The sequence below is a fragment of the Rhinolophus sinicus genome, chromosome 15 (genome assembly GCF_057876585.1).
Source record: "Rhinolophus sinicus isolate RSI-liver-muscle chromosome 15, RSI-T2T, whole genome shotgun sequence".
Lineage (NCBI taxonomy): Eukaryota > Metazoa > Chordata > Mammalia > Chiroptera > Rhinolophidae > Rhinolophus > Rhinolophus sinicus.
The window spans coordinates 88,730,133-88,781,055 of record NC_142515.1 but is presented as its reverse complement, the minus strand read 5'-3'; the positions used below and the strand labels follow the sequence as shown (position 1 = coordinate 88,781,055).

Here is a 50,923-nt window from a genome sequence, read left to right as displayed (position 1 = left end):
CAATCCTGCCCTTGAACCTACCACTCCCAGGGCCCTGCATTTTACAAGGAAAGGAGCTGTGGTTCAGGGAGTATAGGCCCCCAGGGGTGGGCATAACACTGACACTAGGCTGCCTCTTCCTTCCACCCTTATTACAGCCCAGGAGCCACAGTCCCTGACAAGCCATAAAAGGTTGTGTTTGCTCTCCTCTCCCCCACCTGCCCACAGCAGGAGAGAGGCCCACCCTCCCCTCAATGCAGGCCCTTTCCTTCACAGAGTCCTGAAATTCCACCATTAGAAATGCATTCTTTGGGCTGAGCTTTCAGAAGTATGACTACCTGGGAGAGATGACCCCTAAATGAGTGAATGGGATTCTGAATGGGATTTCCCAAACTACTGAAAAATGGGGTCCCATGAGATTTCTGGGCTCCAGGCATGGACAAAGCAAGGGAGCAGCAGTGAGTAAATGCATGTCAGTTAGTCCAAAGTCACCTTGTTTTTCTCCTCCACTGTCCATCAGAGTGGCTCAAGTTCTCCAGGGCCACCTGTCCTCCAGCTGCTGAAAACGCCAGTCTGAGCAGCTCGGAGCTTGGCTTGCTCTGGCCCCAGCTTTGGTCACCATCAGACTGGACAGAGAGGACCGCCCACTCAGGCCTCAGGACCATCCATCCAAGCCCATCCTGTATAGATAGGGAGCCTAGGGAACCAGGCCCACCCAGGAAAGGAGAATCGTGGATGCGGCTCAGCACCTCTGACCGCCCTACAGCCCCACCAACCTCCTGGCCAGCTTTCCCGGCCAGGCCCCTGTGAAAGCAAATGCTTTCCAGGGAAATTCTGGCTCCAGCTCCCATTTGGCTGGGCCTCAAAGCCTATACTTAGAAAGCAGGAGGGGCTACGGCAATGCCCACTGGAGCTCCAAGCCAGAGCTGGCATCACAGAAAGGCACCGCTGTGGAAAAACCAAAGGTTTCCCAGCCCAGGCCCTGTTTTCCCAGGCAGTTGCCACCTCGCTCCTGCTTCCTGAGCCAGAGAAACACAACACATTCTCAGGCTCAATTTCACACCGCCATCTTTAAGAATCTTGGTTTAGTACAGTATTTTCCTATGGATTATGGATTCCCAAAGGGCACAACTACATCAGAAACGACAAAAGCCTATCAAGCTACTTTACTTTTCTTGTACACACACACACACACACACACACACACACACTGGGAAAACCAGCAAAAAAGACAGTGCTCCTTTTCTCTAATTTCCAGATGTTTTTAAGTTGATGTTGAAAATCAGGACTTGTGAGGTGTGTGGATGTGAGTGTGTGTGGTGGTATGGGTGAATGTATACATGGGTGTGGGTGGGAAGGGGCCGGAGGGTGCTTCCATGTGGGAAAGGGCAGTGCACCATTTCATCCCTACCCCTCACCAGGGAACAGGTCAACCTCCAGAAAGTGCCTCAGACACTACTGGTAAGTTTCCCCAGGAGGCTGGCTCTAGCACAGACGCATGCAGCCATACCCAGGAGAACCTGCCCTGGCATCACCTCAGGGACAGGAAGCCAGCGAGAAGCCATGGGGACTGCGTAGAGGGAGGACCTCACCATGAGGGCTCAGCTGATCGTCATGCAGAGCAGGTGAGAGGGCTGGGCCTTCATCTCCCCCTCACCTGTCCCCATATCCCAGCCACTGCCTCTGGCCCTCTGGGAAGAGGTGTGGCTGTGGGCTCCAGAGCTCTCAGAGCTGACGGCAAGTATCAGCAGAGTGAGAGTGAGAGGGGCAGCCACTACCCTCCCACCGCTGGGGAATGCGTCTCCTCCTGGAGGAGTGTCCAGGCCCCCACCAGGGCCTCCCTCTCATAGTTTTGCCCACCCCCACCTCTGAACCCTGCAAGGAAAACCAAAGCCATGTGGATGGGGGCCTGTCTCTGAGCTTGCGCCAACTCACCCTCCAAGCCATCATGAATGGTACCAAGACCAAACCAAGAGTCCTGGGCAAAGCTGAAGTACAGCTGACGCGCACAATAACCCTCTTCCTGCCCCCCAAAGACAACCATGCAGATGCTCAGCTATGCTCCCTACCAAGAGCCAGGCTAGTAGTTGTGAATGTGGGCACGTGACAGAGAAGGAACATTCGTTGAATATCTCCAATGTGCCTAGGTGACAGACACTTTTAAAGACTCCTTGGATGTCCCCAGCAAATCTCCAGTGGTGGGACTTAAGGCACGTGGAGGACAGCTGGTCCCATTGATACAGGAGAGCTAGCATGTCCCTAGGTGGACAGGGAGGTCCCTGGTGGAATAAACAAGACAGCCATATCCTAAAACTTCAGGTTTTGAAATCACTCCTTGGCTCCAGGACACAATGTAACAAGGCCTTGAGGTTTATCATAAAATTCCTTTTGGCCTGACAAACGGAGCTGATCTGATAGATAAGAGTGGGTTACTTTGCTAATTCCTTCAGGACAGGCAAGCAGAACAAACCTGGTAGACGAATTTCATCGTAAGGTGTCAGTTCCCTTCTTCAAACAGTTCCCTCCTTCAAAGAGCTCCCCTTCCCCAAGCAGGCAAGGGAAGGTATAAAAGTAAGAGCTTTTGCCTCAGTCACGGGGACACCCCCATTCAGACCCCCTTCCGCTTGGGAGCTCTGACTCTTTGCTTTCAATAATCTATCCTCTTTTTAAAATTATTTGCCTCTCCTGGGTCCGTGTTTCCATTCTTCGGTCTCATGAGACACGATCCCAGCCCACACCCGGAAACTGCCGGCAGGTCCAACATCATCTACATCATTTGGGGACTCACAGGAACATATTCCTCCATCACCATCAGAATTGGGGCTGCAAGGGAAGGAGGCTGGGGGCATGCTGTAGTGTTCAACCAGAGAATGAAATGTGTAGCTGTGTAGTTCTATGTAGGAATTGCCCAAGAGCCAGTCAGCCAGCTCAGCTACCGATAACCTCAGAGCAGTGGCCCCAGAAGCCAGCCCAGCACCTCGCTGGCCACAGTGGGTACTCAGTCCTTGGCAGGGGGCCCTGGATGGGGAGTCAGACTTCCCACAGGCTCCACTGCAGGTTTCCCCGCTTGACCTTGAGCAAAGCCCTTAACCTCTGAGGTCCAGCTTCCCATACCTGTATGTCCTGGTGATCCGGAGGGTCCTTGGTGAAGGCTTTTCCCCTGGGCTGCTGGTAAAGCCATCTCCGGCAGTAAATGACAGAGAAAGTGGCCATTTCCAGGCTATTGTGCTCTACACCAAGCGGGGAGAGGGAACAGGCTGGAGACAAATAGCTTTAAGGATGGGGAGGCTGAGGGCTCACCATTCCACAGCCTAGAGGCAACAGCCTCCAGAGCTGCTTCAGCCTCCAGAGCATGAGGCTGGGGCAAGAACGGGGGGGGGGGGGGGGGGTTTCCGCTTTGTGTCCTGGGAAGGGCAGGCACTGTAACTGGCCTTCCTTTTTCTCAGAGGCACCAAGAGGAAGAAGGCAGAAACTCTGGATCCTTGGAGAAAAACATCACATTGGTTACGTGGCTTCCAAATGATCAGGAACAACCGCCCATCAGCCAGGGCACCCCCCATGGCTGATGGCCATTGGAACAACCCTTTCTCTGATGCCCCCTTGGTAATCTATGCCCCTCACCGTGCTCTAATCTGTGTCTCCTGAGGCAGCAGGACAGGCAAGAAGAGAGGGTGACATCTCAAGATGGTCCCCCTTGCCCCATCCAAATGCCAGCAGCCTCCCCCTCCGCCGCTAGAGTGAGGGTGAGGTTTGCTGGATAAGCCACGAACGGGCTTCCACCCCCGGGAGTGCTGCCAGCCGGTGACTCTGGAACTGATGAGGCTGCTCCATTGAGACTGGTGGTCTGGCTTGTGCGGGGCACGCATACCAGTGGCCTTCATTCTGACCCATGAGGTCACCCATGGTCACCATGGGTGGGGTCTTACAGTGCCCGGCCATGCAGCAAAGAGCCTCACCAACAGGCCAGCTGTGGGGATAGAAGTGGCTCAGGGTCTGCGCTCTGGACCAGGCTAGGCCTTGATACCCACTGCTTCCAATAGTGCAGGGAGCGGCCCCTACTCACACCTCTTCCAACATGGTGTCCTCCAGGGAGGGTGCTCAAGTCCTTTGGAATCCCCACCCAGTACCCAGCACAGGAGGCACCCCCAATGCAATCGGCATGTCCTAAGCAGATTGGGAAGAGTGGGGAAGAGGGCTGAACCCAAGCTGCCCTCAGGACTGGCTTTCTGGTCATGGAGAGGCAAACATGAGTAATTACAAGGCAAACTGTGCAAACAGCATGGGGAGCCAGGAGGGATCTTGGTGGAGGAGGGGTGCTGTCTGCTTCTAGTCCAGTCTTCTTTCCGTTTCATTATGGGGTTTAGGTCTGTGGTCACACCTTAATTATCATGGGCTTAATTATGGGGAGGGGTGAGGAGGTGGTACAGTACTAGGGCTGGTCTGCCCTCCCCCAGCCACAACAGAATGCCTAGTGTCAGAGAACTGGCAGGGGCCCCCCACTGTTAGCTTTCTGCCCCTGGGGAAATCGTGGGGGTGGGGGGTGGCTCTCAGCCTGTCTCCTCTTTAGTTACATTGGGACAATGCCACCTACCTTTCAGAGGTCTGTTAGTGTCCTAACAAGTACCTAGGACGGGGCAGCTTTAAACTACAGAAATTAATTGTCTCACATTCTGGAGGCCAGAAGCCCGAAATCAAGGTGGGGGCGGGGCTGCGCTCCTTCTGGGGGCTCTAAGCGCTGGTCCTTCTGCTTCCCCCAGCTCCTCCTGGTGGCCCCAGAAGGTCCCTGGCTTGCAGCACCGTCATTCCAACCTCCACCTCGGCTTCCCCCGGCTGCCTGCGTGCCTCTATGTCTTCACATCGCATTGTTCCCTCTCTGTGTCCCTCTCCTCTTTTTGTAGGGACACCAGTCACATTGGATAGGGGCCACCTCATCTTAATGAATGACATCTGCAAGGATCCCATTTCCAAATAAGGTCCGGTTCTAAGATACTGGGGGTTAGGACGTCAACAGAGCTCTAGGGGGACACCGTTCAGCCCATCACAAGGGTGTTGGGAGGCCTGACACTAAAGGGCGACAATCGGGAGTCCCTGGGCTGAGCGCAGGCTGAAGCAGGCCCCTGGGAGGAGAGCTGCAGACAGCGGGGGCCGGGGCGGGTCTGGTGGGCGGGTTTTAACTCCTCTGGCTGTTTAAAGCCGCCCTCGTGTAAAGAAGGGGCTGGGCCCGGGAGAGTAACTCACTCAAAGGCAACTTGATTTTCCCCAGAATAGACCCAGGTCCCGAGGGTGGGGAACTGGGGCCCGACCCCTTTGAAGTGCAAATGTCAGCCCTGGTGCAGCCCTCACGGAATAATCCGGCCTCACATCTGCGGCTGCCACCGGAAGTGCGCCCACCAGCTGCTCCCGCTATCTCCCCAGCCGCCGGTGGCAGTCAGGTGGCTGGAGAATCGGGCCCCAGGCAGTCCCCGAAATCACCACTTAGCGGGAGGGGGATTAAGGAGAGTGAGTGTTCAACGTGCTGGCAGCAGCTGCGTCCTCCCTCCCCATTTGCTGGGATACCTGCTGTTCCAGCCAGGCGGTGTGATGACAGGGAAAAGGGCACATGTGGCCTTTTGTTTAACAGGCAGCCCTGGGGCTCGGTCACAAGTGGGGGACAGGACCTTCGGTGGTTATGATAAGAATCAGAGAATGAACTTGATGAGGAGGAGGTACAGAGGTCTCCTGTGGCAGAAGGGGTCCCAGCTGGCTGCTCCAGTGACACTGGCTGGCTCCACCTCAAACCCAAGGCCAAAGCCAGTACCCAGACAAGGGAGGTTCTGCTCCTAAAACTGGGGTTTGAGACTCAGATGGATCTGATGTGCTGTTGCTGGTACTCAGCCTCTGTGGGCTTTGGTCAAGTTAGCTAACTTGAGCCACAGCTTTCTCATCTGTAAAATAGGAACCATAATGCCTACTCATGGATTATTGGGGGCGGGCACGAGAAAGCGTAGGCAAAGCACCTGTCAGTAACATTTATCAGGTTTAAGTCCTGAGCGTGGGCTAAGTGAGGGGAGAAGAAAACACAGGCAGTGTAGCTCTCAGGAGGTCCTTGGTGCTGAGAACTTGCTCTAGAAATGGTTGTTCCTTCTTCCTCCATCCAACGTATCTCGTCCTTCTTGGCACTAGTCACGTTACCACCTTGCAGGCTCACTTACCTCTTTCAGGGCCCCATTTCCTATCTGTCTGGGCCGAGGTTAACAGGGCAGGGTCCTCGAACAGCCCCCAGCCTGAGGACAGACAGGCATCAGTTGAAATGCAGGGCCCACCCCACACGTGCGTCATCAGGAATCCTCACTGCTGCGTCCCTGCCTGTCTGCCACCTGGGGAGACATGGCAGGCCAGCCTCAGTTTGGGCTCTGTTAGGTGAATTGGGAAGTGCTGAGAGTTTGCCTGTGAGTGATTTAAGGACAGAGCCCCAGCCACTGGTGCGCTGCCTCTGAGGAAATCACCCAGGTAAAGTCCTGGCCCAGGTTTCTGACCCATGTAGCCGACACCAACATCGCTGCCCTTAACCTTTTTCTCTCGCCCCCACCACGTCCTCATCTGTCAAACAGGGAAACTAGTTGTGCCTGCATCACAGCATTGTTTTGATAATTGAATTGAATGGTTCAAATACATCTTTCTATCTTAGCCTGGCACATAGTAAATGTAAGTTCCGGCTCTTGCTACCCAATCCTAGGGGAGTGGATGTCCTGAAGAGAACAAAAGAAGGCATCTTTGGGTGTAGACAAGTTGGGACTACAGTGAGAACCAGGGGTGACAGGAGGGTCAGGAGCGGAAAGGAGGCACTTGGGTGATTCCCACTCGGGGCGTCTAACAGGACTGGAAAAGGAGGGCCCCTCTTCTGTCCAGCACACGGACAGGTGTCGTCACTCTGTTCCTAAGAACATCTTCTTTTCTTGTATGACACACTGACACCTTGTGGTGAATATTGGAAATGCAGTGAGAATCGGGCATTTTTTTAAGTCTGATTTAGAGGATTGAAAGCCACCTACAGACACATATGCCTTGCTAATAGCATATGGCTGGTCGCTGAATGACTGACAGGGACCTCAAACTGATGAGGGGCTCAAGCCATGGCTTATGGTGGTTTTGTACCTGGGGGCTAGGCTGGTTTTGATTGGCGGCCAGGCTTATCCCAGAGCAAGCCTCAGAAGAGTCAGTCCTCTCTGTGCCCTTAATAGTTCCCTGGTGTCGGAGCTTCCAGGCCTGCCTGACACGAGCCCTCCCCACCCACACCCTCCAGCTAGCAAAGGAATCCCAGGCATATGCTGGCTTCCAGGGCTGCAGCGTTGGCATTCCCTGGAGATGCCAGGATGTTGTCTGTCAGTCACATAGCTAGGAACTGAGATTCAGGCCCTCTTTATAAGAACATGGATGGACCCCGAGGGCATGATGCTAAGTGAAATAAGTCAGACAGAGAAAGACAAATGCTGTTTGATCTGACTTATATGTGCAATCTGAAAATACTGAGCTTATAGAAACAGATCAGATTGGTGGTTGCCAGAGGGAGGAGGCCAGGAATGGGAGAATTAGGTGGAGGGGGTTCAAAGGTACAAACTTCCACTTACAAGATAATTAAGTCCTGGGGATGTAATGTACAACATGGTGATTACTGGTAATGATACTCTATTACATATTTGAAAGTTGCCAAGAAGGTAAATATTAGATGTTCTCATCACAAGGAAAAAAGTTTTTGTAACCATGTGAGGTAATGGATGATAACTAATCTTATTGTGACAATCATTTTGCAACAAATAATATATCGAATCACTATGTTGTCTACCTTAAACTTACACATGTTATATGTCAATTATATCTAAATCAAACTGGTGGGGCAAAAAAAGATCCAAGCCTTCTCCCTCCTATTTTTGGGCACTGAGTTCAGAAGCACTTCTGGCTCTTGAAGGGCACATTCCCTACACATTAGCGATGACCAAGCCAAGGGCAGTAGTGGCTGGGCCTTGGGGTCTAAGGACCCTGTACTGGGCATGCTCAACCGCTGCCTGGGAGTAAGGCCAAGGCTGCCTTCCCTTTTCCCAGAGCTTCTCCTTGGGGAAGGGCACTTTTTCTTGGAAGGGACAGGGCTGTGCCCCCGAGACTCTGGAGCCAGCAGGGTAAAGGCTTCCTGGAGCCGATACCTGCCTGTGCCCTCCTGGGCCCCTCAGGAACCACAGGATCTTATCTAGCCTGGGGCTGTGAAGGCTCCCTGGTCACTACGTCCCCATCCTCTGAGCCCTGCTTCTCAGTGTGTCTCATGTAGCAGAAAGGAGAGGTGCTCTTGGTGGGTGGGATGGGTCGGATCCCCAGCTGCCCGGCTGACAGGCCTTGAGGCAGCCCTCTTGAGGTCTCTTCTGACCTGGTTGGGAGCAGTGGTCATGGGTGAGGAGAGACTGCTGTACGGGGTCACCAGTGTGTGCTATTTTGTTTTGCTCTTCTGAAAAAGATGCTAGTCTGGAGCCCTTCTTCTCTCACTCAGTTTTGCCTAAGGATAGAATCCTGGTAGCCCAAAGAGTCACCACTAAGAGATTCTGCATGGCCCACCTTTATGGCCATAGGTCTCCTTACTCTTACAAGGCTTAAGGTCCTGGTCATGACCTTCTTATCTAAAAAAAAAAAAAAAAAAGGTCTTTGAGAACAAGATGTGAGTTAGAGCTGAGTCAATCTTAGGCAATCTATGTGACCTTGGGGAAGTTACTGAATACCTAGCTAGCTTCAGGACTAACATTGGCAACATGGAACGTATCTCACCAGCCACATGAGAGACGCAATAAAACATAGCTTCATCTGGACACTTAAAACATCTTAAGATCACAAATTCTTCTAAGAAACGTGGAGTCAATAATATTTCTACCTTGTTTTGAGATCATGCCCTTATAAAATGGTTTTTATTTACTTTTGATTCCTATCACCACCTGGCAAGATAAGGATGACCCCTGTTCAGATTGTTTGCTTGAAGGTGAAGGGACTTAGTCACTGAGGGGGGAGGGGGAGCATCGAATTTCTCCACAGCTGTGAATCAGCTCATCATCAATAAAATAAGGAGGTTTTCTTATTTTAAAATAAAAGGTATACTATTTCAAACATAGAAATGGAGGCCCAGAGATTTCACAATTTTTCATACAGTCAGTAAGAAAGAGGCAGAGCCAGGATTCAAACCCCGATACTCTGCTAGGCATTTTGCAGGGTTTTCACTTAATCGTTAATAGTTTAGAGTACATATCATCCCCATTTATGTGATAAACAGGGTCAGAGATGGTAACTAACCTGCCTAAATTCTCACAATTTAGTGGTAGAGCATAGATTTCATCTCGGCCTGTTCTCCAGCGCCCACAACTTTCCGAGGTCTGAGGACTTCTATCCAAGCAGAGAAATAGAATGAGAGAAGGGCACTCAACTAGACTTCAGGATCGTGAGTTCCAATCCCAGTTCTATCTATCATCAAATCCAGGTCAATTCCTTGACCTCCCTGATTGTCGGGTGAAGCGTAATAACATTATCCTGCCCTGTCTTGGGATGGTTGTAAAGAACAAGGTAACATGGTGGGTTGCGGTGGGGTTGGGCATACAACTGAGAACAGCAATGCAGCTGGACTCTTCCAAGAGACTAAGGACAACCCTAGTCCATATTCCTTCTCTTCACGTGGCAGCAGCAGAGAAATAAGTGCTCCCCAGAGAGCTTTAGCTACATGACTTTGTGGTAACATCACTTCCTATATGTAAATTCTTGGGTTACAATGGAAGGGGGCTACCAGGGAACAGTGCCGACGAGGCGGCTGGAGAAAGATGCCAGGTATGATCTTCCAAGAAAAGTATCCTTTGTTGCCAGATCTGGGAAAACAAGAGTTCCTCCATTCCAGACTTCTGCCCAGGTCGGAGGGGAAAGAGCCATGGCTTCCTAAGGTACCTATTCTATCCTATTCCAGAAAGGGAACTCACCACCTATAGAAAAATTGATCAGGAGTAGAGCCATAAGGTTAGCAGTGGTCTTGCCTTGGGCAAAATCGTCTACTCATGTAAGTTCACATCTGTCATGCAGGGTGTCAGGCGGGGTCTCAGCTCCCGCTCCCCACATAAGAACGCAGGATATGGTAAGGCCAAAAAGGAACACCCACGGAGCCATAGATAGGGGAGTCATACCACTATATTCTCGCTGGCAGCTGGGTTGGAGACACAGGAAACAGGAGCCATACGATCCGCAACCTGCTGTCCACTTCTCTGCAATCTGCAACCCACAGTCCGCCGTGCTAACTGCAATCTGCGCTTGCCAGCCACCATCTTCTTGCTAGGCCCCCTTTTGCTGCTACCGTAGCCACAGCAGTTATATTAGTGGCCAATGGCTCACTGGTTACAGCTGACAGCCAACTAGCTACAGTTGATGGCCATTTACTACCTCAGCCAGCATCTTTCCACGTGAGGCCGAGAGCCTGGAAACTGCTCTCCTGGCTCTGTTCCCACAACATCCTCTGGAGTTTGGTTGGATAATTCACGAGGGGCAGAAAAAAGCCTATCATTACCTGAGCAAGATGGTAAGAAAGAAGTCCCACCAGATTTCCAAGAGGGACCTGGGCACAAGCATGGATACTGGCCCGGGTCAAATCTGAGACCCTGAGATTTAGAAATCACACATGTTGCTTTTGAAAAAATTTTTCTTAAAATTAAGGGTTTTGTTTGTTTGTTTGTTTGTTTGTTTGTTGTTTTAATGAGAAAGAACAGCCAGTGCTAATGAGGCTACAATAAAATGAACACTCAGACACCGATAGTGGGACCATACATTGTCATAAGTTTTTTTTTTGAAAGCAGCTTGGCAATATTAAGTCAAATGTAAGTAGTGTTCATAGTCTCTGTCCTATACTTTGGGAAATCTCTTAAGTAAATATCTCAAAATACAGAAAAATACTTATATACCCACAATATGTAGTATCTTCAAAGCATAAGTGAAAAGTTGAAAATACCCTAAATGTTAAACAATAGAGGAAATATGGTATATTTGTGATAAAGGATTATATAGTCATTAAACTGAGTGCTTCGTAAGTGCAGCTTTGCATGCAATTAAGTAAAAAAGCAGGATGCACAATTTATGTATCTTTAGTTTCAACTATATTAAAGTACTTAGTCTCACAGTAAATAAGGGTCTAATTTTTAAAAAAGAAAGGCATTGAGTGTATCTTTTAAAGCACAGTAAATAAGAGTTCTAGAAGTTACTCACTTCCCAAACAAACCAAATTCTTTGGCACAAAGAAACCCACCCTCACACACTGCTGGTGGGAATGAAAAATGGTGCAGCCGCTTTGGTAGTCTGGCAGCTCCTCAAAAGATTAAACATAAAGTTACCATATGTCCCAGCAATTCCACTCGCTCAAGAGAAATAAAACATATGTCCACACAAAAACTCATACAGGAATGTTCACAGCAGTATTATTCGTAATAGCCCCAAAGTGGAAACACGGCAAATGTCCATCGACCAATGAATAAACTAAATGTAGTATAGCCATACAAAGGACTATTAATCTGTAATAATAACATATGAAGCATGACACATGTTTTGACATAGATGAACCTTGAAAATATTAGGCTAAGTGAAGAAGCAGTTACAAAGGACCACATATTGTGATTCAATTTATATGAAATGTCCAAATCAGGCAAATAAATGCATGGGGACAGATAGGTTAGTGTTTGCCTAGGACTGATAGGGCTGGGGGGAAATGGGGAGTGACTTCTAATGGGAACAGGATTTTGTGGGGGGGGATATCAAAATGCTATAAAACTGATTGTGGTGATGGTTGCACAACTCTGTGACTATATCAAAAAACATCAAACATCCGCTTTAAGAGGATGACTTGTCTGGTATGTGAATTTTATCTCAATAGAGCTGCTATTAAAAAAAGAAAGGAAAGAAAGAAAGAAAAAAAAGAAAAAGAAAAAAGAAAGAAAGAAAGAAGGCCCGCACAGTAGTAACCATTCTCCTGCATGACTTGCAATGGTCAAGGGCACGCTCAAGGCTTCAGGTCATGACCTGAAAAGCCGAGTCTCTTGTAAACCATGGCATGCAGACTGAACCTGAGACGAAACTTCTTCAGGCCAGCTCTTATTGGCTTAAAACATCTTTCACACTCAGGTTTTTCTGTCTTTCAGAATCCTTGGCAAATGCACAGGTAACTGCCTGGAATTCTCTCATGTTATCAAAGCGCTGAGGGGTACATTTCCTGGGCCTAATCTCTCTAGATGGCCCCAGAAATGAGCACAGGCATTTCAGCCTTTCCCCTGCCCTGGCCTTGGGGGCGTGGGGTGGGGTGGGGGCTTCCTGCTTGGCTCACACATCAGCCTGGTCTCCTTCCCACCCTTGCACCGGGCTCAGCCTCCCCACTCCAGTTCCTGAGGCCTCCTGATGGGAAGGGGAGGAAGGAAGCACAGAAAGAAGCATGGTGGAGAATGGATTCCTTCACTCTCCCTGAGACTTTGATCCAATCAGCTGAAGGAGGTACAGCAGTGGACCAATGAGAAGAAAGGGGTTTTGAAGAAATTCTGCTAGGGGACCATCGTTCCTTCCTGGTAGTTTAAGAAATCCAAACAAAAGAACTTGATTTTGAAATTACTTTTCTTACATGAGCATGTTGTTTTAGCTCTGACACCACTCATACTGACCCACATGGCACATGGTTTTCTAAGCGTGTGTGTGGAGAGGTTTTTAGCTTACACATCTGTCTTCTTGACACAACTCCCATCATCTCGTGTATGTGGTCTATAGGCGAAAGAAGCCATAATTGCCATGGGCTTTGGCTTAACAAGATGGGTGGGCAAAGCCACAGTTGACTCTTAAGGGATTCCATAGGACAGAATGTTAATAGTTTCCTCTGAGTGGTAGGATTATGGAATTCTGATTTCATTGTACTTCTCTGTATTTTGAGTGTTATCAGAACAATGAGCATCTATCTACTAAGTAAACCATCAGTGCAACTTCTCTAGAGCCAAGTTACACAGGAGTGTTACTGAGTAGCAGGTCCTGGGGAAAAGTGCAGTAGAACCAGAGGCCAGAATGTCTCAGCTCAGAGCACACTGAGCTGGAATCAGAGTCCTGGCCCCAGGAAAGTTGGTCCTGAAGACCAACTGTCATGCGGGGTGTCGTGTAGGGTCTCCCCACATAAGAACGCAGGACATGGTGAGGCCTAAAAGGAGCCATAGATAGGGGAGTCATACCACTATAGTCTTGCTGGTGGCTGGGTTGGAGACACAGGAGGCAGGAGCCACACTAGCCGCAACCTGTACTCCACTGTTCTGCCAACCCACCTCACCTGCTGGCTGCAATCCGCTGTGCTAACTGCAATCCGCTCTTGCTAGCTCAGCCACCATCTTCTTGCTAGTCCCCATTTGCTGCTAGCATAGCCACGGCAGTTATATTAGTGGCCAATGGGTCACTGGTTACAGCTGACGGCCAACTAGCCACGGCTGATGGCCATCCAATCACAGTTGATGGCCATTTACTACCTGAGCCAACACCTTTTCACGTGAGGCCGAGAGCCTTGGAAACTGCACTCCTGGCTCTGTCCCCACATCAATATTCCAGGTTTCCATGACCTCAGTTCCGACTACCCGTTTGGAAGAAAACTTGATTCTCCTGGGCTGAGCCTGTATGTTTTGGAGAACTTCTCCTATGGACAGCATAAAGCTGAAAATAGAAGTACAAAGAGCTCTGTTCTAGAAGGTTCATTCTGGGTCCTTATCCCATTCAGTTATAGGGATGGTTGAGGGAACCAGAAATATTTACACTGTGAAGAAGACCTTAAAAGAAATGGCAACTATCTTCAAAGTGGTGGAGGGTTATCACAGGAAGAGCCCTAACCACAGGCCAAGAGCTGCATTGTATGAAGTTACAGAGGCAAGTTTTACCTTCATTTAGGAAGAACATTCCCAGCCACCATGGAGGTCCCCCCTGCCGTGGACTGCCTCCTGAGACACTTCCACATACACCAGAAACTGGGTCTCACTGTTTCAGATGCTTAAAAAGGACCTTGACTTATCAGGAGAGAGCTGGACCAGATAATCTGTGATCCTCCTAACCCAAGCTCATCGCACCGTCTGGTTTGTTTTGGTTCATTTTTATTAACTCCTGTTCCCTTATGGCTCCCAGGCTAATGGGTAGCTCCAAAAAAACCACTATTTGATTCAGTGTTGACTGCCGGTTACTGCATCTGAAAACTGCCTATCTCCGTTTCTGGAGCTAGTGTTCAGCGGGGCATGGCTGCTGTAGAGCTGCTGCCCTCTTGTGGAAACGAAGAGCACAACTGCTAGAAAGCCATCAACATGCATTTTGAGGCTAATTGTCTATACACACAACCCAAACCACTTCACTTTTGTTTACACTCACAACACCATTATGTCCCATAAAATACTGGACCATTAACCACAATATAAAGTCCTGCTTTCCACAGAGTGGTTGGAAGTTGCACCTGCCTGTTTCCGGTTATGGAGTGACCTTAGATGTTAACAGTGTCATGGAAAGAGCACTAGACTAGGTTTAAAGGCCCAGGTTCTAGCTCATGATCTGCCATCCCTTATGTGACCTTGCACAAGTCACATATTTATTACATTTACAAACGCTCTGGAGTTTGGAGATGAGAGCCTTTGGAGAAAAGTGGTCTGTCCTACGAGGTCTGACAATTAAGTTCACGAACTCATCCTAGAAAAAGTGCCACATATCTCATTGCTGAATATCACTGCAGTCACCTTCGAACTACTCCCCTTAGGAAGCTTTGCACTGATGCCAGCGCCTGGTCCACCCTTCAAGGAAATTTTGGAACTCTTTTTTCTGGAATGGCCATCAGAGCTGTCATCGTATTACCCTTGATGTCCTGAATGTCATCAAAATGTCTTCCTTTCAATATTTCCTTTATCTTCAGGTAAAGAAAGAAGTCACTGGGGGCCAGATCAGGTGTGTAGGGAGGGTGTTCCAATACCGTTATTTGTTTACTGGCTAAAAACTCCCTCACAGACAGTGCCGTGTGAGCTGGTGCATTGTCGTGATGCAAGAGCCATGAATTGTTGGTGAAAAGTTCAGGTCTTTTCATGCAGCCTTTTCAGCACTTCCAAATAGTAAACTTGGTTAACTGTTTGTCCATTTGGTACAAATTCATAATGAACAGTCCCTCTGATATCAAAAAAGGTTAGTAACATCGTTGCAACAAGTTCGCAAACTTAACTGTCAGACCTCACATGTGTACTGTGCTCCTCATAGCTGGTAATCACAGCACATGGCTCTTCTATTCCAGGCCAGGGACCCTCAGGCACCAAACCCTGGTCTTGTTCATCGGTGCCTTCCTTCCGCCTCAGGGACAGCCACAGGCAGAGGTTTTCCTTTTCCCCTAAAAAGGAACTGCGTGGCACTGATCAGGGAAGGATCCACAATTCCTAGGTTGCCCAGGTGCCTGAAAACATGTACCAAGTTTTCCAGGCAGGTTTGGCCAATCTTGCTGAGGATACAAGGCTCGGTGACTGATGAGTCACCGGAAAAAAATTTCTCCATGTTTCTCAACACCAGTCATCCGCTCACTGTTGTCACCGCAACGCTCCTCAGGAGGAGGGGCAGCTGAGAGCGCCGCATGGGCTCCTCGGGCACTGGGCAGTGTTCATCTCCCAGCTGGAAAGTGGTTTGGAATAAAACCACAGCGGGCAGCTGGGTATGGAGCATGACTGTCACGTGTGTGTGTGTGTGTGTGTGTGTGTTATGAACTTTCAAGGTACTTTAATGAAAAGAGTGAGGGAAACACAGGCTAAAGATGAACAGGCAATTAGTGACGGTGGGAACTCTGACATCATGAAGGGCATCGTAACAGTACCTTAGCCTGGAAGAATGGACCAATAATTACATAAACTGTTGCTGGGATCCTGCAGTTATTTCAAGGAATTTAAGAGACAGGAAAAAGCAACTGCCAACATAGAATGTAAGAAATGCAGCTCTCTAAGGGCGGGGCTGTAATAACCTGACTCAGAGTTCCCATTTCCAGGAACTAAACAGTGCCCCACTCTCAACACAGCATGGGTACGAAGCATTTTGCATTAGTCTTTTAATTTTTACTTTAGAATACATCAGTATATTCAGGACATCTCTCCATGTCAGCATATATATAATCTATCTCAATCTTTATAAAGACTCCATAATATTCCTTTGTGTTAACTTACTATAATTTATTTAATTAATCCCCTATTAATGGACATCTGGTTGTTTCCAATTTTCTGTATTACAAACAATATTGCAATTGCCAAAGAGCCCTTAGAAGATGCTGTATTTACACATCTATCCAGTTTTTTTGACATAAAAATATTGAATTCCTTTATTTTTCCATTACAGTTGACATTCAATATTAGTTTATATTAGTTTCAGCTGTACAGCAGTGGTTAAACATTTATATAATTTACAAAGTGATCCCCCAAGTCCAGTGTGCACCTGGCACTATACATAGTTATTACAATATTACTGACTATATTCCCTATACTATACTTTACATCCTGTGACTATTTATAACTACCGTTTTTTACTTCTTAATCCTTTCACCGTTTTCACCCAGCATCCCACACCCTTCCCACCTGGCAACCATCAGTTTGTTCTCTGTATTAGTCTGTTTATTCATTTATTTTGTTCTTTAGATTTCACGTATGAGAGCATATGGTATTTGTCCTTCTGGCTTATTTCACTTAGCATAATACTCTCTAGATCTATCCATGTTGTTGCAGATAGTAAGATTTCATTCCTTTTTATGGCTGAGTAATATTCCATTGCATACTCCATCGTGTATATGTCGAAGTGTCTTTATCCAATCACCTATTGATGGGCTCTTCGGTTGCTTCCATATGTTGGCTATTGTAAATAATACTGCAATGAACATAGGGAGGCATATGTCTTTTCGAATTAGTGTTTTAGATTTCTTTGGGTAAATATCCAGAAGTGGAATTACTGGGTCATAAAGTAGTTCTATTTTTAATTTTTTGAGGAACTTCCATAGTTTTCCGTAGTGGCTACACCATTTGCAGTCCCACCAACAAGGGTTCCCTTTTCTCTACATACTCACCACTTGTTTGTTGATGATAGCCATTCTGACAAGTGTGAGGGGATGTCTCATTTAATTCACATTTCTGATTAGTGATGTTTAGCATCTCTTCATATGTCTATTGGCCATCTATATGACCTCCTTGGAGAAATGTCTGTTCAGGTCTCTGCCCAGTTTTTAATTGGATTGTTTTTTTGGTGTTAAGTTGTATGAGTTCTTTGTAAATTTTGGATGTTAACCCTTTATCAGACATATCATTGGTGAATATATTCTCCCAATCAGTAGGTTGTCTTTTCATTTTGCTGGTTTCCTTTGCTATACAAATATGTTTTAATTTGATGTAATCACATTTGTTTACTTTTACTTTTGTTTCCTTTGCCTGAGGAGATATGTCAAAAAAAAAAACAAACACCAAGTATTCCAAGAGCAATGTCAAAGAGTTTACTGCCTATTTTTTTCTTCTAGTTTTATAGTTTCGGGTCATAACATATAAGTCATTAATCCATTTTGAATTTTTGTTTATGGTTTAAGAAGTTGCTCTAGTTTCATTTTTTTTGCACACATCTGTCTAGTTTCCCCAACACCATTTATTGAACAGACTGTCTTTACCCCATTGTATATTCTTGCCTTCTTTGTCATAGATTGATCACATAGGTGTGAGTTTATTTCTGGGCTCCCTATACTGTTCCATTGAATTATGTGTCTGTTTCTATGCCAGTACCATGCTGTTTTGACTACTATAGCCTTGTAGTACAGTTTGATATCAGGTAGCATGATATGGCCAGCTTTGTTCTTCTTTTTCAAGATTGCTGTGGCTATTTGGGGTCTTTTGTGGTTCCAAATAAATTGTAGGATTATTTGTTCTAGTTCTGTGAAAAATGCCATTGGTATTTTGATAGGGATTCCGCTGAATCCATAGATTGCTCTGGGTAGCATGGACATTTTAGTGATGCTAATTCTATCTGTAAGCACAGTGTGTGCTTCCATTTATTTATGTCTTCTCATTTCTTTCTTCAATGTCTTATAACTTTCCAAGTATAGGTCTTTTACCTCCTTGGTTACATTTATTCCTAGGTATTTTTTTGCTTTTGTTTTTGATGCAATTTTAAGTGGGAATGTTTTCTAAATTTCTCATAATCCATTATTGGTGTATAAAAATGCAACCGATTTCTGAATATTAATTTTGTATCCTGCTGTTTTACTGAGTTCATCTATCCATTCTAATAGTTTTTTGATGGAATCTTTAGGGTTCTCTCTACATAGTATCATAGGGCTTTCATTTAAGTTTTCCCACAAAAGATCATTTTCCTTCAAGAATTGGCTTGCTAAGTTTTTGTTGTCATCGCTAAATGATATTTTTAGTTTAGTCTGGGGAACTATTTTCTGTTGCCCCTTAATACTGGATTGAGGTAACTTTCCCTTACTAGTATAATGGAAAATGTCAAAAGCAGACAATGCTTTGTTGACTGCAGACACCTTCCATCACCCATACTTGCTGAAAAGAAAACATCCCTAGTGAGGAATTTATTACATCGGTCTGAAAACATTTTTTCACTTACAGGGAATCTCAGAAACTGTAGTCAACTGCCAGCAGTAAATGTTCCATGAGTCACTTAGTTCTCTGAACGTTGAAAATACTTTTTCTCCTCCCAAATACTTGGAGTCAACTGAAACTTTTCATTTTTAAAAAATTTGATCACAGCGAGGGTCCATATTAAAGCATCATTTTAATGGGTCTTTTAATAAAGTCTTATCACTGGTACCAAAAGGTACACGTTAAGAAAATGTTTTCACTAAAAAATAAGAAACTAACAAGCGTACCACTTAACCAAATAATGCTAAGTATGCTGCTATAAGAGTAATAAGTCAATCTGCCTAAATAAAGGTTAAGAAAAGCATCCTACTGAGTGTCTATCGTGGACCAGGCACTGCTCAATGTTTTACATACAAAATCTGTAGTCTTTGTAATAACCCTGAAGGGGGAACATAAGCAAACAGACTCAAACTTGTTAAATGACTAAACAAGGCCATACAGTTAGGGGCAGAACGAGGATCAGAGCACAGCCTGCCCACTTCTCACCATGATTGAGCCCTCTGCATCTCCTACAAGTTGCCTTGAACACAAGAGAAACAGGAGGCCCCAAGAAGCCACACGCTAGTGCTTTAACCAGCATGTTTTCTCAATATACTGGGCATCTCATGAAACATTTATTTGAAGCAAGTTTTGGCTTGCTTCAATATGTATTTCATTTTCTATTTATCACCCACTTTCATTCACGGCAGATGGGTTCTAGAGGTCCTGAAACTGTCCGAAACAAAAACACTGTAGAACAGCTGTAGTAACGTTCAACCTTGGGTCACCACAGTTGTTGGAGGAGATACTGCTGAGAAGAACTTGAAAGGGCAGCCGAAAAGAGGGTCTAAGACCTGGGCCATGTTCCTGTAACCTAGGAGGTGAGTCACAAAACTTGTTATAATATTCAAAACTGTGAATCAAAGAAGTACATTATTATATATTATGTATGTGCTTGTTAATGTTGTTTCTATGATTAGAAGATACAGAGTCACTTTAGGTCACTTTCATTTAATTTAATATTTATTTTCATTTTATATCCAGATGTCACATTTTCTACATTAAAATATAATCATGCTGACACCCCCCCACCACCCCACACCCTCCGAGAAAAAAGTGAAGAACTTTACACAACTTGAGAGATGGAATCACAGAGAAGTCGCTATTGCACCCGAGTAACAAAGAACACAGAGACCACACAGCTGACATGGCGGAGTGCATAGAAGACAGCTCAGGGCTCGCAGCGGGAAGGAGCAGGAATGAAAAGGCCAAAGCTTTTAAATGCTTGCGCCACAAGAGTACCCTGTGGAGGCAGACAGAGGTCAGAGAGCAGGACCCGATGGGATTTTACCAAGGCTGCTCTCTAACAGTTTCAACACCCACGCACAGGACAGCTTTCTCCTCCCACCTCGCCTTTAGCATCTGGCAAGCACTTTAGAACTTTACACCTGTTAGCATGTCCAAATGTAGACTGGGTATAGGATTCTTTCTTCTTTTTTTAAAATTGTACTCCAACTCTTTCCAAACAACAATTCTATCAGTTATTTTCATTATGATTCCTCTGACTGGCGACCCAGGAAGGATCACGACAATCTCACGTATCAGATCAACGCCAGCTGTGCACAAGCTGCAGGCTTCTGTGCTCCTCAGAGGCAGGGAGAGCAGTCACACCTACTACAGAGGAAAAGGAAACTCCTTTTCTAATCTAGTCATTAAATAGCAAAGAGCAGGTGGACGGTGAACACCCTCTGCTTAGGACAGCGGCACAGACCTAGAGGCGTACAACAATCTGAAACCAAATGCTCAGCTCAGGAGAGAGCCTCTTGGCTCTTCTGAGGGGAGGCTTCCTTCAGCCCCGACCCTGGCCCTAATTAGGAGAGCAAAGCATTCTACCTTCCAATAATGATACTCTGAAGGAGGTGGAGAGGTAAGGTCTGGGAGACCCAAATAATGAGGACATTATTAGGCAACTAACTACCCCCACTATGTACAAATACACACATCAGTAAGAAAACCTCACCTCCATCCCTGCAGCTACTTTAAACAAAGCATCGAAGATCCGGGTTTTCTGAATAAGGGATATTTTAAAGTCTGTTAGCAGTTTAAGACATGGCAACACTGGCACAACATGTCACCTATTCTTTGTTTTTAATTACAGGCTAACACCGTAAACTCCAACACAAAGGTAGGGATGGGGGAGTGCAAAAGGAATAAAGGAAACAGAACCAATATTTCACAAGAGTGTTGAGCCAGCGGGGAAGTGGCGGCTAGTGCTTTGCAGAGTCTCGAGGGTAGAACTCGCTCAGGGTGCTCTGAGGGATCCGCTTCAGCATTTCTTTGGGGAAGATTCGGAGCAGCTGCCAGCCAATGTCCAAAGTCTCAAAGACAGTGCGGTTTTCGTAAGGACCTGACAAGAAAGTAAGATTGGATGAATAAAGGCAAACTACTTGCAACTTAGTGTTACTTAGGATGTATTCTGTTTTATGACCAGCACTGTGAGCATGGAGTATAAAAAAAGGAGACATAGCAGTTAGGTGTCCCAAGACTGGAGGTGACCAAGTGTGGAAATGAGTGCACAGACAAGCACCATCGGGAATCAAAGGAAAGGAGCGGCCTTCTGGCTGGAGACAACAGGTCGTCTGGGGGCGGGGGGTAAAGAGGGGCGACAAACTGGGTAGGATCTAAATACCTTTGGCAATGGAAACTAACCCAGTATATTGTCCAAAGAGTAGTGAGAAAAAGTTGCCCAGGAACAGAGGCTGAATTTGACAGAGGCCAGAGCAGGTACGAGAAAGCCATAAATGCCAGCTAAGCACATGAGTAGGTCAGTGGTTTTCAAAATTGTTACTGTTATTTTTAATAGCATAAGTATCCTTATCATGCAAATAAATCTGACTTCTTAACTAAGGAATCAGAGTGGCTGAGGTTCCGGGTTCTTTTCGCTACCAGAACTTCATTTTCATCTTTTAAGGTCTGCATTAACAACAAAAATACCCCCAACAATCATATACATTTTGGGGATTTTAATAAAAACTGTATCACTTAAATAGAAAAGTGCACAAATCCTAAGTGTGCAGCTTGATGTATTATTCCAAAATAAGCCCATCTGTTCTAAGTACCTCCGAGGTCAGAAATAGAGTGTTACCAGCATCAGCAGGGGAGGGAGGGAAGAGACCAAGCAAAACAGCTGGAAAATCCTATGCAAACTATGAAATGAGAACCACTATAGACTTTTTAGTAGAGGGACAATCAATACAATTTGTACTAAATTTACTCTGGCAGTGGTATATGGGGAGTCCGGGAGACTGGTGAAAAAGCTGGCACTGAGGGCCAGGGATGACGAACCCAAGGTTTGGACTAGGTCTTAGGTGCTCAGAGATCAGTAGCTTCACCATCACCCAGGATCTTAGGGACGATGCCCAATGCTGAGCTTGGGCTAACTAGGACAGCGGCCATGCCAGAGGCAGACAGAAACTGAAGAAGGAATTGCTAGGCAGGTGGTCAGCTGGGCAAAACCTTCGTTTCTGACCATACTGAGGCTGAGGGATGGTAGCATAAACAAAGGTGTGCCAGCTGGAGATGTGGGATTAGGGTTTCAAAAAGAGGGTAAAGGTCATACGTAGCAATTCAGTCAAAAGCACAGAGGAAAGGCCAAAGCTACAGGGAATAAAAGCACAGAAAGAACAGGCAGCTAACCCTTTGGGAACATAAACAACGAGGAAGCAGGAAGATAAGAAATCAGAAATGGAGGTGAAAACAGATGGGTCAGAAAAGTCCCAAACCACCAAAGCCAGAAGAAATGGTTGCAGAGAGGTTAGGAGGAAGGAGACCTGGCAATGGAGGCCAGTTGTAAGGAAGGGAGATAGTAAGGAGGGAACCAAATAACTGGATGATGGACTTGAAGGCAGAAGGGAAGGAACCAGAGGGCAAAGCTGTATTGTATACAAAGACAGGACAGAGTTGGAAGAGCCTCTTCTAACCGAAGGAAAACTGTACAGACCAATGTAAATTCTCTCAGACTGGGAAAGGTCTTCAAAACTACATGAGGCTGTTTATGTTTGTAAGAAAAGACTCCTCTTACCCTGAGCAATGAAGTTCCTCTCAAACTTCTGCAGAAATTCCAAGTAAAGAAGATCATCTGAGGTGAGGGCTTCTTCTCCGACCACAGCTTTCATGGCCTGCACGTCCTTGCCGATAGCATAGCACGCGTACTGAGGAAAAAGGAGGTTGGCATGAACAGAAACCCGACTTCCTACGCGTTCAAGAGTAATCTGGGCGAAGTACACTGCTGGAGCTGTCTTCGTAGGAGACCACAGAAGGGATTTCACACTATTTACAAACACAATTCACGGAACTCAAACTCCTGTGAAAGTTAGCGGAACTTTACGACAAAGTCGTCTCACTCAGAAAGGGGGCTTCAGGCAAGCAGTTGTCATTACTACCTCTCTACAAACACACACCTCCTCAGTGTGTCGATGAGCTCACATTTCATAGAGCATTTGAAAATCAGAACCCCTACCATGGAAGAAGCTGGAAGGTCTACTCAAGCAAAATATTTGTGATATCAGGTTTACCATTTCTACTTTTAGGTCAAAAGCCTTTTTCTTTATTTGTGCCTGGTGTACAGTAATCTCATGACTATAGAAACCAAGGGCTTCATGGAATATATAAAGCTGTCTCCCTTAGTGTTTCAGTGATTACTTAATGTGTTAAGCAAGAAATAACTCAGAGTACCCTTTCAGGGTTGCTCTGTAATCATTACCAAGGTTACTAATAAAAACTTAAAACAACCTCACGGTGTGGTTTTTTATTTAGAAACTACCCTATACAGCATTAGATGTGAGTTTCAAGCATATGCGTTTTAATCATGGTTATCAGCATCTATCCTTATGAAAACGAGTGCTTGGTACTAATAAATGTTTACATATTCCACATGAAGCCTACATGAAAATTCTACTTGAATGGGGGAAAATAATAAGTGATATGGGAGAAAGATTAAGAGGTGTAAGACAGCAGAAAGAATGGACTAAGAAAGGTATTTGAAAACCGTCCTTAAGGCTGTACGTACCAGCTGGTTAGATACATCGGCATGGTCCTTTCTGGTCATACCTTCTCCAATAGCAGACTTCATTAGCCGTGATAACGACGGCAGCACATTAATAGGCGGGTAAATCTTGAGTAGAATGGGAGGGGAAAATATTAGAGTTAAGTACAAACTTCAAGCTTTACTGGTAGCAAAGAAGCATTCTGAAACTCAGTATTAACCCTTAAATTGCATAAAACAGCTGCATTTGTTTCCTAGATGAGTTCTGTTTTCCTGGTAAGAACACTTTATGTATAACATTTCTTTTGAGAATCAAATCCACCAAGTGAAATATACAAAGCAGGACAAAATTATATTGAAAAACTGAATTTTCAGTATCTGCCTAGAGTATCAAATCTAAATGGTCTTCTGAACTGACTCAAAAGCACATGCAAAATAAAAACATCAACAATAATTCCACCTAGAAACTGGCATCTGTTACAGAACCACCAAAAATCTGTCTTTGATTATTCAACCATAAAAAAGAATGAAACATGTCATTTGTGACAACATGGATGGACCTTGAGGGCATGAAGTCAAACGGAAAAAGATAAATATGATCTCACTTATATGTGGAATCTAAAAAAAAAAAAAACAAAACCACACACACAACCCCCTCCTCCCCAGCTCATGAATATAGAGAAAAGACTGATGGTTGCCTGAGGCGTGGAGTAGGGGTGGGTGGTGGGCAAAATGGTTCAAAAGGTACAAATTTTCAGTTATAAAATGATTAAGTCATGAGGATATAATGTACAGCCTGGTGGCCACGGTTAATAAAACTGTATTGTATACTTGAAAGTAGGAAGGAGAATGTATCTTGAAAGTTCTCATTATAAGAAAAAAATTTTTTTAACTATAGTTGAGGATGTTAACTGGACTTACTGTGGTGATCATTTTGCAATATATACAAATACTGAATCATTACATTGTACACCTGAAACTAGTATGTTAATTATTCCTCAATTAAAACAAAAAATCTGTTTTTGTATTAACAGCAAGATTGGTAGATTATACCATTATGGAACAGAATACCCAGAAAAGTTCTTTGAGACAACTAACTGACTCCATTCTAAGGCACAATAAAGTGGAAATTTAACTCTTAATTCTGGCTCTCTTATCCACACCAGGATTTTGTAATTAAGTGCTCAACATCGTTGACAAGTTCTGCGACTTTAAGCAAAATGACAGACAACGAAACCAGTTTTCCCATAGGCTAACTGATATAGACAAGAGTTAAGTTCCTATAATATTGCATCAATATTAGAACGAAATGACGAACAAAACAACGTTATTTGAGGATCTGCCATATACAGAAATGACAATTTTATAGCCATATCAAAATAAATTTATTTTCTGAAAAAAAAGAAAAAGAAAAAGAAAAGAAATCCTAAGAGCCAAGTCCAAGTCACTAGACAGTAACTGAAGAGCAGATTTGTAAGCTTTACAGCACTGCCTGTGTGTCAAATACCTGTCTGTTGTGCAGCTGTCTGTCCACATAGATCTGCCCCTCTGTGATATATCCAGTCAAGTCAGGGATGGGGTGCGTGATATCTACCAGACGAAGACATCTGACATTAGTTAAGTGTCCATCTCTGTAAACAAACTCACAGGAAGTCCATCTACATTACCGACAGCATTCCTTTAAACAGTGCTACATAAAATAATTTTGTGAGGATGGAAAAGTTCCATATCTGTGTTGTCCAACATGGTTGCCACTAGCAAAATGCGGCCATTGAGCACTTCAAAAGTGGCTCATGTAACTGAAAAACGTAATGGTTATTTCACTTTTTATCTAATTTTAATTAACTTTAGAATTTAAAGAACAAGCTGTGGATAGAGGTTACCATATCGGACAGTTTAACTTCTTTGATTGCAGCATAGAGATGAGATGTGTCGGCCTATGAGGTAAATGAGCGGCCTTCAAAAGAGGACAATTTCTCCTAGTTACGTGATCTCTCCATTTTAAACACCAAGTTCCCTGGCAGAGATCTGCCAATTTGATGTACGCATACACTGAGAGAATGTTCCTAGCTCATAAGCTACTTCAACACAGAAAAATATAAAGATGCTAGACAATTAAAGTGACACTGTGCAGCACCAAAAAGGTCACATAAAGCAAGGCATTTCTAAGTCTGCTAAATTCCATAAAGTAATTTTGTAGCTACTTTCTTGGAACAAATAATTTTCATGCCAGAGGCTGTACAGGGTACCAGTTCGTGTGAAACCAGATTGCCTGGGTTCTAAAGCTGTCACTTCCTACCTTGACAAATCACCTTAGCTGCCTGTGCCTCAGATTAGAGCATCTATCTCAAAGTTGCTATGAGGACGGATCAAATGAGTCAATATTTATAAAGCACTTAGAAGAGTGCTCCATTACACTGAGTTATTACAGTCTCTGAAAGTATCTTGTAAGAGTGCTTTTTAAAAACTAAGGAAAGGACTAAAAGACAACATGAGGAATGCTGTGTCTCCCCAGGAGCCATCCTGAGCACACACACAGACAGGCCTGTCCCGTGTGCTTTCACATACATAGTAGAAGAAAGTAACTTTTAACCTTTGGTGATCATTCTGTCTCTGAAGTCTTGTGGCATTTACTATTTGTGCTCTTCACCTGACACTTAAGCTACCGCAAATTGTTGGTGCACACACCCAAAAAATATCCAACTAGAGTACATTAGGTAGAGACCGTATCTTTTTTTAAACTTCCTTATATCTAGACCGTGTCCTGCAAACGGCAGGCACTCAATAGTACCTAATAAATGAAGACTGAAAATTCAAATTCCAAAGAAAAGTGTTTTTTCCTTCCCCAAAAGGATGATGATCATTATAGGCCGTTTTCAAATAAAGTATTTTATTTAGGTACAAACCACTACTTAATGTAAATTCTTGGAGGATAAACCCTCAAGAGAATTTCAACTCAAAAAAAATAGACAGTCTTCTCTCTTAGAATCAACCTTACAATGAGGAGGTCTGCTATAATCCAAAGACCCAAAACTTACCATCATTAGGCATGGTGAGAATAGGGATTTGAGTAATAGAGCCATTTCTACCTTCCACTCGACCAGCGCGTTCATATATTGTCGCTAAATCTGTATACATGTAACCTGGGAAACCTCGGCGACCAGGAACCTCTTCCCTGGCTGCTGAAACCTGACAACAGGCCAAGAAGGAAATATCACATGCCGTAACATGGAAAGTAAAGCTTGCTTAGAACATGTTTATTTGAACAGGCCAAACTACAAAGTTGGTAAAACTATCTTTTTCATTTTAAACATTGTCTCTAAGAAACGATTTAGAAAAATCTAGCAACACAGTTCTCTTTCCATCACCATATATTAGAAAATAAGCCATTTTAATTGAGAAAAAATTTACCTCTCGAAGTGCTTCAGCGTAAGAACTCATATCTGTTAGGATAACCAATACATGTTTCTCACACTGGTAGGCCAGAAATTCGGCTGTGGTTAGAGCCAAGCGAGGAGTGATAATCCGTTCAATACTGAAAGGGAACATTAAATCGTATGTCACTCAAACAAAAAGGCCAAAAACAAAAGAAAATGAGATTCTGGAAAGAATTGTACAGTCTCCCTCTGAAAATTTTAAATAAATAGAGGAAGGTAAAGCAATTATTACTTTAAAAATTCTTAAGTAAAGCAGTTATTTTATGTATTTACACAGTAAGAATTCCTTCGTTCTACAAAATTAAACTGATTATTTTATAAATGCCCCATAATTTCTCAGAACGATCTCGTTCTCAAAAGAGAGAGAGAGAAACAGATGGAGGGAAGGAAGAAAGAAGGGCCAGATTTCTCAGGTAAAATGAAAAAATCATTTATTGAGTATGGACTGTGTACTAGGTAATTTATATGCATTATCTCATTTATAAAGCACAACAACCCCCACGGGACAAGCACTATTTGTCACATTTTCTGAAGGAGAAAAACTGAGCTTCACAGCCTAAATTTGTCCAAAGCCAAATAACTAGCAAGAAGCAGAGCTGGAACTGAAATAGTTATCTCATTCGTAAGCCCATGTTGCTTTCATTCTGACATTTTACCTCCTTAGGTAATATTTTTCACCTGAAACCTGGGTAAACAGAAAGAAATAGCCTATTTACTTACGTCGGGTCATTAGCCAAGTTCAAAAAGAGGCAGACATTGTCCATGGAGCCATTTTCTTCAAAGTCAGATTTGAAGAACCGGGCAGTTTCCATGTTTACCTAAATGGCAATGACTTCATCAGTGCTGGGAGAAGAACAATTCTCAGTATGTATTTCTGATGAAGGCCAAGCTATAGAGCTGCATTGTTCCTTCTTTTAAAGTTTTACATTTCATAGTCAAATGCCAAATTTTAATCCTTAAGTTTGCCCAAAATGCAAGTTGCAACTTCTCTACCTAGACATAAATTCCATGATGCACGTGCGGTTTTCTATACTGTTCTAACATAAGCAATTAATTTTATATTTCATACTAAAGCAGAAAATAATTATACTTACACCCATAGCAGCAAATACAATTGCAAAATTTTCCTCACTGTAGTCCACTACATCTTTGGATTTCTTTACCAAACCAGCCTGGCGACAGATCTGAGCTGCAATCTGATGAGGAACAAAAAAGCACGGAGCTGAAATCTAAAATAACATTTCTACAAAATAATGTGTATCCTCAACTTTTTGGAATTGTAATTAAAAATGAAATTGGGATATTTTCAAAGGACTCTACCCAACAAAACTATTTTGTACTTTTTGCAAAGATTCCGAAGAGTAAGCAAGAAGACAACTATTTGTGGATAAAGATTCAATGTAACTGGATTATATATACAGTAACACCTGGGTATTTATGTTGAAAACCCTTTATTTGGTTTGTCACTAACAGTGAAGCATTTAGAAATTCTTCCTTGTTAAATGTCACACCAAACAGATCGTACTTCTCACCTCATTGTGCGGTAAGCCAGCAGCAGAGAAGATAGGAATTTTCTGCCCCCGAGCAATACTGTTCATGCCATCTATGGCAGAAATGCCGGTCTGAATCATCTCTTCTGGGTAGATTCGACACTGAGGATTGATTGGCTGGCCTAACGAATTTCCAAAAGGGAAAGTTTTAATATATCTGTGCTTTAAGACTAAAACCATATAAAGCATTTCTCTTAAAATAGCCGTTATTTCTGAAATCTGAAAACTGTTTATTAAGTAATTTTTTCCATTAGTCTTTTGCAGACTCACGAAATACATGATAGCAGAACTTGAGTTCCCAAAGTGAAATAAAGGTATACAGCAAAATAAGAGAGCAATCCCAAATCAAAGCCATGGCTTGACTAACTACATTTCAAATATACCCTAGTGATATTTTACAATATCTTAAGATATTTTATATGAAATTTTAAGATGATCTCTAGGAAAAATAAATGTATTAAATAATGAAATAACTAATTAATTCATCACAGAGCATGTCGGTTATCTGCTTAATGTATCACAAAAATCATTCTCTATCTGGCAAAGATAAAAGCTAGCTAGCTGGAGGCTATTTTCCCCCAAACTCAGAAATGCATTTACTGTCCCTACCCATGATGTCGAGGAAATCTTCAGCCAGTACAACAGGACCTCTATCGATGGGCTTTCCTGATCCATTGAATACGCGACCTGAGAAACAGTAACAAGACAGTACACAAATATTCCCATTTTTTAAAAGACTTTATGGAAATATGTTGAAAAGGAAACAAATCTCTGCTCAGAATGAATAATGATATCCACTTACCAAGCATATCCTCAGACACTGGTGTTCGGAGAATATCTCCAGTAAACTCACAGGACGTTTTCTTGGCATCTATACCTGAAGTCCCTTCAAATACCTATCAAGAAAGAGAAGTAATCAGAAGGGTAAAAGAAGTTTCATGGGGCGGCTGGATGGCTCAGTTGGTTAGAGCACGAGCTCTGAACAACAGGGTCATAAGTTTGATTCCCACACAGGCCAATGAGCTGCGCCCTCCACAAGTAGATTGAAGACAAGCTGCCTGTTGAGCTTCCGAAGGGGCGGCTGGATAGCTCAGTTGGTTAGAGTGCGGAGCTCTGAACAACAAGGTTGCTGGTTCAATTCCTACATGCGTTGGTAGGCTGCGCCCCCTCCAACTAAAGATTGAAAACGGCGACTGGACTTGGAGTTGAGCTGCGCCCTCAACAACTACTTCAAGCTGATGGACCCTGGAGAAACACTGTCCCCCAATATTCCCCAATTAAAAAATAAAATAAAAAATTTCAGTCATAAGCACTTAAATTTTATTTGTCTGCTAAACAGCCCTTATAAAGTCAAATATATAAATGTACGCTACTTTTAATATCACAAACACAACCTGTTGAGCAAGGGTCATGACTGTAGGACATCAAATCCTACAAGCAAGCTAAGAATAGTTTTTACATTTTTAGTTAATAAAAAGAAAGAAAAAAGGAAGGAGGAAAGGAGGGGAAGAATACAAATATACCTGAGAGAACTTAGGTGGCCCCACAAAGCCTAAAAAATTTACTGGCTGGCCCTTTGCAGAAATTTTGCTGACCTTTGCTCTAGATTACTTTTTCGGGGAACACGTTATTTGAGAAAACTGGCATTTCCCATAATCAGTAACAGTAAAAACTAGGAATTATAGGAGACAATTTAAAGAAACAGACTCAGATCTGTTTGGTTTTATCCCATAAGCTGTGAATTCTGCTTTTCATCTCTCTCCTATATGATTATCTAGTTCGTTTTATCCATCAAAAAAAAAAAAAAAAAAAAAGCCATTTTTCCAGTGGAGCTATTGGACTAGAATGGACATAGGAGGCTTGACATCTGGCAAGAAAACACGCAAAAACAATTTTCCCCCCCAAAGGGAGTAATCAGTCTCTGAAGATACACTTATTCAATGATAACTAGAAAAAAACAAACAAGTGTTCCTTATGTTTTTGTGATCAGGAAAAAGTTCAATTGGCCAGGTCTTTGAAAGTGACATTTACCTGAACCACTGCTTTGGAGCCGCTAACTTCTAGAACTTGCCCACTTCTCTTCGTGCCATCAGGTAATGTCAAGTGGACAATCTCAGCATATCTGGGAAACTAAATAGAAAGAAAGAAAGGATCAATAACCAACTACAGGGTTGGGGGTTAGTTAGACTTAGGTTTAAAAGGTGCCCCAAATACTCTATATGCTCTACCTTAATCATAGCATGTGTGGGGGGTCCCACACCTCCCCCCCGCCACACACAGGTAAACGTGAACAGTTAACGACATCCTCAGGCAGTGTAAGTTCTTAAAACGCTAACCACTGGCACATGCACTGACAAACCAGCACAAGGTACAGAGAGAAGGGTCTTAAATCCACGAAAACAGAGCAATTACATTTTTTCCTTCTGCGTATGTTTTAAAGTTTTGAGACTATAGAAAGGTACAAAACTTACGAATAACCATGTTCCCACTACTTAGAACTGATGTTTGCTGTATGTGTGATCTAGGCTGCGTGAGTAATTACCTATGTGTTTTGGGGACAAGGGAGAAACGAAACTAAACGCAATTAAAATAATTACTATTATAATAAAAGAATGCTAATGTTCCCCCTTAATCTAATTATCCTAACCAGATATGTATTCCTTTAATCCATTTTTAGTATTTTAAATGCATGTTTCCAAAAATATACTGTGGTTTTATTTACATAAATGGCAACACACTAAATATGTCATCCTGCAACTTTTTTTTCACACAACCTTATGTTTTGGATCTGTCATGGTAATAGTTATCTCATTTTATCAACATAATCTCTTGAAAGGTGCACCATTATTTTTTGTGATGACAAGGAAAACACCTGCCAGTTAAACTATGGCGAACCAGTGACTGTAATCTGATTTTGGAGATGCTAACATGCGAATAAATGGACATCTCAGAATTAATGTTAGAACAGATGTAGTAAAAATAAAATAAAATGACACCACATTTCATTCAATTCTTCTACCAGCGGAGTTCGAGGATGTTCCAAATTTCCACATTTCCAAACATGCTGCAATGAACATTCTCACATGTGCTTCTCACACAAGTGTTTCCCTTCTCACACCCAAGTTTCCCTAAGGTTTGGTTACCTAGTGGTGGGCTACAGGCTGTACCCCTTTCTGCCAAACTACTCTGTAAAGGAACTGTATTAATTTACAATCTCCCTAGCACCATACAAAAGTGTATTTTCCCTACATCCGCCAGCTGATGTTATTAACTAAACTTTAATTTTTGCCATTTTGACATACTAAAAAATAGCCTTTCCAATTTGCATTTTCTGATTCTACTAATATTGAGCATTTTTTTCAGGTTTACTGACAATTCAGATTTCATTTCCTATGACTGGCTTATTAACATCTTTCCTCACTTTCCAACTGGAGCTGCTTTTTCTTATTTATTTGTAGTTTTAAAGATTCTGGATACTAATTCTTTAGCAAGTATTTGCTCCCAGGCTATTTCTTGTCTTAATATTGTATATGATATCACATGAAGTTCTACAACTTTTTATGTAATAACTAGATTTTCCTTTATGATTTGTGCCTTTTGTGTCTCGTTTAGAAAAACCTTCCAACCTGAAGTCATAAAAATGGGCTTCTGTACAGTCTATATAATATCCTACAGGTTATAAACCACACTCACAAATATTTTTATTTTCCCTAATAGACCTCTGAGGTAGGAGTGACAATTTTTTTTTTTTTTAATTTTGCAGACAAGGGACTCTAGGACACAAACAGAATCCACAGTAGATCCACGACTGGAATCCTGTCTTCTGACTTCTGATTTAAAACTCTTGTCTCCTATATAGCACTGCCACTCAGACCAAGGAATGGCTTAAAAATCATAACGTAAAATTTAAAGTGTACTTGACAGGACTTAATGCCACGTTTTTAACTTCACAAATGATTACATGATGATGATGATGGTATTACCTTAACATGATCTAAGATCACTAGTGGGCCATTGACTCCTGATACTGTCTTGTATGCTGGAATAAAAACAGAAGAGTCAGCTTTAGTCACATAGGATATTTTCTCTCTGAAATTACTAAACAACACCTCTCTCCACTTTATCATACCTATTATAATATGGAGCACTCCGTTATAAAATTTTTCATTGAATTTATTAAATATGCCTGTGCCTGTACCACTTTTCATAATCCACCCTCATCCAACCAAAAACATTTAGAATCCTTACTATGAGTAAATCACACTGTTTTAAGGACTCCAAGTACAAAAAAAGAAGGCACAGAGGAACAGATTTCCCTCCAGAGTTCACAGTTCTACATGAAGAAGGGGGAGTTGGACCCTCTCAGAGATGTGCAGAGTCTCTGCAGAGGTGTGCACAGGAAAAACCTAGCAGTTGTTCTTACCCTGAAGAGAAAAGGAAAACTTTATAAAATATGTGGCACTTAGCAGAGAAGGAAGGGGAAGGGAATCTTTAAGCAGAAGTGACAAAACTCACTAGGAAAATCTGAGAACATGTAGTCTGTTAAGGTAAAAGCCATGATTAAATGGCATCTTAAAAACTATGGGGAAACTGCTTTATCAAGGGGAAGTGGGCAATGGAATGAAAGGCCAGAGGTCTTTTAAAAAAAGTCAAATGTTCCTGTCAGTTTAGAGACTTATGTGTTCCACTGGAAATTATGCCCTAGGAATAAACTGCCAGTCCATAGGATACTACTCAAATCCCTAGGGTAGCTATCCTACAACCATATCACACTTACAGGTCAAGCGTAATGGTCATTAGGTATAAAACAGAACACTCAGGCGAGTTATTCTAATATCAGAATTAACTAAATTTCATAATCAGAACAGCTGAAAAAACGAAATGAATGTTTGAAGAAAACTTACTACAAAGCCTAAAATAATTTCTAATTTATAACAAGCTGTCAACCAACTGAAAATTTTCACTTGCTTGATTTCTTATCAGGTCTTGTACAGAGACTTCTGGCACAAATGTAGACACTCAAGAATGAGGAAACCATTTAATAACCAGTCTGTCCACTCAAGGGGCTCCAGAACTTAAAAACATCAATTTCTTCAGCCAGGAAGCAGTGCCCTGGCAGAAACTTGGGGACAGAGCAGGCAAGCACTGTGAGGGTTCCTTGGCTTTCATACTCACAGGACATTTAAATCCTAGCATCAAATACTTGCTTGAGTACATCTGTAACTGTAATTATCTCAACAGAGGGCCCCAAATGACTCTTTTCTTAACAGTAGATAAAAGGCAAGTCACAAATTTAAAAAGCTAAGTTACGTGAATGGATGGTAAAAGAATTAGTCATTCCTTTGAAAATATTACAAAAATCCCAATTGTCATATTTGCTGCTATAATACTTTTATGAAAATCCTCCCCATTGTTTTAAAATAATCTAACACTCTTAAAAATAATTCCTGGGCCGGCCCGGTGGCTCAGGCTGTTGGAGATCTGTGCTCCTAACTCCACAGGCCACCGGTTCGATTCCCACATGGCCCAGTGGGCTCTCAACCACAAGGTTGCCAGTTCAGCTCCTCGAGTCCCGCAAGGGATGGTGGGCTCCGCCCCCTGCAACTAAGATTGAACACGGCACCTTGAGCTGAGCTGCCGCTGAGCTCCCAGATGGCTCAGTTGGTTGGAGCGCATCCTCACAACCACAAGGTTGCGGGTTCGACTTCCGCAAGGGATGGTGGGCTGCGCCCCCTGCAACTAGCAACGGGAACTGGACCTGGAGCTGAGCCCTCCACAACTAAGACTGAAAGGACAACAACTTGAAGCTGAACAGCACCCTCCACAACTGAGATTGAAAGGACAACAACTTGACTTGGAAAAAAAGGCCTGGAAGTACACACTGTTCCCCAATAAAGTCCTGTTCCCCTTCCCCAATTAAAAAAATAATAATAATAATTCCTACCCCTAAAAATACTCATTAATCTCACTTTAAAAGAGTCACATATTCTGTTTATCAATGACTTTCTAAAATTGCTATGTGGAAACTCAAAGTGAGCTACTTTAGAAACATGTTTTCTTAGAACCCAGTTCTTAAACATACAAAAACATAAACGTTTTCAAAACGTTTACCTACACAGTTGGAGATGGGAGGAGGGAGTGGGCTGAGGGAGGGCGGAGAGGGGGACAGAAGACCTAGTTTTGAGACTTATAGGCAAATGTAATATCAATTAAAAAAGCCTTCAGGTTCTGAAATTCTCTTTACTTTTTTTCAGCAAGATCTGCATCTCCTTTGAACTTCTAACCTCTACAGTGATGTTTCAGAATCTCATGTTTAAATCCAAGCTCATTCAAAATTATGAAGTTTTGCCAGTCACGAGCAAAAGTATGACCATGAAAAAGAAACACTGGTTATTGCTTTTCCTGGAAACACTGAATCAAGTTGACTTCTACTACAGAAGACAAGATTTTACTTCATCAAAAGCAGTTTCTAAATTTACAGCAGTATATGTAGTCTTTTAAAAAGCCAGTAGGTAAACATTAGAATTAACTGGATTAACACAACACCATCAATACACATTTAGTAAGTACTTGTCAGAAATTCTCATTTTTTAATCTCCCTAACAGGTCTATAAATCGACTAATATTATTCCAAGTGTTAGAAGAGAAAAATGGTCTTCAGAAATTAAGCAACTTGCCCAAGCATCTGAACGTATATAGTCTAGCTCCCGAGTCACTTGTTCTATAACTTTGCACTGCAGCTCAAATTCTAAAACTGAATTGGTCATTTTTTGTGGTCTGGTCCACTCACAATTATTTGCAAGACTTAAGTAGCTATACCACTCAAAATAATTTCACAAGTCTGCATCTCTAGTCCTGAAAAAATAAGTTACTTTTACTATTTAATACGCTGGACAATAATTCCCTTGTGTCCACATTTTGCCATCACTGCAAAACAATCTTTCTCCAATGGAGTGCAGCCACTGGAGAGTTTTAGCAGAGGAAAGAATCTAATGGTAACGCTTCAGCAGTTTTCCCTCACTGGAAAAGCATGAAAAGCAGGAGATACTAATCAGAGGTTAAGCAATCTACTTGGTTTAAATTAAACTGACATATACAAACTAAACTTATAAGTGTTATAACCCAAACTAAATTTAAAAAACATTAACAGACTTTATATTTGAGACTGCTTCACACTTTTCCAGAGCATCTTTGGGATGGATAGGTTACCCCATTTCAGCTTCACAAAACTCTGGGAGGTTGGCAAGACTGACACCCACACTCTACACTTAAACTAAGGCTCTGAGAAATTTGTTACTAAATAGAAGAGCCAGGATTAGAGCTGTTTTTTGTTGGTTGTTTTTCTTTTTCCTAATTCTAAAGTTGGTATTCTATGATCCTATAATATTTCTGAACTTAGTTTAGTCTCCAAGATTATTAAAAAAAATATGGTGATGACACAGTTCCTAGCACTCAGACTACAAATAAATATTAGAAGACAGTTTATATACAAACTGTAGCTCTTTTCCATGATGATAAAACTATGTGGGAAAAAAAACCCAAAAACAAAAAGCAGAGAAAATGGTATCAAACACTACCTTTTATCTTTCGCAAATATTATCCAGCTTTCCTCACCATTACCATTAACAGACCAAAGCAGAGATAACAGTTTAGAGTAAGGCTGCTAACGACCTTAAACTGCTCCTCAAAAAAGCAAAAACCCATTCACAGATTATGAGACCATTTCTATTTACCAAAATAAAGACCATTCTTCTCTTGAAAATTCCAAATGAACAAGAACCTGGGTCTGCAGGGAATGACCAGAACTTCTGACAACACAGCAGATACGAGTTTACTTTACATGCCTAACGCATTTTATAACCAACAAGTCACATCTTTGATTCTGAACTATTATATTAAGCAGGCAATACAGATTTATGGAGTAACATGTAAAACCAAAATCTACAAAGGTTTTTAAGAAGCACATACTTGGTCAGATGACATCCTCTTCCTCCTGCAAGATATGAGATTGTTCAACACTACTAAAGCCACTTAATGATTGTGAAACTTTTTCAAACAGAAAACTCAGCAGCAGTTGCACAATAAGAGACCTAGTCCTTCAACCTCCGCCTTATTAGCAAAACAAAAACCCAGAGCAATCATCTTCCCTTGTGCAAGAAGAGTAGATACCCACACCCTGAACAATGGGCACCGAAGGAGAAGTTCTAGAAAACGACAGGCTGATGATTCCTTCATTTGACTGTTCTGGGGTTAGCTCTGCTTTATACTTAAGCAGCATAAGGTTAGTTGACCTAGGATCTCAAGAACAATGGAGATTATTTAATTCTAAATGTTTAGTGTCCAAAATCTCTATGTACATTACTGAACCTCGCTCAAAGTTTAAAAGAAAATCAAGTTTTCTTTCCTGTGACTTCAAAAACTCAACTAAAGTGCTCAAGATTATGTCAAGCCTACATATCTGATTTTCCATTTCTTGTTAACAGCCCAATAAACTTAAAGTTGTTTTAGAACAGGATCCAATCTGTACAATGGAACTGTCAATACTACTTCATTTCTTCATTCAAGAAGCACACATTAAATAACTATCACTTAAGATGGTATCGTTGATCTTTAATTAGAAAAATCAGGAGGTTAGTCAATATTTATTCAGAAGCAACCAAAATTGTTGACTAAAATCAAGAATGTGGCAACAAAGGAAAAAAGATACTCTGCAAATGCGGTTAGCTATTAGCTTAAGTACGATACCATTGATGTTTTTTAGAATAACCCAGACACAGAAGAGGAATTCAACCAAGTATTCTAACTCCCTACTCTGATTCCATCCACGTAAAGAATCTATCCCTTAAACTACTAGAACAAGGGGTTTAAAGGCAAGTTATATAACCAATTACAAGACACAGTACTTCTACGTGTCAAGCACTGTGCTAGGAGCACTGAGGACACAAAAAGGATTCTTGACCTCTAAAGGTTCAGTGTTAAGCATTACGGTTACAACAATTTGTCAGGTGGAATCTCATCTGGAGAAGTTCTTTGGTCACTGGCTAGGCACACAGAACAGTGAGAAATCATATTCATCTCCCCTAAGGGCTTACAACCTTAATCATGGAGGACTCTTTAAACAAGGTTATTATTTCAGCTGATACTCTGAATTGACAATGAATGAATAATTACATGGAAATTATTGCACCCTTATAATCTTTTCCTAGAAGCACCAGTAATGTCTATCCATTCTACCCAAAGGAAAAAAAAAAGCACACAAATGCACTTAGTAAAAGAGAATTTGTAACTGTTAGGTATAAATGTATTGTCAAAGTCTATACAAGAATGCAACGTCTGTCCATTTCCTGAAACATTTACGTCACCTCATTTAAACCACCAATAGGCATGCTCTAATTCAGACAATTCACAGTGTAAAAAGCACATGTCGGCAAACCATAAAATCATGTTTTCCTCTTTCCTTGCACTGCAGTGCTATCACATGACCCAATGACAGATCAGGAAGGGATTACTCAGGCAGGAGAAAAACCCTTCATCTGAAATTCTTTTTAACCAATGAGCCATCCACAAACAGGCATCCTGGTAATTAACCAGCGCCAAATATAGTCCTGCCACCTGGGGAAACGTCAGGTGCTTTCTCAAGTTTTAGAGTCTATTTCTAGGGCTCCTCCAGGTTCCTAAGGAAGCTGCGAAGAGGCCTGGTGCTCCACAACTATGTTATTTAGTAATCAACAACCATTTCTTTCGGAACTGCTGAGTAATTCACTTAAGCCTATTTGTTAAGGTCTTTTTATAATCACAATACTTAAACACGCCTATGCATATGCTTTGCATATATGCTATACTGTGTTTCCCCAAAAAGAAGACGGGGTCTTATATTACTGTTTGGTCCAAAGATGCATTAGGGCTTATGTTCAGGGGATGCCATCCTGAAAAATCATGCTAGGGCTTATTTTCCGGGAAACACGGTATAACATGGGGAAAGCTGCGAGGATTCCCCAAGACAGCCTTGCACTCAACCAAGTTATGTGAACTGGTCAGTAAATGAAAAAGCAATGGTAGAAAAAGGCCCGGCATTACTGAAAACACCTGGAATTTCAGTTCCTGCTCTGCCAATAATTAGGTGTCTAAAGCCTGGCAAGAAGTCCTGTCCCTCCCGGAACCTTAAGCTTCTCACTGTAAAATGAGAGGGTTAGACTAGATGACCTGCAGTTTCCTTTCAGCTCCAGCGTTCTCTGATATCTAGGTGTCCTTCTGTGGAACGGCCCCTCCAGGAACAACATCTCCCTCTGGCAGTGGGCCGACCTGCATCCACCAAAGGCCTGACCACGTCAGCGAGGCCACTACACCTTCGCCCGCGGCAGGAGCTCATGATCTGCCCTGAGGTCCACGCTAGTGGGAGAGGATGGGAAGGGGCGTTCCCTCGACCCCGAAACATCTAAATGAGGTCAGGCAAAGATTAAGATCGGAGTGACAAGATGTGGCCTTCAGAGACAGGAAGCAAGTGCCTGAAAATGCTCCAGTCGAGGGAAGTTGGAGAGGGCGGGGCAATAGTCAGGAGCCCACCAACCCCAGGAGAAAGTTCCGGTTGGTGCTCTTGCCCTCACAGAAATGTAAGGTCCCTTTAAATCTTCTCCTAGAGAGACGTGTGGGTGAGAGTAGGGGGAAAGCGAGATGGAAAAATAAACACCCCCCCCCCCCACCAAGCCGCCGGCTAAGCAGGTGAGTGGGAGCGAGGGGCTGGGCTAAGAAGCAAAAGACAGGATCCGTGTTGCTCTCTGATACTCACTGAGGCGAGGCTGGGAGAGGTAGTTCCGGCTCACGGCCAGTGCCTGCTCCCGAGATCCCACCACCGCCCCAGTGGTGGGCACGGGTAGTTCGGGTGCGGCCCCGTTCACGATCCCCCGCATCGCGCGCAGCGCCATCTTGTCTCCTCCGTCCCGACTGGCCCCGCAGCGGCGGCGCGCAGGCGCAGATATAGCAGGGGCGGTCCGTGCACCTGGCTCCGCCCATACGCGCTGCGGAGTCCGGGGCTCGCCGCGCCCCCTTCGCTGCTCACCGCCCGCCGCCTCGTGACTCGAGATCCGCGTGGGCGGGACTGAGCCTGCGCGCCAGCGAGAGGAGCTGACCAGCGTGCTGGGAGGGAGGGAGCCAGGCTGGGGAGAGAGAAGCAGAAGCGAAAGAGGGACCTTGAGAGACAGGCAAGATTGAAGGGAGAAAGAAGAAAGGAAGAAAAAGGACGCACGTGAGGGGAGGGAGGGGGAGGAAAGGCAAGCACGTACAAGAAAAGGTCAGCCGATGTCCGTTTCATAATGGTACTTCATGACATCGAATGAAGAGAACTCAAATACAAAAACGCGCTTTGAAAAACAGAAGAAATATAAAACTTACTGCAGTGATTATTAACTTAGGACGCGATGTAGCATCACTCATTTTCACTTTACTATCTTCCTGTCCATTTCATTCACTATGTATCGTTTAAAAAACGTATCCTGGACTGTTTTAGGTTGGTGGCGGCGGCGGTGGCGGCAGAACTAATGCAAGAATGACGAGCTGGCTGTGGAAGGTGACAGCCCAGGCTTGGGACCTGAACGATTGAACTGAACTGAATTGCTAGCGGTAGAGAAGGAAAAGAGACAAGTTAATTATTTGGGGACCTGTTTAGTTAAGTTTCCTGTGGAATGTTCAGAATGAAATTTCTGTTGGACTATATAGATAAATATCGCAGGAGAAGATATCTGGGCTGAACTGAGATCAAAATGTGTGGCTCATCATGTTGGTGATATGGAAATAAAAGAGATAAAAACAGGGAGAGTGTGTATTGTGGGAAGATGCTGAACACCAACTTTAAATGGATCACTAAGACTGAGGGAAGGACAAAGGACGAGTACCCTGCAGTCAGACTTGGAATGATATTAAAGGTGGAAAGAACCCATAGCCCATGTCCTAGAAGCAAAAAGAAGAGGAAAATCTCAAGGAGGGGTTATTGCATAATGCCAAAAACCAAAAAAAAGGCAAGTAACAGGAGCACTACAAATATCCATTGTATTTGGCCAAGAGAAGCCCATTGTTATACAATGGGAAGATCGGTGCTTAATGAAGAATGATAAACTTTCCTACATAGGTGATAGTTTTAGGGTTTGAACTGTATGTAACGGTCGTACGTTACAAATGAAATTGAGCATTACTCAATTATTTAAAATCTCTTTTTTTAAGTGTGTCTCTTTTCCATGCCCTTTGGTATAAATGCCCACAGCCCTTTGAACCACACTATTGAAGCAAATATTCCTTAATTTTGAGTACGACTGAACATTATTTAGTATAGCTTATAATTAAAAAAAGAAAGGCAAAACAATATAAAACACCATTTTGTTTTAATTCATGAGACTGACTACAATTTTTAACTAATATCCAAAGGTAGCAAGCGTATAAGGAAACAAGAATTTTCATATTTTATTGCTAAAAGTATAATTGGTATGATATCTAGAAGAGCACTTTGATGGTATCAGACTCAAATGTTTCATTGCTAGGAACTTAACCTACCCTTAGGAAAATTATGTATACATGTCAGTATATATGACAAATATTTCTATTTTTAACTTAATAACATTTATGTGTTGTTTCAATCCTCTAGTATGTGTTTGCACTGATATTTTTTCAAGTACAATGTATGACAGCTTTTAAATGAAAATTATAAATCTGGTCTTTTCATGCTAATTTTTCACAATAATAGGTAAGTTTCAGATATGAATATCACACTGTTAGCTATCGTTACACATTTTATCCTTTTTTTCGTAGTTCAAGATTTTTACTTTTTAAAATGTGTTCTTTAACTTTTTACTCTGTGAGCACAATCCAGTTACAATCTATTTAGTACATAAACAAAGTATTAACCCCAGCATTTATTGAACAAATATTTGAACAACTTATTATGAGTACTGGCTACTGTTCTAAGTCCTAGAAATACACAAAGTGCCTGTCCTCACGGCCCTCACAGAAGGGAAAAAGTCAGAAAACAAACATACTACTAAACTACCTATTAAAGACAAGCATTGATGAGAACTAATAAAACATGGTGAGGAGTAAAAGCGTGATCAGGATGGAGAAGATTTTAGATAGTGTGGTCAGGGAATGCCCCTCTCAGCCATCTGAGACCTAAATGAAGAGAGAAAGTCCTGAGAAGCTCCAGGAACCATGTGATTCAGGTAGAGGGGAAAGTGGTAGAGCCCTGAAGCAGAAGGAAAGTGAGGCTAGAAAGGATTAAGCTGAGCAGAGAGCAGGAGGAGAGAGCTGGGCCAGGTCAGCAGGGCCTTGGAAGCTCTGGATAGTGGGTTGAATTTTATTCTTAGTGTGATCAGAGTATACAGAGGGATGATGTGACCTGATTAGGCTTTTAAAAAGGATTTTACTGGGCAAAAAATGAACTGGGGCAGAAGAAAAGAGGGACATTGAGAGACCAGTTAGGAAGCTGTTGTGACTGTCTGGGTGCTGACTCAGAGTGATGGCTGTCCTCCAGCACACCCCCATGTGACACTGCCCTTACTTCCATCACAGAACTCAGCACTGTCACAACAGCATTGGTAACTGTCCATTTATGTTTCCTCCCCTGCTCTTCCAATCTATAACCTGATATAGAACAAAGGGATTGGCAATGAGGATCGGAGAAGAGTGTGGTTAGGAGATACATTTTGAAGGAAAAATGGATAAGGCCAAGACTACTATAAAACAGGGGTCATTAAACAAACAATCTGAAACCTTATGAAACGTGTGCATATGAGCATTTCCCATGGAGATGACCCAAGATTTCTATCAGATTCCCAAAAGAGCCTGAAACTCAAAAAAAAAAAAAAAAAAAAAAAAGCGCAATAACTGAGTAATTGGAAAAATTGTATTTCCATTTATAGAATCACAGGTATTAAGTTAAATTTCTATGTATGGTAGTGGTATCTCTTCAGATAGTGGTATTACGTGGCACCATCTCCAACTTCTAAATTATACTTATTTTTATTTTATAATTTCTTGGGTGTTATGATGGTGTCTGTGTAGAGTGCAGGTAACTCAAAAATTAGTCAACTGATATTGAATGTGAGAGTTTCTCAGAGATATTTAAAGCATTAATCTTTAAACATTTCCTCACGTTTTCCAAAAAATACTTCCTTAACATATAAGAAAGACAAATGATAAAACAAATATTTTACACATAAATACAAGTAGGAAATTATGGAAAATTAAATTATTTAATAAAGAAATTCAAACTGAAACAACTACGAGGTTCTACTGCATCTACTAAACTAGCAAAACTAACCAACTGATTCTGCTTTAAGTGCTGGCAGAGTTAATGACTGAGCGCTGCACCAACACATTTCTCCTGGCTTTGTAAATTGGCCAGTCCTTCTAGAGAGCAATCCGGTATGGGGCAGGGATCATAAATAATTGTTCATTGTGTTTGGTCCCATAATTTGATTCAGTAATCTCAATAATGGGGTTATTAACCAAAGGAATACATTTATAGCTTTTTATGGCAATACTATTGCTCATCGTAGTGAAAATGAGGTAGTAACCTAAATATCTAACCACAGTAGCCTGGACAAGGATTCTCTATATAATGGATACAGGCACGCGTATGATATGTAGCTAGTAAAATTTAAGTATATGGAATTATTTATACGAAATAATACATATATTTTTTAATAAAAACAATTCCTCAGCATGTATTGTCATCTGGTAATAACATAAGGGTAATCAGAGCAATATGAATAAATGTTTAAGAACTATGCTCCTGAAAAAGGAGACCTAAAAAACACAAACTGTATTGCCTTCTCAACAATTTCTCACCTCGTTAGTCATTTCTAGCTGGAGACCCTTTGAAGCAGAGTAATAGTATCTCCTTTTAGCATGATCCGACCCAGCTGTTTTCTTGACTTTGTTTTAGAAGGAATCTCTTCTGCATCATCTAATACGAGGTTCATATACTCATCAAAACCAACGATACAGCCCTCTGTCCGCATATTTACTTGCTCATATAGCCACACCTGAATCCGAGATCTATTTTGCAAGTATCTGAAGATGAGGTTCTGCACCAATGGTTAACGAAAAAAACACGCATAGACTCTGCTTCCTGAAACTGGTCAATCCTACCCCCATCGCACTTTGATTTTGGAACGCAAAGTCTGGAGCCTACAACACGAAAATGACCTAACCAGGGACTCATCAAGGGACCTCTAAATACTCTGGAGGAATTCCCTCTCCCTCTTACTCTCTCGGAGTTTCCTTGGCGCCGCCGTCTTCCTCCTCCCCGAGACTGATACCTCCCTATACGAAATAATATTGAGTGAACAGAGCTAAACACAGATATAGACCAATTGCAATAGTGTAAAATACTTTTGCACACTGGTAAAAATCAGAAGACACTGTGCAGTGATATAAAGAATTGATAATGTAGTTTGGGGGCTGTCTTTTTTTTCTTCTAGAATGGACGCTAAAAATCCAAAGTCACATCCACTCACACAGAGAGCATCATCCAGGGGGGAAGAGGTGGAACACAATATTATGGTTAGGAGGCTTTGGAGCCAGACCGTTAAAGTCCTGATTTTATCAGTTCTACAACCTTGAACAAAAATATATTTGTTTGCTTACTCTCGCCAGGTCTCATTTGCAAACTGAGGATCAGAATAGTACCGTCTTCATAAACTTGTACCCATTAAAAGCGTTTGGCATAGCAAAGGCTAAATATGTATTAACTAGCATTATTATTATTTAGTTTGATTGATGGATTGCTTGATCAAACATTTACATATTAATTACTATGTGTCAGGCTCTTTTCTAAGAGCTTTTATAAATGACATTATCTCTCTGACTAGTTTGTATTAAGCAGGGACTATATCTTACAATTTTCTTGTTTCTTTTATCTATAGTACCCAGTAAGGTAAGCTGCACATAGCATAAATACCGATTAGAAGCATGAAAGTGGGTTACTTCTATTTAAGGATGAACAGTTCTCCACCAATCTTACATTTTCATCTGGAAGGTTTTTTTCTAAAGAACATTCACCCTATTCAGATAGCAGGCTGGTTATTACCTTCCTATTATTTATTAAAATCCTATCCTTACTTTACCCCAAAGGAATGCAAGACTGACTGGCCCCAGCAGTAGGGAACGAAGTCAGCTGAGACTCAGAGCCACCAGCCCCATTGACCTTGGGCCAATCCTCAAGTCCTTCTGCCTCTGAGTCTCCATTTGCCAGTTGGGAAGATTTCATGTCATGGTTCTCAAGGATTTAAAAGAAGGCTTCCAGAAATCAACATCTCAGACAGAAACGCAAACACCAGTTCTTTTGTTACAAAGTATTATTGGGGAAGAAAACTAGAGAAGCTAATGGAAAGAAAAGCTCATGCCAATGACCTAATTTTCTCCGTATAATGTGCATCTTTTCATTTGCTGGAAAATCATGATCAAGGAAAACATTATGAAGACAAACCACAGCAGATTAAATAAATAGGCCTGTATATTTCCATGTAACAAGGCGTCAACCAGTATAATATCATCAATATACAATTTCCAGCATGAGATGGGAGAGGAAACTCATTCATTCATTTATATGTTTATATATATTTTTTCTATCTTTGTTGTTGTGTTGACTATTTTTCGATGCTGACTATGAGATGCAGAGTAAGCCTTATAGGTTGAAAACTGTCCTTTGACCTCCTGAAAACTGAGACCTCTGGTTTTATTCCATATTATTTCTTTGTCACTAAGGTCACACTGCTGTGTTGTGGAAAGAAAGAGAACAGCAGAGGGCCCCCTATGATCAGAGCAATAGCTACTTAACAGCAAACCTTGCAAATTTTAAACCTGTGAACCCAAGAAGAGGCAATGGCTAGAAGTTCCTTTACCAGGTGCTATCTGTATCATTGTCTTATAGTGTAAAGTGGGAGAAAGTGTCCTTGAAATTCTAGGTGCCCTTTGTCACAGACTTTCTTTTGTCGCCAGATCATACAGCCCTTTCTCATTTCAAATGTACCAAACAAAAGGGAATTGGTAGGATAAATGTTGATGCATCTAGTTGATGGAATATTATTCAGACACTAAGACAGAAAAATATTTTAAGCATGGAGAAAATTTCACAATATAGTATTGAGTAAAATATTCTTATATGAAACGGCACACACAGTAGAATCTCTATTATCGGTATGTGTACACATGCCCTCAGAGAAAATATTGAATACATATATACAGTTGCTAACAGTAACTACCTCTGACTTATGGGATGTTTTATATTCTTTATGATTTGTCAAAATTTATTTCACATGAGCATCTGTTACATTTACTCATCAGAAATAAAATTAGGACTATTAAGGTGCTTGTTTAAAATGGTACAGTTTTCATTTTAACAGGCAGTAGGTTCTACTAGTGGTAAATAAGCACGTGATGAGGCACATGAAATGTTCTGGAAGGAATCTGGGTCAGAGAAAGTAGTGATGATGGACCGAGTCAACATTCAATGGGAACTCGTTGTTTGACCTCTAAGACTAGTGTGTGATTGATAGACCTGGAGTAGACCTTGGGTCTCCACTAGCTTTAACTCTCTAATTCACAGAAGAGAAAACTGAAGCCCAGGGAAGTAAAACGATTTCCCCAAGTTCCAGAAGCAAGATAGTGTCAGGACTAGGAAAACACTCTAACCTTTCCAGACTTTAGACCATGCTTTTTTTTTCTCTCTCTCTCTCTCCATAGCTCCATAGTTGCCCAGTTCTGGCTGTGTCACCTGTCTACACAATGGATAAGTCTATCCTATCCCCATCTAGGGTCATTTTGGAAGAACAAAGTAATTCTAAGACAGGTAGGGGCTTCTGATCCTCTGAAATAAGGCTCAGGCCCTGACCTGGTGTCTGCCTAAAGCCCCTTCTCTGCAGCAAGCCGGGCTCAGAAATCTGGGGTTCTCAGGAAAAATTCCAGGGATTTATTCTAATTTGGGTCATCTGCACTTTCCCACTGGTTGTCATGGCAATGTGCCTACACTGTTTCAATGTCTGTATTGGACCATTGCCAGAAAAGACTTTATTTCCTGGCTTACTTATGATGTACTCATTAGAGAGTGCAGTGAAAGCTTGAATGACATTTTCTATTCAGTGAAGGCTAATAAACGCAACATGGTGGTTGGCTCTGGAAAGCCTTGGAAGAACTAAAGACACGCTCCCGCCTGCAAGTGGTAAGTTTATTGAACTGAGCTGTGTCCTCAGGCAGACAGTTTCTCTAGGCCAGTGGCACATTTTTAAAGCAAAGGCGGCATTACTGTAGAATATGTTGTTCCTAAGGAGCTAAAGGCTGTATTGTGGAGACAAGATTAACACACACAATTTGACAGAGAGAACATGCACAACAACATAGGATGATATCCTGGATTGTCTAACTGGTGAGAGAAAAGGTCAGTAGGATTGGCTTTGGTCAGGGTGGTCTCCACGGGAAGGTGGATCTTTTCTTTTAGACAGAATTAGGACGGGGGGATTTGGATTAGAGAAACAATATCAGGTGTCCTACGTGAGTCTTGAGCAAGGCATGTAAATTCTCATGGTTACCAAGAAGTAATAGCTCTGAAGCAGTTCATGGTGGAGTCTGCATTTAGAAGAGGAATTTGTTTTAGGGAACTTAGTGTTTGGAAATTCCCTCAACAAAGAGAGGAGTCCAGTCACCGCAGAGTCAACGTTTTATTGTTTTTCTGATAAATAAGTACATGGGATCCAATATTATATGCCTACTGTGTGCCAGACACTATTCTAAATGCTTATTGTTAATTTAGTCATTGAACTTTCACAAGAATTCTGTAAGTTAGCAAACTGAGGCACAAAGAAATCAAGAATGGCACAACCAGGAGCCAAACCCTGTTTATTTCTGTTCCCTGATGTTTCTAGAAAGATATGTATTAAAAAACATGGCCTTTGTTCCTAAGAGACATTCCTACCACTGGCCTTTCATACCCCAATGAAGTCATGGCTATCTTCGCAGGCTCTCTCACCCAGCACAATGCTTTGTGGGATGGTAGATTTTCCATCCCTGGTCCACGAATGAAGATGAATAAGGAGCCATGGCTGAAACTAAGATCCCAAGGGTCAGCAGTGGATTTCAAAACCCTCAGCTCTGCTTGTAAAATTCTGCTCACACACTCAAGGCTGGGTTGGTTTGGGAGCTGAATTCCAAATGGAAAGTGGAATAGTCTTATTCCTGTTCTAAAGCAATGAGGCTCTTAGAAAGTACAAGTCTCCTTCAGGGCTCTGATACATCAGCCAGTCTTACGTGGTGCTCAGAAGCAAGAATGTTCTTCTTCATCATATCATCATCCTCGTCATCACCAATAACAACAGCAAATAGTGAGCACCTCTGCTGGGCAAGATGCCAGGTGCTGGGTGGAGTACAAAGATGAGAAAGATAAAACCCTGCCTTTAAGTAGCTTATAGTCTAGAAGCACATAACTGTAATTCAAGAAAAAATGTCACAAATGTCATAAAGTGTTATAGCTCAGCTTCTGGCTTTTGGCCAGTCTTGTTCTTAACCAACTCCTACCTAGTTCCAAGGTGAGCACTAGAGAAAATGAGCTGGGAGCACTGATGGGTGAATGTAGCTGGGGCTGCATTTCCTGAGCAGAGCAGGCCTGAGTCAATGTAAGCAGAGAGGGAGGGCTCGCCTTGGTAATCGGGACGATGAGGCTGAAACTTGATAGTGAGAGAGGATTTTTGAAAAATCATGCTGAGAAGCAGGGAAGAACTAGAAAGAAGAGAGGGGCCTCACCAGGGCATGAAGGAGGCTGAAAGCAGGGAGAAGGGACAAGGTAGGCAGGACTGCGTACATGAGACTTAGGTCTATGCCGAGGACACGAAGGAAATGACTGAGGTCGCCAGTGAGCGGCAACAGCCCCCCAAGGACAAGTTCTACCAGGGCCACCTACTTCCAGCTTCTGTGTTGTGATGGGCCAGGTTCCCTCTGGTAGCCCCGGCCACTGAATTTGAAGGGACCGGCTCCAGGGATAAGGAATCCCGTTTCACAGAGGCAGACTCTATATCTTCTTTGGCTTTAAACGATTCTAAGTCTGCTGCCTCCATAGACGGGGCCATCTCCTCAAGAGCATTGGGGGTGAAGGGAAGCTGGTTGGGGGAGGGGGACTGAATTTTCCTAATCCCCATCTACTGATTTATGGCTGAGTTTGCCTCCAGTGTCCCTACAATGCAATCATTCAATGAAGTTCCCGCTTATTTTGAGTTTAGTTGTTGTTGTTTTTAATTAAATTTCTTGGGGTGACATTGGTTAATTATATAGGTTTCAAGTGTACGGTTCTCTAATACATCATCTATATATTGCATTGTGTGTTCGCCACCCAGAGTCAAATCTCCTTCCACCACCATACACTGAGTGTAGTTTCTAAAGCACCTCCTTTGCATTGAGCTGAAGTAAACTCTTCCCTCGCTTTACCAAGCCCAGCAATTCTCTGCGTTTTTTGGACACAGATCCACCCCTCAGGGTCTACAGTGCCACGTGGGTCATAGCCCCCGAGTAACAGCTTCCTGGCCTTCTTTTCACAGAAGCCTGTGACAGAAACCAAACCAGTCTCCAGTCCGAGGCTCAAACAGACATATGCTCGATATAAGTGGAAGTCTGAACTGATTGTTAAATATTTGAACAGCAAGGGAAGCAGGAAACAGTGAGAAACAAAAGCACCCTTCAGGCCTGAGTCACAGGACCATCTACTCTGGCCGGCCACGTCAGGCAAAGGAAAGCGTAGTCCGGTTACACATGTTATTTGGTCTGGAGAAAAAGCTATGCGTCTGATGATGCTGCGTGCCAGCCTCTTTCACTGGAGTGAAAACAGAACCACCGTCAAAGAGCCTCCAACTTCCTTTGCAGTCCCAAATGTTCTCAACGTCCTGCTCTGGCTAGAAATCATCAGTCCTTATCACGGGCTCAAGGTCCACTAGTCTCTATACATACAGACTGAGCTGTGGCTTTTTACTGGTGACATTTTATTTAAAAAAGATTCCCACTATAATTTAAATAATAAATTTCCCAAAATTTTGCCCTTTTGCATAACCACTAACATAATTAAGGTGTATTTGTCCAATGTATATGGAGCTTTTATGGGTACATAATTACAATGTACTTAAAAAATTTTTAAACATTTTTAATTGTGGAAAAATATACATAACAAAACATCTATTACCTTAACCATTTTCAAGTGTACAGTTCAGTAGTACTAAGCATATTCACATTGTTGGGCAATCAACAAATCTCCAGAAGTTTTTCAGCTTGCAAACTGAAACTAAACCCATTAAACAGTCCCTCATTTCCTGGAAACCACCATCTACTTTCTGTTTCTATGAATTTGATTACTCTAGATACCTCATATAAATGAAATCATACAGTATTTGTCTTTTTGTTACTGGCTTATTTCACTTAACATAATGTCCTCAAGAACCATCCATGTCTCAGCCTGTGTCAAAATCTCCTTCCTTTTTACGGCTGAGTAATATTCCACTGCTTACATATATCACATTTTGTTTATCCATCCATTCATCCATCGGTGAACATTTGGGTTGCTTGCACCTTTTGGCAAATATGCATAATGCTGCTATAAATGTACATAAAGTTTTATATCCTACCTTTCCACTTTCCATTATAAAATCTATGTATGTATATATCTATATAGATAGATAGATATGTTTATAGATAGATATGTTTATAGATAACCTATCTATAGATATAGATATATAAATTTTTCCAGGTTGATACGTAGTCTTCATAATACTCTTTTTTTCCTCTGTTTTAATAGTAACATGACAGTCCTTCTACAATTGGATATTTGAGACGTTTCTAATTTTTCCCTAATTGCTACAATAATAATTTTGTACCTATGATAGTCTCCCCCCTATATTTTAGCTTAGTAAAAAGGTAATAAATAATGTTTTATGACTTAAAAGACAAAAGATAGAGAACCAAATTACTTTCTAAAAGAAGTGTATCTATTTGCTCAGCTACTAATAGTTTGTATATGAATTTCCATTTCACCACACTCACACCAGCTTCATTGTGTTTCTTACATTAAAACATTAAACGGGAAGAAGATAAGAGCTCATTCCTGTTTAATGGACAACACTCTAATTATTAATAGTGATAGGCATTTGTGAGGACACCCTGGGCTTGGCTAACCTGTAAATACTAGTCTGGTTATAGTTGACTGAAACATACATAATGTGTAATATATACATTAGAAACACGCCTGAC

At 42.4% G+C, this 50,923-nt stretch overlaps 1 protein-coding gene and 1 pseudogene across 1 annotated transcript; both read right to left on the bottom strand.

Annotated features, from left to right (window-relative positions):
* Positions 1 to 19,630: 19,630 nt before the first annotated feature.
* ATP6V1B2 (ATPase H+ transporting V1 subunit B2) lies at positions 19,631 to 39,624 on the bottom strand. Its single transcript, XM_019744659.3, has 14 exons — positions 39,447 to 39,624; positions 32,644 to 32,699; positions 30,692 to 30,790; positions 29,463 to 29,556; positions 29,270 to 29,347; positions 28,643 to 28,782; positions 28,205 to 28,306; positions 27,831 to 27,928; positions 27,085 to 27,208; positions 26,712 to 26,862; positions 25,181 to 25,263; positions 23,698 to 23,802; positions 22,711 to 22,840; positions 19,631 to 21,036 (listed from the first exon to the last, which is right to left on the bottom strand). The coding sequence occupies exons 1-14, from the start codon at positions 39,580 to 39,582 to the stop codon at positions 20,897 to 20,899; spliced, it is 1,536 nt and encodes a 511-aa protein (XP_019600218.1). The 5' UTR covers positions 39,583 to 39,624; the 3' UTR covers positions 19,631 to 20,896.
* A 3,855-nt stretch (positions 39,625 to 43,479) lies between these two features.
* LOC109454203 (small nuclear ribonucleoprotein E pseudogene) lies at positions 43,480 to 43,740 on the bottom strand (annotated as a pseudogene).
* Positions 43,741 to 50,923: the final 7,183 nt, after the last annotated feature.

What these genes read in the sequence shown, in the direction of transcription:
- ATP6V1B2 (XM_019744659.3), bottom strand. Translation starts at nt 39,582, where the DNA reads ATGGCGCTGCGCGCGATGCGGGGGATCGTGAACGGGGCCGCACCCGAA. An exon ending in AACTTGGCTAATGACCCGAC is followed by an intron (nt 27,209 to 27,830) that starts GTAAGTAAATAG and finishes GTTCCCTTTCAG; the next exon opens with TATTGAACGGATTATCACTC. An exon ending in CCGATGTATCTAACCAGCTG is followed by an intron (nt 22,841 to 23,697) that starts GTACGTACAGCC and finishes CTTTTTCCTCAG; the next exon opens with TACGCGTGCTATGCTATCGG.